This window comes from Emydura macquarii, unplaced genomic scaffold (genome assembly GCF_026122565.2).
Source record: "Emydura macquarii macquarii isolate MOO-44397 ecotype Brisbane River unplaced genomic scaffold, CSIRO-AGI_Emac_v2 contig_2897, whole genome shotgun sequence".
Taxonomy (NCBI): domain Eukaryota; kingdom Metazoa; phylum Chordata; order Testudines; family Chelidae; genus Emydura; species Emydura macquarii.
Window position 1 is genome coordinate 12,957,237 of NW_027133034.1, and position 72,089 is coordinate 13,029,325.

The window sequence follows — 72,089 nt, forward strand, 5'->3', positions numbered from 1 at the left end:
AAGCTGTTGACAAGGGCATTGCTAGGAAGTGGCATCCACTGTAATTAGGTGAGAATCTCGGTTTTCATTTTAAATCTTTTCTAACCTCCCGGCCGCAGGGACGAGCTGGAATTGATGGTCGTCCCTATAAGGGTGCAGGGCCCAGGGCGAAGCGGGATCCTGGTGGCAGCTGCCCACCTCCTGCCTGGTCCCTGGCAAAGTGCAGGCCCCCCCCAAAGCAGGGCCCTGGTGCAGTTGCCCCGATTCACCATACCCTAGGGCCAGCTGGGTTGCCCTGAAGGTTCAGCAACCAAAAGATAAAGACGAAGCCCCCACTTTCGTGCTTAAAAAGAAAACGCCCCTCGTTTCTAAGCCAATCCCAGGTGTTGGGGGGCAGGGGAGCCCCACGTTGGCAGTGCTGGAACTGGCACTTTTTCCTCCCGCCCCTGCTGCTCAGCGGGATGCGGGGATTTACCACCACGGGCAGCAAAAAGGTCCCTGCGGCCTTCGCTAAGCGCGTGCCCAGTTCCCAGGGTGAGAGCAGCGGGTCGCCTCCCCCCCTGGCTCGCAGCTCTGCCCGGCCAGGCACCGCCCGGCGCGCTCTGCCCAGAGGCGGGAAGCCGGCGCCAAAGCTCCGGGGAGCCGCTCGGCGGGTGGGAGGAGGCGGCGTGCAAAGCGGCAGGGAGCGGCTGCAGGGAGGCGCGCGCCGCCGCCGCAGGTGCAGGCAGGTAGCTCGGCTAATGCGCCCAGCGCAGGGGCTATGTAGGGGCGAGGGGATGCGCGGGCGGCCGGTAGCATGGCAGAGCAGCTCTTCTGCAAGGCGGTGTCCGCTGTGCTCAGCTGCGCGGGCTGCGAGGAGAGGTGAGTAGCGCCGTCTCCTCCCGGCCTGCCCTGTTCATGCGGGGGATCGCAGTGTCCAGGTAGCCCGGGCTGCCCCCTCCCTGCCGCCCCTCCCGTGTCGTTCTTCTCTTTTGTGGCCAGGCAGAGCAGGGGTGAGCGCTGGCAAAGGTGTGCTGTGCGCTGAGAGTCAAAGGGAAAGCTTTCCAAAGCGCCCAAAGGGTTTAGGAGCACAGGGTCCACGAACGTTCAGTGGAAACCTGCCCCCAAGTCACTTGCCTTTTGTCTTCAGAAACGTTGGGTTAGGCCAGGAGCGGCCAGACTTACTGACTCCCCATGGCCCCACGCTGGGCGGAATCCTCTAGCCCAGAGGTTCTCAAACTTTTTTGCTGGGACCCCCTTTAAGAAGTATTTCAGGCTGTGATGACCCCCCCCCCATGCCATCCTTACTGGCATGCATGGCTGATAGTTGTGCCCCCCCCCCAATAACCTCATGACTCCCAGTTTGAGAACCTCTGCTCTAGCCCCACTGCCCTGCTGTAGGGTTAAAGCTCCCAGTTCCCTCCTTCAGCACCCCAGTCTGGTAGGTGGAGAATTGGGGGGGGGGTATAGGGAGCTCTGCAAGCTGCACTTGAACTGTAAGAGCGCTGCATGTGGCTCATGAGACAGTTTGGCCACTCCTGGGTTAGGCAGTGCTGCTAATTGGAGCCAGATGTGTGGCAGCTGCAGCCTCCCGTCTCCTCCTCCCCCAAACTCCGAACACTTCACTTGTAGCATTAAAACACACACCTGCCTCCCTCTTCTAATAAAGCACTAGCATTGTAAATATATTTGCACAAGATGTTGGTGCCTTAAAGCCTTGTGACAAACTAATTCAATAGTTTCAGCTGTAAACATTCAGGACTTGTGAGTTTGGGTTAAAAACGATTTTTGTTTTTAAATGGTAAATTTTGCATTCTTTTTATCTGCTGTTTGTGTTTTTTGAGCCTGTAGGGGAGTCCCACTTCAAGTCTTCTCCATACCACGAGGGCTAGAAACTTAATTGTTTTTAAAAATTGAAAGCTGAGATTTTCATGTAACCCCATGAGCCTGGGTGTCGGGGCTATAAAGCCTTCGTGGTCAGTATTTTGCATATTACATGCAGAATGTGCTGGTATAGTCGTTCAAAGTGGCTTAGAGTGAAACAGTATTTGCAGGTCTTTGGAATTAACTGTCTATCTTTTTTTCTTTTCTACCTTCTTGTAACATGATGGACCTGATAAGTGGACTAGATGTGTCACTAAGTGAACTGCCTTTTCATGTTTAACTATCACACTCTCTATGAAACATCCCAAAGAGCAACTAACAATCTATATTCTGGGATTGTTTCACCAGCCACTAAAACACCGCTACAGTTGGGATGAAATTTAGCAGGCAGAAATTTAACAGTTGGAATGAATTTACTAGACAGTGGGATGTACTGCTAAGAACAGAAAGTGAAGAATAATGTATGTAGTTGAATCTACAAGAGGAATTTTAGACAAGCAGAATGACTGAAGTTGGAGTAGTCTGAGGCCACTCATCAGGCTTAACATCTTTACACTTGCAAAGGTGTCATGGGAACTTTATTTTGCACATATGGCCGGGTTTGGTAAGTTTTATCTAAAAGATGGTGTCTGCAGCTCTCAATACTCCCTATCACTATGTTGGGTCATTCATCACCATCATTAGTTCGCCTAGACAGCAAAGGTCTGTTGTGACAATCTCCTATGGCGCGTGCCATATTGGATCGTATATCCCTAAATACTTCACCACCTTGTTGGGGGGGAAGGAAGCAGAGTGACTGCAGCCATTTTCCTAACTATTAGTACTTCGCCTTCAGCTATATAGCCGCCATTGACCTGAAGGGTTCATCTGCCGCAGGTAATGAAGATTCCGCTGCTGCCCAGTTTTTACCAGACTGTTTCAGGGTTCATGACAGGCCCTCATGGCTATCGTAATGGCTAAGGGGAACAGGCCCCACCATACTTTGCCCTGCCAAGCAATCCCCTACTTTGATCGTTGTCCACTCCCCATGAGCTAGGATGTGAGGTTGGACTTTTGGGGAGTACTATGTTGGGTCCTGGTTAGTATTAAATCAGTGGGAGGAGTGTCACCTTCTGCAAGAACCATAGTTCATGACTCAGAATTTAATTATTCCATGTAAGTCTCCCATCTGAATGCTGATTTGGGAGAACTGAGCAGATATTCCTACATGGAGAGAGAGAACTGGACTGAAATCACATCTTAAGTCACAAGTGTTAATTATCTTAGATTATTCCTAGTTTCCATTTGTTTAGATTACAAATGCACCACATAAATAAGCATGGCTTACGCACTGCCAAAGAGCAGCCTAGAAGGAGGAAGTGAAAAATGTAAGAATCTTACTCGCATGACATTCATCTTGTGTCCTCTGTTTGTTGTTTTCCTGACTATGCTACTTTGTTTGGTATTTGCCAATCGCAGCATTGTCTTAATATTGTCTTATAAACTTTAAGATTTCTTTGATAAATATCATTCATTTAGACAGAATGACGTGGTAAGGAAATGCTGCAACCAGATTATTGATGTAACTGTCCTGATGCATCTTGTAGGAATGTTTCAGGCCTGGATTGCGGTGCACCATGGCATTGCTGTGTGAGAGAGTTTGTGTTGCTCTTGCTTGCCATGCAATCAAGGTTGTTGTTTGTTGGAAGCACTTGAGTGGCAAGTTTTAGCACAGTGTCTGCTCTCCTCCCATGAATTCAGGGAAAGTGCTCTGGTGGGAAGCCCTGAACCCCACAGAAGCATCATCTTTGTTATCATCTTGGACTTAGAAGGTATGTGGTAAATGTTTACAGCCATATATGTGAGAGAAAAAGACCCATGGGGAGAGCTAGCAGGGCAGTAAGAGCCTGGAAAGATTACTGGGGAAGGTGTATACTTGAGTGTATCTACACTGCAATAAAACCATGGCTGGCCTGTGTCAGCTGACTCAAGCTCATGGAGCTCAGGCTGTGAGACCATAAAATTGCAGTGTAGATGTTCCAGCTCCTTTGGGGTGCCAGAGCCTGGAGGTTTACACTGCAATTTTGTAGCCCTGTAGCTGGAGCCCTGTGAGCTTGAGTCAGCTGACATGGGCCAGTCAGGGGTGTTTTATTGCAGTGTAGACATACCCTTGGATGTTACAGCTTTGTGTCCTGGCACTGTAAGAAAATATCATACACAGTGTTAGTGTTGGCTTAATAAAACAGATCTTGGACATGACTAAAATCCAAGTTGAAATTACCTCAATACTGTCAGATTGATAGATAAAAATCACTCGAGGGAGGGAGAGTATAATGTAGAAAGAAATAGCTGAGGACACTAATTGGGTGTCTCAGAATATTAGAAGTAGGATATCGAGGCATTTTAGGCTGTCAGATAGCTATTTGGGCTATATGAAATGAGTTGAGTGAGCAATTGTCCACATCAAAGCCACCACCATAGTTACCATTGGTGGTTGCTTTGTTGGTAATCTCAGAATAGAAGCCAAGCATGGAAAGCCAGGATTGAGTCACATCAGTGGGGTAGTTCAAACACTCCACACTGTTTCTTCCTGAGCTATATGTGTTTTGTGTTTAAAGAGATGAGACTGGATTCCAGGCTGTTTTCTGGTACCGTATGAGTATTATGCTTCCCACTCCCCACAACACCATTTTTTTCCAAAATGCAATTTTTAGTTTAAAGATCTTTCTTAACCATACATTTCTCCCCCTCCTCCTCCCATTAGCAATAATTTGTAGGTAAGCTACAAAAAAAACAAACAACAAACAACAAACAACAAAAAACAAACAAACAAACAAAAAAAAACCCCACACCTCTGGCTAATAGTTGTCTTAGCAATCATGACTTGGAGTAGGATTCCTGTATGCCTCATTACGCTGGCTTGATTAGGAGTGGTTGATGTGTTTTTGTTTAATTTTGGGAGCAACTTCTCATCAAACTGAGAGAATAGTAAATTGGCAAATGTTTTTTTTTTTAAATTTCCCCTATTTTGACTGTCTCTAGATTTGAGCCTTGGTGCTCTGCTCAGACAAACTTTATGGGAAGGAACCATTGATGTGTACTCTCACATCAAATGTAAGCATAATCTTGAAGACCAAATCACACAGTAGGTTAATTTTTTTTAAATCTACCAGCTTTCTCAAAGTATATCTCATGAAGATAGTTTTATTCTCTAAACATATGAGAAACAAATTGACGTCATTTTAGTTTTCCAGGGAAAAATGTTGGCTAACATTTCAGGTTATTCTGCAAGGGTGGTGAGAGTACATGGATGTGCAGATGTACATTCTATAGTAGCTCTGTTCACCTTACTGAACTGAAGTGTTTGTGAGTGTGCTAAATGTATTAATAAACTATTTGTAGTTTAAGTGTTGTAGCTGTGCACATCAGCGTTCCCAACTATATAATAATTTGAATAATACTGGGTCTGATCTTGAGACAAGAACCTGTCAACCCTCAAAATGATAACTGAGGATTCTTAAGTAATCAATATAATCTATAGATCAGGCTACAATGGAAAGGGTTAATAGTTTACCCGAGCAGGAGAAGAGACACGCAGCTTATATCTTCACTCAGTTCCAAAACTGGTAGCTCTATTTTGCCCATGTTTATACTTCACTTGTTTACAACAGAGTGATTTTACTGTATTACCACATACCTTGCATCCCTTTTTTATCTAGTTTTCTACATATTTTGGAGGTCACACAGATATCTATATCAATTATCCCTAAAAGATAACCAACTGCTTCTAGCATACTATTTATATTTGACAATACTTCTGACAAGTTTTGCATATGCAAACAGAGGTTACATACAGTTTACTTGCTAATAAGTGTCCACTTAGCATGAGTACAAAACATTCTGGAAAATACATCATATTTATACAGCTTAGCATGCTTACAAAACTTTCTGGGAAATATATGATGTTCTCCAACAGCAGAACCACCTTGTCTAAAGAAATAGAGGAGTTCTTGAGGCTTTGCCTCCAACGGATAACTGAAACATTCTGACTTCTTCAGTCCAAAGCTGAGGCTGTTGGTTCTGAAATGTAACCATCTGTATATGCAGCTTTGAGGAATTTATGGTGCAATTGTAGAAAGGCAGGGGGACCACATTATTCTAATTGCAATAGTGTAATTGAATATAGGATGTAACTTAACTTACAGAATAAACAGTTTACTGTGGCAACAGTACCATTATTTTTTCTTGAAAGCTTTATTAAAAATAATTAAACTGTTCAGTCTTTCCTGCATCACTTTGTACTCACTGTATTTGCTCCTTTAGCTCTGTCTGACTTAGATTAAGATGATCTGTCCTTGTGGCCTCATTGATGTCACCGGTCTGGAGCCTTTCAAATCTTCCATGTAGAAGAGTTCCAGAGGGGTAGCTGTGTTAGTCTGTATATAGCAAAAACAACAGGAGTTCTGTGGCACTTTAAAGACTAATACATTTAATTTTAGCAGGCATAAGCTTTCGTGAGGCTCAGCTCACTTCGTCAGATGCAGAGGTAGAAATGAGAAACATAGGATCATCATATACATATACAAGTGCAAAGAGAACAATGGGGGAAGTGGATGAAAGCTGGGTACTTGAGGTCTAATGACAGTCATTGAGTAGGAGGTGAGAATGGGTGAGCAAAGCAATTTACCTCTTGTAATGAGAGAGCCATTCCAAATCTCTGTTTAAACCCAGTTTGAATGTGTCAAGTTTGCAGATCATTTCTAACTCAGCAGTTTCTCTTTGAAGTCTGTTTTTGGAGTTTTTTTGGAGAAGTACAGCAACTTTCAGGTCAGTGACAGTGTGCCCTGAGAGATTAAAGTGTTCTCCCACTGGTTTATGGATGTTGTTATTTTTTATGTCTGATTTGTGTCCATTTATCCTTTTGCGTAGTGATAGTCCAGTTTGGCCAATGTACATGGCAGAGGGGCATTGCTAGCACATGATGGCATATATTACATTAGTGGATGTACAGGTGAATGAGCCCCTTATGGTGTGATTGATGTGGTTAGGACCAGTGATGTTGTCACTAGAGTTGATGTGTGGGCAGAGCTGACAGCGGGGTTTGTTGCAGGGATAGGTTCCTGGGTTGGATTTTTTTGTAGGATGTATGGTTGCTGGTGAGTATTTGCTTCAGGTTGAGGGGCTGTTTGTAAGCCAGGATGGGTCTGTCGCCCATTGTCTGAGTGAGAGATGGATCATCTGCTAGGATAGGTTGTAGATCTTTAATGATGTGTTAGGGAGATTTTTAGCTGGGAACTGTCGTTGTTTTTCCAAATCTTGTACTCCTGGCTCCTAATTGTCTGTATGCCACTGACTCCTTGAGAACTTTTCATGGGAGTTTACTTTAGCTTTTAATTAACCTTAACTCAGAGCCGACTGATTGCTAAGATTGCAGTTTTCAGAAGAGTTCTGCTTCTATGTAGGCATCAAAATAACTGGCCAGAAGTTATCACCACATTGGATGCTGAGCTATGTTGAAATGCTATCATTTATTTAGGTGCCTAAATGGGAGCTGACCCCCCAGAAGGTGCTGAGCTCATCTGAAAACTTGGCGCTCAGTATTGAAAATAGAGGATATAGTTAGTTCTATAATTTTTATTCCTGGTTTAGAGTTCTCCATGTCTCTAAAGGTGAAGTGGCCACAGTTCAGAATCGCCCAGGGAATTTAAGGTCCTATCTATTAGAGCACTGCAGCTGCTGTTTCTGTTGATTGAATAATGGGCAGACCCTTTCCTGTAGACTGGGCTCCCCATTTCCATGTGAGTGTCAATACTCAGTGCTAAGGAAGATTTTATTTTTAAAATAAAATCTTCAACTTCTGAGACTTCATTCCAAGTAATTTTATTAGAAGAATGTACTGATAAAAAGTTGAAACTTTGTTCTGTTTATTTCTGAACTTAAGGAAAAAGTTGTAATGATTGAAGGGTCTTTTCAGTCCATGGACTCGTGACTACAGCACTCACCAGTGTGAAACACCCAAAATGAAAACAAGAAACAGTTAATATTGCGGTACACAGAAGAACAGAATCAGTTAAGAAGCAGAAATCTAGTAGTATTAGGTCAGTATTAGGTCAGAGAATCTGCAGAAACAATACAGAGAATTAAGTTGTGCTGATATCTATGGTTGAAAATAGGGCAATAATTCTGCAAAGACTCACATGCTTAACTCCATGCACTGAAAGATGTCCGTCTACATTAAATATTGAGTAAGTGTTTTGATTACTGAACCTATTGACTGGTTAGGCATTTGCAACTTCTCCAGTCTGAAAACTTCACCCAAACGTTAATAAACTTGTCAGGCCATACACTATTTTATTCTTAGCAGGAATGGAACTTTTTTTTTTTTTTTTAAATACTATGTTACAGTACACTTGTATAAAACATGAGTTCAAATGTTAATCTATACCTTTTTTATGAAATGGCTTTTGTTGAGCATGAGATTCTCTATTTATATCGCAGGAAAGCTGATGTAAGGCTAACTGTTGAAACTTGTACATCATCAAGTCCTATCCATAAGAAGGTATGCTCTGTATTAAAAAATCATATTTTGTATGTCTGCTGTCTTTTGTCTGCTAAAACAGAATGTAAACCTCCTCAGTGTCTTGATGCAGTGACATAAGCAGTATGATGAGCAAAAAAGCCTAAGATTCTATAAATTGCAATGAAAAGTTTTTTGTAAATCTCTGTATAACCATATAATCTTGTGTTGTGTTTATGGATCATACAGAATATTTTTCTGATAATTTAAAATGCACATTGTAGATAAACTTGACTACAACTGTCAATGTGAGACACCACTCAATGATTTATTATGTACCCCCCCCCCCCCAAAAAAAAAAAAAAAAATCTGAACCAAAGGTATGATAAAAGCACCACTTTAGTCACCTTGTACTTTGTATATTAATTGTAGTTCATTTGTCTTTTTTGCAAATGTAAACTCTTTACATGTGTAATATTGTCTTCTGTGTACTTTATGGTGCCAAGCAGCACACTGTTAATGTTCGACAAATAATGTTGATATAATCCTACTCTAACTTTGACAGGAACTTACTGTGCGTATTACAGATGATGCAGATCCGTTATTCTTGTATTCTCTAGCAATTGGAGAGGAAGATTTTCAGAGGTAATTGCTATCATGCTGCTTTTCTTCAAGAAACAATGGAATTTGCTATCATTAACTGTGAAAATTATCTTAAGAACAAATAGGTATTCTCTGTTTCTTACTTAATTTACTGTTACTATAAACCTTTTGCAGTTGATATACCAGCTGCATTGTGTTGTCATTTTAATATAATGTACTTACTGGTATAGGCATCAGCATTTAAGCATTTCTATTCTGAAAGATTTCTTTGTATCATAGGAGTATGAGTATAGGAAATCAAATATCAATCCTTCTTTAAAATCTTGTATTAATAACTAATGTAGAACTTCAGTTAACATAGTAAAAAGTTGTCCTTATTAAATATGCTACCTAATGGAATGAATGAAGTTCTTTAAATGTTCTATTTTATGCTATTGAAAATTAATTTTGTGAACTTTGAATTGTGTTCATGTAGTCTATGAAATTCTTGTGCATGTGGTATTGCTGTGTTGAGAGTGCTCAAGGTGAATATCTGGTGGCTTTTTACATAAGGGTCAGAGTTGGTATTAAAAAGAAATCAGATACTTTTCTCTTAGTTCCTACAAATAGTTTATCCTTGTGGTGTGTTGTCAAAGATATGGCTGTCTCATTTACTATCCAGATCCTACTTTAATAGTAGGGAAGAAACTGAAACCTCCCAATAAGAGTTTACAGAGGAAAAAGTGCCCAACTAAGGGAAATGGCTAATGACCAAAAAAAAAAAAAAAGTTATATTTGAATAATAGAGCACTACCACAAAGATACCATTTAGGAAAGCTAATATGTTTTATAGACTTACAGTGTTTCTGAATAAAGATTGTTTTCCCTTGACTGTTATCCTTTACCATTGACAGCCTTTTGTTTCCTTTGCAGTTTAAAGAGCCAACAAGGACTGCTTGTAGATTTTTCAGCTTTTCCTCAGAAATTCATTGATTTGTTAGAACAATGCCTTTTGGAACAAGGAAAACAAGTGCCTCGGTAAGGGCAGTTTAATTATTTTGGTAGAATCCTTATCAGAAAGGAGCATCCAATAAATGGAAATTCTTACCTGAGGGAGCATTTCAGTGTGGCCCCTGCAGTTGGTTGTACTGTATATGGGTGCTTGGATATGGTGGTGATGAGTAATGGCTTTACAAGTGCCATAGATAGGGGTAACCAGGGGAGCTGTTCATGTGGCTTTGTATATGCAAAGTTCCTTAACTCTGCTAAAAATATGGGAGAGGAAGACTACTTCACTGTCCTACTGGTAATTTAAAAACTAAAATTCTCTTTCCTTGTCAATACCAGCATTCTCCCCATCACGCAGGCCTGCAATGTGAGTGTTGACTTGATTCCTCGCCTCACACATTCAGGCCATATCCAAATCTTGCCACTTCTTCCTCTTGGTCAAATCTTTCATTCAGGCTCTCACTGTATCCCACTTTGCTTACTGCAAAAACTTCCTCTCTGGTCTTTGTGAAATCCACATTGCCTCTGTCTGCTCCCTACAAAATATTGCAGCTAAGGCCATTTTCACTGCTGCTTGTTTTGATCATGTTATTGTCCACTTTGAACCCCTCCACTTTCTCTCCAGTCACTATTACATCAAATTAATGCACTTTGTTACCACCTTCAAAGCTCTACATAACTCTGCCCTCCCTTACTTATTATCTGAGTTTGTGTTACCCACCGTCCTTGATTACCTTTTCTCAGCTTCGTGCGTAAGCATCTAGGGATATGTCTACACTGCAATCAGGCGGTATGATTGTAGCATCAAAGCTAGCTCGACTAACAGTAGCAATGACGGCATGGCAGCACAGGCAGCTGCATGAGTAGTCCTGCCTGCCCATGTCCCTGGGAGATTACTCGAGTAGCTACTGCCTGGGCTGCCACTGCTTCATTGCTTTTGTTACTTGATCTAGCTTTGATGCTGTAATCACATTTCTCAGTTGCACTGTAGACATGCCCTGTGTGCCATATTTCATGCTGCCCTTGAGCATTGTATCCTGGAACAGATGTTTGGTGAGTGTCTGTCCTGGCCTTTACAAATGCATTAGCTCTCTTGAGTTAACTGTGAAAAAGAACTGTGGTATAGATCAGGCCTAAAGGTTTTTAGTTTTCATACGTGCTAGCAACTCGAGGTAAACACAAAGGGAGAACTTATGGTTTGCCTTGAACCTGCTAGCACCTGTTAAAACTATAATTGTCTTCACTGGGATTTTACTTTGTGGTATCTTGTTTTAGCGAACACATAACACACCCTTTTTCTTAGTGAAGGCAAGTCCAGAGGGGCTTCAACGTGGCACCTAGTGCTATTATAATTGTGTTAACTGTGTACGCTAGATGTTAAGTGGTGGTTCAAATCATGTTAGCTAACTCAGTTTAGCAAAAACCCACTTTTTCCATCGATCATGCAGATAGTCCAACTTTGTACTTCTTGCTCTGTGACTAGTGCAGCATATTTAGGTCCTGTCTGTACTGGAGAAAACTGGGTCTGAAACTCATTTGAAAACACAGTTTAAAAATGGCTTTCTCAATACAGATTTAAACATAATTTGTCTGCCTGTGTAGACAGTCAGCATTCTCAGATGTCTGTGTATCTGTAAAATAATGGTGAGAGAAGCTCTTGGAGTCAATGAAGTTTAAATGGTTATAACCTTTTTGATTCAGGAGATTATTTTTAATACTTGCCTTTTGTTGGTGTGTTTGTAGGTTTTTAATTCAACTTGTAACATCTTCTACTGCATTGGACTGCATGCCTGCATGTTTAAATATAGTGGAAACCAATTCATTCAAACATCTTACTCACTTGTCTCTAAAGCTTTTGGCAGGAAGTGACAGTGACATCAAGAAATATCTTGCCATCTGCATTAAAAATTTAAAGGTTTGCTTTAAGTCTTTCTTTTATTAGGAAATAACACAAGTGCTATCAACTAATACCTTAATAGGTCAGATAGAACAAGCTAAGCCTTGAACCTTGGTATCTATGAAGGTCCATCCTCCCCGGTGGAACCCTATTGACTTGAATGAGTCTCCCTATGGGGGTAATGGTCCACACATGCAAATCCAATTCTAAGATCAAGTCCCAAATGAGAAGGATATTTAAAACGTGTGATTAGTACACTAGCTAGCTTGTGCTGTGTACATTTACCATATGTATAAGCCATAAACCTGATTCTCATCTTATTGGGTGTAACTCCAGTGACTTCAAGAGAGTTGCCCTTGGTTTATTTTTTTACCAGTTTAAATGAAATGAAAATTGGGCACAGTGTCTCAGATGTATGTAAATGCAAGTTTTTTATCTTCTTGTGTACTTGTTAATTTAAGCTTGAAAATAACATGCAGTAACATTTCAGGAAAGTTTCCATTTAATAGGCCTGGCTGGTACAACTAAACTGCAGTGGTTTAAAAAACTATACTGTGAGAGGGGGAAACTAGAGATGCTGAATGCAATGAAGCTGGTTAATTAGTGTTAAACCTCTACTTAGTTTCAAAGTCTTTCCTGGATCTTAAACTAATGAATCTCCCTCAACTCCCTCTGAGGATAATTTGTAGCTAAAGGAAAGTTTGTGCTATGGGAAAGAATTCCCTCCTCTCCAAATCTAGGCTGGCGGAAGTGGGTGCCTTTGCAGATGGTGTATATGCTGTTGGCTTCATAAGGATATTTTTTCCCACTCCTCTGCTATTTTTAAATTTCTAAGTGAAGTGTGAATCCAGTAACATCTGAGTCTAACTTTCAAACAATGATGAACAAGTGGTTTTGAAGTTAGGCAAATTCTTCTTTTCTTTTTAGAAGAAACAGCAGAAGTAAATACCTAAGATCAGCAAATTTGCATGGACGATGAATATTTAAGTGCTTTAGAGATCTTCATTTTTAAATCAAATCTATTATAATATTGTGAGAAAATTTTCTTTCCTACATTCCTGCCTCCCTAGTCATAATTTATTGATTTGTGTTACCTTCATCTTAAGTTATTTATTGGTACAATATTCACTGTGTAGCAAGTCTAATCAAATATATTTTCTTCTTATTTTGCTTGTGGTTTGGAAAAAGGCTTCCTAATTATTGTATACTGAGAGGTACTAATATGTGTGTGGTGGTCATTTCACATAAAGTAAAGTTTCTTTATTATACATAAAGGAAAGATCTTTAATTTCATTGTGGTCTGCTTAACTATTATAATATAGTTTTGTTGGGGTTTGTTGTTTTTGAATAGATGGAAAACAGTATCTTGGAGGATAAGCTACATAGAACAACAGAGGGACTTTCAAAAAGATTAACTGTAACACAGCAGGTAGGAAGAAGCCTTTATTTAAAAAAAAAAAAAAAAGGAAAAAAAAAAAAGCAAACCCTGAAAATGTGGTGCTAAATCTACACCATATTGACTTTAAAATATAACAGCTATACAAACAGAAATCAGCATGTGATATTTTCAGGCTTTGGCAGAAAAAAGTAAGGAACTGGATAAACTGCAAAACGAATGGACATCACAGACCACTTTGTTGACTAACAAATACTCCCAAGAAATCACAGCAGAAAAGGAGAAAGTGCTACAGGTAAGTAGAAATGTATCCATTTGTCTCGGGTAGAGCAGCACCAGAATGGCCTATATATTGAATACTTCATATTTATAGTATAGAGTACTTCCTGGCAATTTGTTGAAGTAAATAGTCCCTCTTGTAATAGCTTCTGTCTAAAAAAGAGATCCAGAGGGGTAGCCACGTTAGTCTATATACAGCAAAAACAACTTGAGCACTTTAAAGACTAACAATTTTAATTTCAGTAGGCATACCAATGGTATCATTTGTATCAACTGCATCTAAGGAAGTGAGCTGAGGCTCACAAAAGCTTATGCCTACTGAAATTAAAATTGTTAGTCTTTAAAGTGCTACAGAACTCAAGTTGTTTTTGCTAAAAAAGAGACTTTTTCCCTGAACTCTACAGTGAAGGGGAAAGGTGTAAATTTTTTAATATTATCTGAAACTCTTGTGAGCCTGGTGTGCATTTTTTTTCTTTCATGGTATTTAACTGAATTTTAAATTAACATATTTGTATGTAAAATCATATGTTTGTGTACTGCATATATGCATGACTTCACTAATATCCTTGTCTTTCTGCTTAAGGTTCAAGCACAGTACCAGCTTCAGCATGAACAGCAAAAGAAAGAGATGGAAGCAACTTGCAACAAAAATGTACATCACTTAGAAACCAGGGTATCTGAATTAGAAACTGTTAATAAGGATCTTACAGAGAGAAAATACAAGTTTGAATCTTCTATAAGGGAACTGAAATCCAAACTTTCAGGACTCGAAGAGGTATAGTAAAACTAGCATAAAAATGGTATACTTACTGGAGAATTAAAAGGTGTGTTAATGGTAATATTTTTACCTTTAAAAACTGATACACTTAATGAATTCTGGTAAATTGAAAAGACTTTTTGGGCCAAATATTTAGCTGATGTAAATCGGCATAGCTCTGCTTTAGTCAGTGGAGCTCTGCCGGTTTACACTAGCTAAGGATCTGGCCCCTTATTTTGATACATTTAGGATGGGATTTTAGGCCTTTGAAAATCCCAAACTTAAGCTATTGTTACAGTGGTTCAAGGAGCTCTACAAGACCTTTGTGTGTATGAGGAGGTGGGGAGAATAAATAATGTGAAATTGCTACAGAAGTAATTGACTGTAAGTACAGCCTGTACTAAAATATTTCCTGCAACCCAAACATTGATGCTGAGTAATTATTGACCCAGTAATGTGTTTGTTTCTGTTAAGCAAATTCCTGCACTCTGGCTCAGGAAAATCTATTTGTATAATCACTGATAATTGTTTCTGAAAACCATACAGCAAGTATCCAAACCCCTCCACTGTAACTGGCTATTGCCTCAGAATGCCTCACCCCTGTACCTGTATCAAATCCATTTGGCTACACACTTACTGCTCTTGCTTCATCTAACCCCAGATATTAAATACAACTTAATTTAAGGAAGAGATCACTCTTAATTAAGGAGGAATGGAGTTAATACATTTGTGAGAACCAAAGGCTAATTAGGGGGAGAGAGCTAGGCTTTTAGGTTGACAGGCTGGTATCTACTCAGGTCCTCAAAGGTTCAATGCTGTATCTTTATAAATTAAAACACTTAAATCAAAGCAAGAGAACATATCACCAAGGCTAATCTATTTTTACTAATATTAAACTAAAAATAAAGCAATACAATAATCAAAAGAAGGTCAAATAAAATAAGCTTCAAACATTTTTATTTCTTAAATGGGATTTAGCTTGATAAAATAATTTTTCTCTGCAATCTATCATGGTGAACATTACAGAAGCCAAGCTGTTTGATTTATAATCCATTTCCAAAAGAGAAAGATTACTGTAAATTGTCTGGTTTGCAAGAATGATACTGCTCATAAATTGTTCAAGCTTAATTTTCGTTTTGCTGATGGATGAATGTTGAGGGACTAATTGTTGGAAAAAAAAAAAAAAACCCTAGCAATCAGCTGTTTTTATAGGATTTGTGTGTCAAGTTTTCCATAAACTGATAACACAGTATCATCCCTAGACTTTCACCTGGATAAGACTATGCCAACTTCCTTAAAATGGTCTCATGTATCTGGATTTTTGATATTTTTCAGGGGTCACTGGTTTACAGTCTCTGTAGTATTTAAAACACTGAGCATTTTAAAAAAATTACTAATTTAAATGGGACTTTTCACAAAATTGATGCTAAACTGAGGATGACATTGTTGCAACCATGACAGTCCCAGGATATTAAAGAGACAAGGTGGGAGAGGTAATATTTTTTCTGGAACCAACTTCTGTTGGTGAGAGACAAGTTTTCCATTTTACACAGTCCTCTTCTTCAGGTCACCTGAAGAAGGTGGGAAGAAAGGGTTAGCCAGCATATAAGAACTGAATTTTAAGAAGAAAGCTTTATAACTGACACTAATATTGTGTTTCACACATTAGATAATTTTGTTTTCTGTATTAAGACATTTAACCAGCTCCAAATTGCAGAGTTGATTGACTTTGTTTAATAATCCCAACTAAAATAATTTTATCACAGACAGGCATGTTCCTAGAATCTCTTTAGAATTATAAGAGCTGATTATTTTGGTATTAAATTTGATGATCTAACCCCAATTCAATTTTGTATTGCCATGTGAGCTATTTCTCTAACACCTTCACTGAAGCATGGAAGAGATGTTGAGATGAAAGGTTGACAATAGGGTCTGAAGCTGTAGGAGTCATGCTTGCCATGTGTATATAAATGAGTAGTTCTAAGGCATTCACTAGCCAGTGAGAGAGTTAATGAGAAGGAAGTGCTCATTCAATAACAATTATAAATCTGAAGATGTTGCCTATTAACTTGGTAATTATCATGGGCCAAAGGATATACTTCAATGACAAAAACCCATGGGAAGGGTACCAAAGGGCAGAAAAAAATCTATTGTTGAGAGAAGGGTCAGGGTTTGCACCCTACAAAATAAGCTGCAATAGCTGCTTGTAGGCTCACCTAATAGAGCAATATCCAGACTCTCAGGGTCAGTGTGTTTCTGACTTTGCATGAAGTGAGGGTTGGTTTGAGGGGAGGTGCTTCTTCAAAGGCTTCATGTAGAGCAGGTTTGCAACACAGTTATGTGAGAAAGGAGATTGTCCCTGAAGTGTACATGAATCTACCCAAGTTGCTTTCTGTCACCAGCTGAGCTGGTCAATGGCCCTTCAACTAACCATTTTGCTGAGGTTTACAAAAAAAAGCTTGAGAAAATATTGTGTTTTTGTAACATAAACAAGAACATTGGGAAAGGCCCTGAAAGAAAGTACACTTCTGTTCAGTGACACATGATTACATTGTTGATAGATAAATTGAAATCGTGTCATTCACAGTGTGCAGTAAGCTGTGAGCATGGCGGACAAGAGTTGGTTAATGTTTTTTGGTGGAAGGGAATGAACAGAAATTAATGTTTTGTGGACCCTGAAAAAATGCTGTGGAAGACCCTGATAGTATCACTACTAACATTGCAAAAGGGAATCCCCTGAGCATGACCAGAATGTCTCTCTGATACCCTGATGCAAAGGGAGATTGTCTCCAGCTGACTTAAAGTTTAATTATAGTTCTTCTCAACAAAATTTTCAGACATGACCTGGCAAACTATTTGGGTGCCCCCTGCAAAGCTAAAGTCGTGAGGGAGGGGAAGACTATTAAACTTCTTTCATGCCTCACAGTACTTGGCAAAAACATTTTAAAAATCTAAACAAAATCTATCCTACTGCTATTTAAAATTAGATTATAAGCTCTTGAGCAGGGCTCAGTCACTGTATTTCTGTCAATTGCCTAGCAAAATTCTGAAATAATACTGAGTCCGGTGCCTGCATGCAGTGTTATCTCTCACGTAACAGTTAGACTGACACTGTTGTTGGGTTAAAGGGATGAGCAGGAAAATTAGATTTTATCTTTATTACTTTTATTGCCCCATTTCTCTGCCATTGTTTCTAGAAATTTCTATTTGAAATGGGCGAGGAAAAAATAGAGGGAAACCTGCCTGTGTGAACACCTTCTCAACAGCTAGCAATGGAATTCTCTTTAAAGGCATGGCCAATATTTTTTACTCTATTCAGCAATTATTTTCTGCATAGTTATAATCTATTCAAATCTAAATTACAAGTCTTTTTGTTACAACATACTTGATCACTAAACCATACACAATAATACAACCTTGATTGTCTACACCTGCTATTCTTTATTACAGTAACAGAGTTTTGTATCATACCATTGTCTTCTAATTACAATGAAAAGTCATTTAAGTTCTGATAATGTGTCCCCAAGATATCTGGTTAATCAAGGGTACTGTAAGATGATGATGATAATTTCAATAGCATAGTTGTGGCCACTTCCACTATCCACTAAGCAGTGATAGTGAAACTTGGAGAACAGCTGCTTCATTGCTGAACAGCAGCACCTATGTTAAATAATATGTCCTTGGAGAGGCTGTGGCCCTCCAGTCTCTAGAGCTCATGAGTAGAGTTGGGCGGGAAATGGTGTTTTCCTGTTCTGTGAAAGTTTCCAAGACTTCAACATTTTTTCTGTTGCACATCAGGACAAAGTTGGGACTTTCCAAATTTTTTGCAAAAATGAGGATGAGTTAGTGAGATTGAGAGAGAGAGAGAGAGAGAGAGAGAGAGAGAGAGACCTACTTCAGAATAGCCTGTAGCCTGAGTGTTAGGGCACTTATGTGGGAGACTGTTCAAGTCCCTTCTCTGTCTGATTTGAAGTGACATGGGATGAAAAACTCTTCTCTGAGTTAGCAAGAGCAGAGACTTCAACCTGGGTCTCCCACATCCCAAATGAATGCCCTAACTACAAGGCCATTGGCTGTTCTGAGGAAGGTTGGTTTGTCTGTCTCCTTTTCCTGCCCCCTTACCTCTCAGCCACTGGGCTATTGGCTGAGGTGGGTTTCTCTGGTTTTTCACTCCCTCTGACCCTTTCCTGCCAAAAATTAGCATTTTCTGATGGGGGGAGGGAAGGGTGTTTAAAAAAAAATTCCTGACTAGCTCAGCTCATAAGACCTGGTTTAGTCTTGCATGATCCAAGATTTGGAGTGCTCCATGCTGTATTGTAGACAAGAATGTGCACAATCAGAAATTAATCACTGTTGTCGTTAAGCCCTGGGACTCTTGAAGATAGGAGGGGGGTCACTAAGGGGAAGAAGATGGCAAGGCCCATTAATTCAAAGAACATAATAATTCTCCTTCCTCTTTGCTGAAATCATTCTTCATCCATTGACAAAGACATTCACTCTCGCCCTCCTACCTATCAACTTCAGCAATCCATGACAGTGTTTGAGGCACCACGTTTTTACCTGCTATTTAATCTAATTCTCTTAATGTGGTTCTATCATTATATACCATTAGTAGTAGACTTTCATTACAGTGAATTGAACAAGATGTTATCTCTTTAGTTATTATGCATGCCATATGTACAATTATTCCACTTCAATTAAATTTTAATTGACCAGAGAGCGAGCGAGAGAGGGAGACTTGTTTGATGTTAGAGGATTTTATTATTTTTTTTCACAAGCATTTGCTTGTACAAGCATGTTGCCCAACCAAAGGCATGTGGCAAGATAGGTGAGAATTATTCTGAAATCAGTATTGAAGAACTTTTTTTATAAGTATATTTTCTATTATGGTAAAAGGAGAATAATAGAAAAGTCACCGTTTTTTTGTGGATAAATCATAGTCAAAGCGCAGTTTTGTTTTGTTTGCTTTTTCTTGCTCTTAACTGTTATGTGCAATTTTGTCTGCCCTCTAGTCTACTTCGATGGTCTCCATTGGCATAATAGCAATATTGGCATATTGCCGGTGTGGCATTTTATTTGACTTTCCTTGTTTAATAGATTTCTACATTTATGTGTTGCTTTTTCACATGGAGATGTTGCAAGTGTTACTTAGTATTGCTCTTGAGGCCAGGCGAAATGGTGCTTTGTAAAGGTTCGCTTAAGGATCTACTAGAGACATTTTGAGTTCTATTATTGTGTAAAATATGATGGAAACAAATTTCACTGTTGACAAATGAAATTGAAATGATAGTAACCATTATTTGCTTCAAACACTGACACCCAGGTGTTCAGTTTCAAAGACAACATCATATAGTTAGGTGAGGATCATGAAATTATTCTTCCATCTTTATTATTAGTGCATCTGTATAATTGTTTTTATTTAATTACTGGTTTTAATTGGCTAGCACCCAAAGCATGCTAGGTGCCATACAAACAAAAAAGAAGACACCGTTCTTGCCTCAGGAAGCTTATAGTCAAAGTGTAAATGTATCACAAAAGTGTAAGGAGGTTTTTGTGAGGCTCCTCACTGAATCACAGTGATTTTCAGAGAAGCTAATGGCCTCATAGGAAAATTTTGGGTAGAGGAGCATAGAAATATGATGATGATGATGCGTCTGTCTAAAGGGCTAATCCCTTAGATACAGCTGACCAAACTCACTATAATTTTTCATCAGTTTTTCATCTACAGATCTCCAGTCCTCACAAAGAACTGCTTAGCTTCTCATCCTAAACTACTTCCATAATGCTTTAATATAAACACTTTTATTGTTTTTCTTCTATTTGTCCCCTGAATCTTCATTTAATAGGAATACCAGAGAGCAAAACAAGAAGTTCTGTCCCTTCGAAGAGAAAATTCAACTCTTGACACAGAATGCCATGAAAAGGAGAAACTACTAAACCAACTAAGAACACGCGTTGCTGTCCTGGAACAAGAAGTGAAGGATAAAGAGCAAGTAGTGATAAGGAGCACAGATGTCTGTGAAAGTTCACAAGAGCACAAGGTTGGCAATAGCAACTCATTTCTTGAAAGATATTCCCTAGAGCTGTAAAACATGTACATCTTGAAGACTTCTTTAAATATTCCTTTTGAAAGTAAACCAATTTTGAAATGTTGTGCTAAAGTGAGGATTATGGTTTTTTTTGTTTTTGTTTTAAAGTCTTATTTTGTCTGGATGTGTATGTGTGTATTCATAAATATAATTCTCTTTTCCAATCTTGACTCTCACCAATTTACAACACAATTTCCTTTAAACTTGGAAAAATTCAACATTGCTATAGTCAAATTGGTTTATTTAATTTTATTTTTTTAAATAAAAATACATTAATGAATTCAGTGCTCATGAAAGAATTGATAGTCTTAGAAACTGAAGACCTATTTACAGCCCAGGCAGCATACATGATTTCCCCATGCTGCCCTGCTCATGTACCTTAATCTTGAGATGGAAGATCTACTCTAAAGTGACCCTTCCTCACCTGGTCTTTCTTGCATGTGCAGTCCTTGGTCTCTCTCGAATTCTGCCAGCAAGGATGACAATTGAGATGGTGGTTTCTGAGAGTGACGCTTCTCCACTAGACCTGGGCTGTCTCAGACTACCAGGACAGCCTTTAGATGATTTTTTTTTAAAACTTTTACCTGTTCTTCTGCACAGCCTGTCAAGGGTTGTCCCTGAACAGGACTAATTTCAGTTGGTGACCTACAAACAAAATGCGCTCTTTCCCCCATGACCAATCCCTGGAGTCTTGCAATCACCAATACCACTACATTTCAGCATTAGATAATGCTGATATTGTCCTGTCATACATTCAAAACGATCTGTTTCAGAAAAAGTTGGAAGAATCTCTGGAGATGAAACAACATCAAATTGGAAAACTTGAAACCACTGTGAAATCTATTTCTGTGGAGCTTCTGAAAGTAAGACACTTACGAGCATTTGTTAAATTTAATCTATGGGTCAGGTTTGTTGTTCACCATGTTGTTTATTTTTTTTGGGTGTGGGGTAGGCTAATGAAATTATCAAAAAGCTCCAGGGAGAGATGAAGAAACTAATGGAAAAGATGAAGTTAAAAAATGCAGTGACAATGCAACAAGAAAAAATATTAGGAGAAAAAGAGCAAGCCCTTCAAAAAGAGAGAATGGAGCTTAATAATGTGAAAAAGGCTCTTCAACAAAAAGAGGAAGAGGTAAAGAGCATAGAATGTCTGTGTATATATGTTGCATGGAAAAGAACAGAGCAGTGCAAATGTTTACCTACAATTTGCAAGCTTTTATCAGAATTTCCTAGAAGGCAGGTTGCAAATTTTTTTTTTTTTTTTTTTTTTTTGTGTGATAACTTAACCTCTCTTGTAAATGTCAGTATCTGTTATTAATATCATAATTATTGTTGTTGGGAAAATGTAGGAATAGAAACATCGTTGGTATTAGTGTTGGTGCAGTTCTTCCTCATCTGGTGACAGTTTTTACTCTTATGTTTCACGTGAAGACTAAATTGCTGTGATTAATTCATTATTTACTATAAATTCATTACTGTTCTTAGGTTTTGAAGTTGCAAGAGCAGCTGGACACCACAGTTCAGAAACTGGAAGAAAGCAAAAAGTTGCTGAAAACTAATGAGAATGGTAAGGAGAGTCAAGGCACCCTTCAGAATGGTAATGTAAACTGTCCAGTAAGGCACAGGTTTTAGTTCAAAACATTTAGTATTCCATGGCATTTTAGTTTTGCTACTTCTCCACTCTTATGAGTTGAAACCAATGTCAAGGCCAAAGTTTGATCTTTAAACTGGAAAAAGTGTGTATTGAATATCTCTGTGTATATCTAGACATGAGTCAAATTCTGATTTGTTAAAATACTGTAAATCTGGTTTAACTCGACTGAAGATCTCCGTCAGTATCTGAGATCAGAATCTGGTACAAAATCTTTACAGTAAGACTAGTACAGTATAGAGCTGTGTGAGAAGGAAACCAAGAGTATTACAATTAATACGACTTACAGATCTGTGCAAAGGCATATTTAAGATACTTGAATAACAACTCTGCCACCCCAACCTCATCTACGACCTAGCTATCAGGAAACAAAGAACATTGATTTCAATGGGAGTAGAAGGTGCTCATCTCCTCACACTATGTGCGCAGCACTGTGGGATCGAGTTCAGTTACATCCCCATTATATGTGGTGGTGATAATCCCTAAAACTTCATTTAATTGACTTCTTTCAACCAACCTGAACTCAGCAGTTGATATTGTAAATCACTTGTGTGCCTGTTTAATATACAATATGATAGATATTGTTGTGACCAAATGCATTTGATTACTATTGGCTTTCTGCTGTATAATTAGTGTAATTCCATTTATTTTGAAATTACCTCGTTTGGCCTTGCTTGCATGTATCCTCAAAGTAATGCAATAATTCATTGTCCTGTCCTTATTGCTCAGTTACTCTAGTATACTTGCCTATATTTCTGTATGAGACAAATCGGAAATCTGTTACATTTTATGTAGAGTTGAATGTTCATTTCATGCATTTTTTTCTTTGTAGTAATATCCTGGCTAAATAAACAACTGAATGAGAATAAAATTGCATCTATGCATGGGGCATCAGATCACGGTGATATGCAATGTGCTGGAAGTGTCACCAATTCAGCAGCCTTGCAGAATGGTTTGGTAAGTATGTGTGCTCTGCTACACTGAACTATGGTTGGGAGAACTTTTTGATTATTGATATTCACAAAACTACAGTAAGTCTCCGATCTGGTCGAAAACTGAACAAAGCCACCCAGTTCTAAACATGCCCATGTCTCGCTCTGGGGTTAGATTCTTGGCCTTGCATGTAGCTGTTTTGCATTGTCTCAGCAGCACAAAGCCACTGTAAAGCTGCTCTGCTGGGGGTAGCTAAGGATGCCTTCTGAGTCACAAAGGGGGTTTGTTGCGGGTTGAGTGGAGCGTACAGTGCTCCTCTTGATTTTTAGTCTCAGCAAATGTAAAGCAATTCTTAAACTGCTCTAACCTATGCTAGGGGCTGTTTTTTGCGCCCCCTTCCTCTCCCCCCCCCCCCCGGCCTCTCCCCCCGCACTTCGGATTGAGGAGCAGAGTGGGCATAAAGCTATTTTCCCACACACCTCTCCTTGTCAGCTGTGCTGAGTATCTATTCCTTGGTGTTCAGGTGAGCATGAGTGATGGTTGAGATCTGACTGGGAACTGAAAACAAAATGTGCAGTGATTGCATCTGAAACTTCCATTTTGAAGGATTCTAGTAGATTGAGAGAGAGAGTTCATACACTTAACCTGAGGGATTTGGCAGAACTGGTTACCCCCTGTCAAAGTAGTCAAAACTACATTGCAGATACACTTTTATGTCCTTTCAATGGACACAGAAGGAAATAATAAATTGGCTGGCCTCCTCTTCATTCAGGAGATCTACTGCCACATAGGTAACATACATTATCCTGTCTGTAGGACTATTGAAGCCAGGACAGAGTTTTCCAGAAAGATGTCAATTGCTAGTCTACATCTGGACAATGGAAACTGTCAGCAGTGCAGAAAATTTAGCGTGCTCTCTTTACACAGTTTCTTCCGAATGTGTTATCACTTCAGAATCAGCAGGAAAAGATATGTAGCCTCTATCCAGTACATACTGGCTCATAATGCAAACAAGAAAGAATTAAGAATTGTAAGTAAAATAGTCAATGGAGAAACATTAAATGAAATCTGAGGTTGCAAAGTGCTTTCTAAATTATACTGAGTAGGGGATTTATGTATATCCAAATGATTCTTGCCTGAAGAAAAGAGTTGTTGTTCAGCAGTTCTGAGGTGTATGACAGATGGCACTAAACTAAAGTTGTGGATGATATTCAAAGCAGAAGAAAAAAAATCTTATGATGATATTGACAGGTGGTACAGAGGTGAAAATGCATCCCAGTGGCTCAGAGAAAAATGCAGCAGTGAAGTAATAGGCTGCTGTACTATGGAAAATTAGACCAGGAGGACGTGTTAAAAGGCAACTATAATTAGCATTTCACTTCTTTCAAGACCATCTGGAAGATGGCTTCGAACAAATGTAAAAAAAGAAAATCAATATGCTTGTTAATTCTAAGGGCTGGCTACCCTTGCTCAGTCTCTGCATCCAACTGACAGATCATTAATGAGTGAGCAGTCCACAACTGAAATAGTAGAGGCACTGTGCTTTGTTAGTTGGATGACATAAGTTTGGCTCGAACTTTAAATTGCCTCAGAAATAACGTGTACATTTAAAAACCATTGTCTTCAGAGTTCAGCTTGAACATAATTTTGAAGTGTATATTTTCTTTAAATTTCTTTAAAATTGTGGCTATTATAAATGCAATACACTAGAGCCAGATTGTATAAAGAATTTGTGTCCAGAAGTAGTCTAGCTGTGTGTAACCACTTCTTGCTAAGAGCTAGCTACTTTAATTTTCAACCCTGACTGTTTCTCGAAGACCCTCAAACCAGTCTCAAATTTCTCCTGTGTATCATTCGTCCACCACTATGTCTCATTGTTCAGAAAAGATATTCCAGCTTACAATTCTAATTAAGGGACATTTTGTTTTGGTTGGCTTGGGTTTTTTAGGTCACAGATTTAAAAAAAAAAATATCTGTGAATGGGAAGACTTCCTCAAATATCATCACCTTAATAAATGTATAACAAAACTTTTTGGGAACTGACCCAGTGATCATCTGTTCTGAAGGTGTTTATTTCCCCATTTTCCTCAGTCCTATTTGGATTTTTTTTTTGTTGATTTGTTCTGAGGAAGTGGGAATTTAAAGTCTACATGACCCCTCCATTTCCAGAGTAAAGAGAGAGACATACTTTTGCTCTGCTTTCATTTTAAAATTCTTCTCCTTCCCCAGCTTGCTGGCAGTCATGTGGGAGGTGAAGGATCCAACTCTAGGGATTCTCTGAATTACTGACTGAGTCCTGAGATTGCCATATACAGCCATCCATTCTTAATTTGGTATTCTACAGCTGCCACAGTGGGTTTATGTAATCCCTTTAGGAATAGTGAACCGACTCCACTGCTCTGGAACCCAAGAAAATGGTTGTGGTTTTCATGAGCCAGGAACCAAGTGAGCTAATTTTTTTGTCAAAGTACAACCCTATGACTTGTCATAATGAGTTCTTTTTACTAAGCATTTCCATATCACAATCACTCGGGGTCTGAATTGAAGAAATTAAAAGTGCAATTTATGAATCTGTGTACCTCTCTAGCTAGATCACTACAGTCAAAATATTTGCAGGAAAAGGATTTGGGTTAAACTCTTCAAGCTGTTCTCTTGATGACAGACACAGCTCAGCTATTCTTTGTCCACTTAACAAATTTTGGTTGTCAAGAATTTACTTTCCTGAAAATTAGGCTACATGGTGCTAGATGGGTTAGGACGCTTTTCAAGATGCTTCTGAAAATAAGTAACGATATAAATGTTTTCTTAATAGGCCATTTTTAAGTATTAATATTTATAAAGGAACATGATTATTATCCTTAGTAAATGTGGACAATGTTGTCATAACATGTAGCTCTTCAAAAATTGATTCCAGTTTTGAATGTTTTTACCCTTCACACCTTTCATCCAGAAATTGTTCTGTATTTGAGATAAGCCAGTAGATGTTTAGTATGTGCAGTGTAATGTATAAGTACAGAGAAAATACAAATGTCTAAAATATGCACCCAGATTTAACATCCGTCCTTGGTCTCAGAACATGCTGAGATGGTCAGATTAGTTATTTAAAAATAAAAAAGACAAATAAAACACTTTCCCAGTTCCAGTGGCATTTACCACCTGCTAAACTATGTGATGTAATGACAGAATACAAAGATATATATTTAATTGAAATTTCCTGGGAGGGTACTAATCTTGAAGTGCATCCTGCTATAAATTTCATATTAGACACTACTCAAAAATCCCAGTTGCACTGCGAGACTGATTAGATAAAGAGCTTTGGTGATTGACAAATTGCCTCTAGGTTTTTCCAGGGTGGATGATCGTATGTAGTGGGTAAACACCACCGAGGTATTGGAAACCCATTTGCAGTAGAGCTGAAGCTGTGCTGTGTTGAGGCCTTGTTGATCTAGGCAATAGGGTTAAGAGATTACATAATGCCTGTGCATTTGAGTATATGATATGATATGAGAAAATGGTCGTGTGTGTGTCTGTGAAATGTATTGGATGGGTAATATGAGTACTTAACAAACAAAACTGGACAGAGGAGGTTCATTGATAACAATGTTGATCTCTGGTAACATTATATCAGAAGAGTCCTATGGCTGGCAGTGCTATTGATAGCCCATGCTTTCATTTTACTATGAAGAGGACCCTCTTCTAAAACTTCTGGTTCTCTCCATTGGGGAAAAGATGCAGAGTGGAAGGGCTTTTCCACCTTGAAAACATTAATAAAGGGTGGGTACCTTTTTTGAGATGAGAGAAAAGAGGGGCATTTGTCACTTATCTGTTTTCTTGGTGTTCCTTTTTCCATTTGGCTCTAGCTTAGCAATAAAGCTTGTACTATGGATCTATAATGTTAACGTTTCTTGCTTAACACATACTTAGTCATTTTTTTTTAAAGTGTGTAGATGAAGGGTTTGTGGTTTTTGAGTAAAATTGACCTTTGTGCCCTGGTTACTTAGAAAGCCTACATAAGTCTATCACAAAAATATTAAGACAATTTAAGCATATTTGAGAGGCTTGTTTGCTTTTGTCGCATTTTACTTTAATCAGTCTTTTCCTACACTTATTTTTGTTTTTCCCTTACAGCCTCGGCTTCCACTTTATAACAATCCTTTCTCTGTCTCTGTGATGCCTCCACCGATTAGCTCTGCTTCCCTTTCTAATAACTATAAAGGCTCTGTTCCCCTGCGAATGAATATCCCATGTGTGGTCACCAGTGCTGCAAGATATAACCCACAGGCAGGCATATATGCTTTTTCTTTATTATTTTTCACTTTGCACTGTAACGTATTCTGCTGAAGTGTCCTAGCTTTTAACAGCTTCATTCTCCATTGTGCATTATCCAGAGGCAAATCACCAGAACATTAATGTTAACATGGTATGTTTTGACGCTAATAGCTTCAGTTCTCTAATGCAGTTGTGCTTAATGTAAATATTGGGGAAAAAAGAGAACACTTAGAAATGGCCCCTACTCATATCTAAGTATTCTCTCCACACACCAGTTTTGACTTATGTCATAAATACAACATGACAAATGTGTTCTGAAAACATTACTAACCGTTTTGACAGATTATGCATATAGACTACATGGGTCTGAGTACATGAGTAACTGGTTTAGGAGGGAAAAGGGAGAAGTATTTTTTCTTAAATAATTTTTGCTTATTTGTTCCTCCCAGAAAAATTAACTGACCAAAATGTCTATCTGAAAAAGCATTATTTTCACTTTAATATATACTTTTCTAAAACCATCCAGTAAATGGCCTTTTATTTTGCACCTTTCACTGCCTTCCTGCAGTGTGCTCACTAAATCCATTGCTGCTAGGACTACATCTTTATATTCCAAATCTCTGGGCAGCTTTTAAACTGTCTGGCCTTTTTGTTAATTAAAAAAAAAAAAAAAAACAAACTTATACAAGAAACGTTCTCCTAACCCCCATCCACTCCCCAAGAAGAACCATAACTAGTCTGAGGCCTGTGCCTGACAAAACTCACTCTTGTGCCTGCTATCTCACAATTCATCAGAGCTAGAAATGTTTATAGCCCACAGAAGAGCTGGGATCTCAGGTCTTCTAATATAAAGAATCTGTTCCTGGCCTCAGCCAGCTGCGGTATATTGGGCCTTACAATTGCAACATTTGACATGTAACAATCTATTTTAGAAGTTGTAAAATGTATTCGTGCTCATTTGATCTACCTCTGATTTGTAGAGTTAGATTGAAGCCAAAATTATTTTATTACATAGTTGGAGGGTATGAAAAACCAATTTTTTTAAAAAAAAATTGGTTTTATAATAGGTAGAGAGTATGAAAATAATAAATTTAGATTTATTAACTATTATAAAATGTGGCATTATATATTTTGCTTAATGTTAATTTGAAGCCTCTTTTGACATTTTTGTGCAGCATTACCTTTGCCACATTCAAAAACTGCAATAAACTGAAACTTACCCCAATAAAGCTTTATCCCCCAACTCTTAAACTAGGTTATCATTAGATTAACTATTCACATTATTTTTAGTTATATTAAAAATTAGTCCATTGCCTAAGCCTCTGGTTGTATCTACAGCAGTAAGTTCGGTAATACAGATATGATACTGTTTCAAATTGGATATATCAGGCATTCCCTCACACATGCAGTTTACTTTGAAGAACGCAAACTGGAGCCTTCTCTTACTCCCATTGAATTCAATGAGAGTTTTGTCATTGGTTTTAGTGGCAGCAGAATCTGGTTCCAGAAAGCCAATGGGCATGACTATTCACTGCACTACACCAGTTTGAGCCATGTGCTTTCACTGAAGACAACGGAGTCGAGCTAGCATAAAACTGATGTTGTACAGACATCAGAGATCTAGACCTGATGTCTCTGAGCAGTTACCCAAGTGATCTTTTAAAAAAAAAAAAAAGGGATTTTAAAAATCACAAAATATGGTTTAATGGTACAATGACAATTGTGTTGTATTTGGGAGAGGAAATATTTGTACTGTTTATGGTGATGGGAGCCATATAAGCACATAAGTCTTGTCCAGTGTGTTTGTTTCTTGCTCTCTAAATTGTATAGGTACGCATCAACTTATCAGCAGGTTCCTCCAGCACTCCATTACCTGAGACAAGACCTTGTCCACCAACTTCCACTCCTTTAGTGCCCCCTAACTCAGGCCACGTGTAAGTTTTTCTTATTTTGTTTTTTTTGCTGAGTGCTGCGTGCGTGCATGCCACACCACACATTTGGCCGATGTCAAATTGTTCCTGTATTGTAAGTAACACAAGTCTGAGGTTTCAGACAGCATTATACTGGCAGCTGTTTGACTCTTTCCTTCAAGCAATCCATTGGACATCCCATTTGTTTGCCTGGAGAATGTTAAAAAGTGCCAGGAAAATCATCTGGAAGAGAATTAAACTCTGCAGAGAAGTCTATTTTCACTTTTTTTCCAACCCCCTCATCACATTCAACAGTCTTGGCTGTGGATTTCCTCCTTCTCATATTTGCATTTAGGAACTCCCCCCTGACAAAGCCCTCCTAGGACTGTGTGCCTTTTTAATTCAAAATGTAACCAGCTATTTAGATTTTACTTGGGCACTTCTCCAAATAACTTCTAATTCTCTTCAATATGATCTCATATGTGGGCAGTTATAAACTGCCTTGAGCTTGCTTGTAATCCTTGGAGTCAGGCTCCCCGTTCACACCACCACCACAGCCTCATGATTAGAAATATAACTGTTAAGAGCAAGGAAAGTAAAGACAAGGCTAGAAAGTGTTTTTTGCCTCTAGAAACGCTTTTCAGTAAAGTGAATTGTCTGTCTTGGATGCAGATAGCACGCTATTTCCAAAGTAAAGTGAATCCTCAAGGTAGAGTCCAGCACACGTTGTTGTTGCCCAGGCAACCTCCCGCTAAGCAGCAGGAGGAGGATATAGGGGAATGTGCTGCTTGCCTGAGCACTTCAGGTTCCACAGCCCACATCGCTAACTGTTCAGACATCTCTGCAGCCATCTTCAGTCCCTCCTGTAATGGTGGCAAGAGATTGGAGCCAAATGGAAGACTCTATCAAGAAAGACCAAACAAAAAGCCTTTCTGGAAAGAGAGGCGAAAATGGAAGCAACAGCCTAATGGCTACAACATTAGGCAGAATATTTTAGCTGTGTATATTAGCTATTGAACTCCAGTACTGCATGTTTTGCAAGGCAAGAATGGAGCTGATGTTCATTCCAACAGTAAATTATTTTTTTCATTGGTTTCAAAAGATAACCATTTTTCTGACCTAAACCCCAGCTTCAAAGAGAGAAAGAGACACTTTGAGGATATGAGAAGAGCTGTTAAAAAAACCTAATTGGAAAGCAGCAGAAGTTCACTGTATCTCTTTGTTCCTCTTATCCTGCAATATAAAGGGGGGAAATATTTAAATCATCAATTGCTTGCTCCATCAGAACTTGCATAATAGAAGCCTTTATAGCAACAGGTTTGACTCCAGCACCATATTACAGCTCATTAAAATAGAGGAACAGTGGTATCTCTTGCAGAAAGAGTACATGCCACATAAGACAGCCAACTTGATCCTCTATATGTAGCACATTTTCAAGGCTCTACCAAAAAAAAAAAAAAAAAATCAGGGTGGGATTTCTCAAAAGCGGTTGGCTAATTCTGTTCCCATTGAAATCAATGGGAGTTTTAACACTGAGTTCAATGGCAGTAGAGTTATCTTCGTGTAGGCTGGCTGGTTTTGAAAGCTTCAAGTGATTCATATTGTGGTGAGGTGCTGGATGGTGTGGTGCCTTAGCTTTTTCCCTTCTCGATTACAAATGTATTCATGTAATTCTACGTGAATCAGTTATATGTATTGTCAGCTCATTAGGTTGGTTCATTGCCTACAATATTCCACTATGAGGATTGTTGGACAGAAAGAGTCGGAGACAGGGAATTTTTCTCCTTTCTGTTGCAAAAAGTACTTCTGACTGTAGTGTACATTCTGAATATTTCCCCTTTTCGTGAATGTCAAGAGGGTGTTTTACCAGCAATGTGCATTTTACCACCACACGCTAATGTAAATCTTCCTAAGCAGGAAAAATGTGGTGTTATGTGATGAATGGTTAGATAGTATTTTACAGGGCGGGGAAAAAGTTCTGAATGATCCAGTCTTGTGACAATGGAAATAAATTTAAATAGGTGTTAAGTATTTGGTAAAACTCTATTCTCTGTTTAGAGTTTTAATCTGCTTTTTTTCCCCCAAACAATTAAACTTTTTTCTAAATTGTATTTAATGTTGTTACTATTTATCTAAAATTGATAGATAATTGATTAATGCCAGTAACATCTTTGTACATAGGAACACTATTTTGTGTCCTTTTTAAATGTAGCCTGCCTGTAAGCCTTTACTAGCCGTAGTCTGTAAAAGGCGATGGGTGCTGTTAGTGCTCTGTTCATTTAAGACTAATAAATAATTTTTTTTAGGATTCCTGATCAGAGTCCAAATAGACGCAATGTTTCAGTAGCTGCAGAATGAAAGCAATGAACTGTATAACACTTATTGTTTACAGTCCACTGTTCTGCAGCTGAGGTTGCTTGAACTATGCTTGAGCTGTGCATTTATTTTATATTACTTTGTGCCTCTTCTCCTGACCTAAAAAAAGAAAATACAGCGATCAGGAATGCTGTGTACTATATTACTTCTGCACATTTTAAGAATGGCTAATAACTAGAAAACTGGAGAGGAGGAGGAGGGGTGGTATAACAGACCATATAGTTTAACAAGGATATTTATTACAGGCAACTTTCTCGATTTTGAATAACTTTTTCCCCCAAACACATTTTGATATTACAGTGAGCCACCTGCTTTAGACATGAAATATTTGATGAAAGATGGCAACTTGCCTTTGAGAGGACTAAAACCTTTGTCTGTAGCAAGCACAGGTAAATGATCTCATGGAGTGCAACTGTTTGGAAGATGACTTGTTTGTTTGTCCCAATTAACCAGCAGTTCAGGGCTCTTGGGTGCTACCATAATATAAATGTATAGTAGTAATAACCTGTGTGTTCAACAGAGTGTGATTTGAAACCGCATGTTATAGTGGCCACCATTTATAAAGTCACTGTTTGTTGTAACATGATATCTTCAGATACCTGAGTCATTTCCTGTTTGATGTGGGGGAATACTGAGAGAGTTCAGGTTTCACTGTTTGACACAGTCGGATTTTAATGGAGACAATATGAATGTACAGTGGAGTTACTTCTAGAGATGGAACTGAGCTGCTAAGTTCTGACCTGAACTTCCTCAACCTAGAATAATAGAAACGGCATTTTGAGGTTTGGGTTCAGGCCCATTTCTACTTTTTTTGGCAAATGTATATTAGAATAGAACAATTTAAAGTATACTATTGGCCACAATCTATTAACCTACACAGGAATGTTATAATGCGAGGTCCTGATTCAGCAAAATACTTAAGCAGGTACCTAAGTTTTTAAGCACATGAATAGCCCCATTGACTTCAGTGGGATTACTCACATACTTAAAGTTGGGCACCTGCTTGCGTATGTGGATGAATCAGAGAGTGATTTTTTTGGAGGGGTGGGGGAGACCCGGGGAGAAAGCTTACTATATGCTGAACTTAAGCTGTTTTTTCAAAACCATTTAATATGAATAATTGTGTGTATATACATATAACCATCTTACAAAGAGTCAGTGCATCAACTGGTAGCATAACTTTTTTTAAATTTTTTTTTCAGTATTGTCAAGAACTATGTTATCCAAGCAAGGAAAACCGCCTGTGATATCTGCTTACTTCCCAGGGCAACAGACTAGACTTCCTGCATCATAAGCTCCAATTTTATTAAGAGGATTGAAGAATAGAAAAGCTTGCACATGTTAATGGAAGCAGCGTCAAATAGGTACATCTGATTTAACATGTCTGATGTAAAAGAAAAAAGATGTGCTTGGGCAACACGGTCATAAATGTGACTTTATAGTCTGTCTGAACGTGGTTACTTTTTTCTGTAAAGTCTGTGCTCATTAAAACTGCCAAAATGTGGTCTGGAGGTAAAGCCAGCTATTAAAAATCTAATGATTTCATTTCTAGATCAGTCTTTTAAAATGAGGTAATGTTGATTTATTTTGCTTAATGTAAAGCAGTAGCTGATTGACTCTTCAAAGACACAAAGCTGCTTATACACTGCGCATGATGAAGGAAAGCACTTATTTCATGTGATTTTTGGTGCTTGCAGCTGTGTCTGTGCATGCATTCTGTGTCCTGTATTACTACAGGGTGTAACAGGTTTTTATCATTGTGCTTAGAAGTGGTTTTTGTAATCCTTAAATTGTGAATTTTTATGAACAGCTTTTTTTAAACATGGCAAATTACAGCAGAATACTCCAATGTGTATGCAGTATTTATTCTGTGACATACTAAAGATGATCTCTGTTGAGAGCTATTGTCTCTGGGGAAAAAATGACTTCTGCAAGTGGTGGGGTTTTTTTATTTTGCTTTGTTGGTTTTTTTACTGCATTCTATTTGGGAATTTATGAGAGAACAACTTTTTGAGAGTTTGAAACACCCATTTTATATTAACTATGCTCAGACTACAAAATTAAATTGCATATTTTGCTACATATTTTATAACTGGGGTCAGATGGGTTATTTAATATTGCTATTTTTAATAGATACGTGTCTAATATTTTCTGTCAAAAGTTGGAGAATTCTAGTAAAAGACAACAGATTCAATGACTTCTAGATGCTGAAAATGTGTCTTCTATCATCCTAAAAATATTTACAGTTTCGATAGGTTAGGGTCTGTCAGTGGGTGCAACTTCATTTATTTACATTAGTTCTTTACTTGGCCCTTTGTTATTCAGACCATTTTAAATCCAGAGTATTGGATCCATCTTTTTCAAATATTGAAAAACTGGGGCATAGTGCAACATTTTGCCAAGATCCATATTTTAGGTGAAACTCAGTAGAATCAACCCATTTTGTGAGAGATTTAAGATGGCAGCAGAAGATTCTGCCCTTCACTGTGAAAAGGTTTTGCCTATCTGTACTCCTATGTATCTATTGGTCATTCCCTCCCCTCCCACCACCCACACGCACTTAATAATTTTTCTTATATAAAGTGTAGAGTCCTCTTCCTAATTTCCAAGAAGTACTGCAGTGATATCTGTATCATCTCCTCCCATTTTCAGACAGTTCTACCTTGATCTGTTTTCAGTGAATATTTGCAATCTCAACAGAAAGCATAATTGGCAGTTGATAGTCAAATAACATTGATCTATGATCATTTTTCCTTTTGATTCAATAGCCTACTTTTTGGGAGACATGAATCGGTCATAGGGTTATTATAGTGAGACAAATCTGCTCTAAAATGGTACCTACTAAACTGATGCTCTACTACTGTAATCTTCAAAACAATGTTAACATGTAATGCCTGGAACTCTGCAGTTAATTTTCTTGTCAGTATTATAAATGTTAACCTTTTTCTAAACTTATTTTTGTAGAGCATATGTTTGTTGTGGGGAGCGACAGCAGGTTTCTGTTAACCATAATTACTACCCACACTATACCATATTTTAATTTCTGGAACATGGAAATGCATCTCCTATTTGAGTCCAGTCAAAATTGGGTATTCATAATTGTGGTACTTTTTGCTTGACCGCTTCCTCGGTGGGTTATTTTATGAGACGATTTTGCATGCCTCAAAGAACTGTCCAGGGGTTTGGAATGTCCATCACCTGTCACTTGATACCTAACCTATGGCCTAATGTTTCAGTGTGTTGTCTGTCTTGCATCATGTCGAAAGCGTATATAAAAATGTTACATTTTATATTTAAGTTTTACATTGTTGTGAATAAAATGTTTGAACTGTTTGTAATTGCCTAACTTTGTTTTATTAAAAGAAAACAGAGAGGCTATTTTGCAGTTGTTACTATCAGAGGCAAATGTTGTCTCTGTACACTGCCATCCCAGTTGATAATGAGGAGACACAGACATAGCTAAGAGCAAAATTTGAAGACCATCGTATGGGCATAGTAAATGAGGGTAGAAGTTGGCCTGGTGACAGTTCAGAAAAATTCCTGTTTGCATCCAGAAAACCATTCTGCCCTCCTTCTTTCCCCCCTCTGCAAACTGGCCATATTTGTGGAATATCACTTAGACACCTTAACCATGGAAAGTTGAGTTTGCTTGTAGGTTATAGTTCTGTAATGCATTGTACATGGAGCTATGCCTTTAAAGCCCTTGGAATCAACCTAGGAAACAGGAATTTTCATACTGGAACAGACCAGATTCTTTTCCCCTTCTGTGTGCATTTATCAACATTTAATTTCATTTGCTATCATGTTGCCTGTCCCCGTTGCTTGCTTTAAATCTCTCTCTGAAGATCCTCAGTCATGTCTAATCCTGACTAACCTAAATAACTTTGTTCTCTGTAATTTTTTTTACCTTACTGTTCACCCCCTTTTCCAGATCATATTAATATATTTTTTTAAACAACATAGGGCCTAGTATGGGACCTTGAGTCATCCCCACTGTTTACCTTTTGCCATGATGAAAATTAACTGTTTCATCCTACTGGTTGCTTTTTGTCTTGTAGCCAGTTTTTCATCCAAGACAATGCTTGCCTTTCACCCCAAGACTACTTAACTTCTTTAATAGCCTCTTGTGTGGGACCTTGCCAAAGGCCTTCTTGAAATCTAAATAGTCAACCAGTTTATTCATTATTTTGACTTGTTCAAATAATTCTAAGATTAGTGAGCAAATAAAATATGTTTAGTGACAATGAAGGTTGCATCAAGACTTGTTCAAATCCTTGAAAATATGGAAATAAGTCTCCACTGTTCCTTGCCACCATCACATCTCTTGCAACACTATTGATAACACATGGAGATATTCATTTCCATCTTCAACTGATACCAGAAAACACTATGTACCTCATCTTCAACTTGCTTTGTCATGTGAAACCTTGATGGTGAGCTCTATACTCTCTTGTGTCAAGAGACTGACATATGACTGTCACATAGTCCATTCATTTGGAAAGTTACTTAATATCGGTGAAGTAATAATGATTGTCTATTGTGTTGTAATTTGATGATTTTTAGTATTACTTTTAAAAGGATGTGTATGTGTGCAAGTGTGTGAGAACTGAAAAAAATACATATTTTTTTAAAGCACCAAGAACTCTTTGGGACTTAAAAATGAAAATAAATCCCACAACAGCACTTAGTCATTTCTCCAAAAAATACATTTCAAGTAACAAGAAGCGTGTGTGTGTGTGTGTGTGTGTGTGTGTGTGTGTGTGTGTAAATTCACAGAAAAACAATTCAAGACAGTTGATAATGTGGTGTGAATTACAGATAAGTGGGATAAAATACTGTTCAAAGAATTAAAGAGAACATTGAGTCACGAAGTCAAAAGCAAAGTGATACAATAAAGGCAAAGGGGAAAAATAAGATGCTTTAAGATGAAATTTGAAAACCTGGAAAGACAATGAGACTGAGATGGTTGCCCTTTGTAGGAGTTGTAAGTGAGAGAGAGTGCTCTCCCTACCAATGGTGAGGTTGTAGAGAGATATTTAGAAAGCAAGAAGAGAAGAAAAATGAGGGAAAAGGATTGGAAGACTGGTTGCCAGAGGTGGGGGAGAATCCAGTTTTAACTAAAAAGGTGGTAATTAGGCAGTGATTACATTCACCTGTGTGAGAAAGTGAAGTAGCCAAATTCTGGAGAGCTGGAATTTGGGGAAACTGGAGCTGCTATAGTCAAGGAAAGAGGTAATGAAATTTGACTGAGGATTTCAGCAGAGACACAGTCAAGATGGTAGCTTGGGATCACAGGAAATGCTGTGGAGATGATGATCAGATTTATTATAATATTTTAGTAGACTAGGGAAGAGAAGAAAAGTTCAGGGTCAAAGTTGATGTGAAGCCTTTGAACAGTGCAGATAAATGGGAAGTTGGGGAGGTACTGGAGATTTTCTTGCCTGAGAAAAGCTTCCTTCAAAACATGTAGCTGGAAAAGATTGGGACAAAGCCACAATCTTACTTCTGTATAGTATAGACTTTAGAGTGACATTATTTTCTTTATAAACTTGTTGTTAAGAAACTCTTACGTTACTACTATGAAAAATGTTCTGGGTATTTTAATTCACAGTAATACAAAGTAGGATATCAGGTTTAAACCATATGGAAGTGAATTTGGGATCATAATATGGGACTATTATGAGGAATGTTAGAGAGAGAGAGAGAGAGTCTGTCTCTTTGCTGCTGCTTTCTTACAGGTTCACTTACAGATAATGCAGTCAATTTGTGGTGGTACAGCCTGCCTTACTGCTCTAGCTCCTCCTGATGGGTGAACCACACTTGTATCCCTTTCTAGTTTGACATATTTGCTTGATCAAAACTAGAGGTGAAATACAAACTGTGTTAGTGCAGACTGCTACTGCTAATTAGGCTCCAAAATAATACAGCATATGTTAATTTTTTTTTAGGATGATTTCAGTACAGGTGGTGAAGTGTGTGTGTGTGTGGTGTGAGAGAGAGAGTGAGAGCACATAGGGTAACAATAGTTATAGATTAGGAAATCTGTAATTGTGAATGAAGAATGTAGTATCTTTGTCTGTTTGGTTTGAAAAAAGAGCTGTTATAGATTTATGATGATTGTTCTGACAGCTAACAATGTTTAAACATACAAATATGCATAGCTTTAATTTACTATGGATGAAAAGTAGTAGTTTTTCCTCCGCTGTTTCACTGAAATAGAAAAACCTAAGAAAGGTATCTTTTTTTTTAAACTGAAAACAAGTGTAAGGAAATATGCATGTTTAAACTTTTCAGTACAGCAGAACCTCAGTTACAAACACTAGAGTTATGAACTGACCAGTCAACCACATACCTCATTTGGAATCAGAAGTACACAATCAGGGAGCAGCAGAGACACAAAATAAACCAGCAATCCAATACAGCACAGTGCTGTGTTTAAATGTAAACTACTTGAAAAAAAATAAAAGGAAAGCTTAAAAAAAAATTGACATGGTAAGGAAACTGTTTTTGCGCTTGTTTCGTTTAATATAAGACGGTTAAAAGCAGCATTTTTCTTCTGAATAGTAAAGTTTCAAAGCTGTATTAAGTCAATGTTCGGTTGTAAACTTTTGAAAGAACAACCACAACATTTTGTTCAGAGTTGCAAACATTTCAGAGTTACAACCAACCTCCATTCTTGAGGTGTTTGTAACTCTGAGGTTCTACTGTATCTTGAATTTTTTTAATATATAGACCCTATAAGGTCACTGTAACTGAGCTGTTTATCATATGGCATTTAAGGCAATTATTCCACTTATCCTATTTTGGGTTTTTCATCGTTCACAAATACATAGCTTTTTGGTCTTTTAAAAATTAAAGCTGGCATCAATATACACTAAAATTTCTAACTCGGGTGACTAAATTTAGTTACCTCGGTTACTGGCCTGATCTTTGCTCAAAGGTGATGAGCATCTGCAGCTCCTCTTGATCTCTGTTGTGGGTGTTCAGCACTTAAGAAAATCAGGCCATTTGTTTAGGTGCTTCAGAATTGGTTTAGCTACCTAAATTTAGGTCATAAGCTTATGTCTGTGCTGCTTCCTCTTTCTGTATTACTATGCTTTGATAGTGAATTAATCGGGTGTGTGTTCAAAAACATGCTTGTACTGGATACAGAAGTTAAAAATTAAACTCAGGACTTAAACTCATTGGTATTAAACTCATTGGTGGCTTTTGAGCTAGTAATTGATACAGTGCTTGGGAATTCCTGGTAATCCATGAATGTTCTGTTTGATATCTCCATGGTAACCAACGGTAAAAATGTTGGGCTTAGTGAGCTTCCTTCTTAACCCAGGTTCAGTTACTTAAGATAGTTACACTTATAAATCATTTACTTTAACAAATATCATAGTACTAGATGTAGCAGCATATCTTATCCAGCGTTATTAGAACTGGCACACGGGAAAGCAATATTTAAGGATTTATATTTAATTGGATTTTTTTCTTTTAAATGACACTTCTGCTATCTGAATTGAGCTGGCTGTTCAAGCATATAATGAAATACATCCTTACAATTTTTATTCTCTCCTTGACCTAGTGTACATTGCAATGTGTACAAAGTTCTGTATATAATAGTACATTTTGTGCATACAAAGGCAAGGCCACAGATATGAAAACTAACCTGTACAAGTATGTAAAAGGGTTTATCATTATGTCTTACTATGTCCACCTGTATTGAACATCTGGTTTGTTTAGCTAAACAATTTTTCCTCTTGGCCTAACATGGCTTATGAACAAGTAGAATATGTCTTAATGTCATGGTGAGAGATCTTGAGAGTCTTAGAGCCTTTTCCTTTTAATGAAAGGGATTAGCTTGTTTTTCTTCACCTTTTTTTTTAAAAAAAAGAAAAACTTTTGGTTCAGAAAAAACTGACATATCAGAATGCTGGTCTGACTTTACCTCTAAGTGTAAGGTACTTGAAATTGAAGCACTTTGTGCTTTTCAGCTTTAAAGCACTTTACAAACATTAAATCTCACAGTGGTTAGTAAGCATTATTTATGTTTTACAGATGGGGAAACTGAGGCAGCCAGTTTAAGTGACTAGCCCTGCTATCTGAATGGAGATTAAAATTTAGGAGTGCCAGACCTGAAGCTCTGTGTTTAGTCCACATGTTTCAGGGCTTTCAAAGATAGGAAATGAGAGAAAATGAACTGAGAACAATATTGATATGCTAATACAGATCCTGTCTCTTTAGATGATACACAAAACATTCAAAAAGTATTCAGAGGTTAGGATGGTACATACAATGACCCAGTGTTTTACATACACACACAAGGCTATATTCTAGACAATTAGAACAGGTGGAGGTGAAGAATAGTGCATTTTCTAGTTAGTATAAAAATAGCTTTTTTAACAAATACCATTTTATTATCGTTACTAAAACCCCTAATTTCCCATCAATATCACTTCTGTTACTGCCCTCAAAAAATAATTTACAGGTCTGCCGGCAGCTGCATACTGAGAGACTGTATCATGAGACAAAGCTAGGCCAGAAGAGACTGAACTCTTGCAGTCAACGTAGCTAGTTTAAGAACAACCTCTCTCCCCTGTGTGCCCAAAAGCAAGACTGTGGTCAGGTGGTAGGCCCAGCTAAACAGACACCACTGTCCAGTTAGAGCTGGGTGGATCAGAAAGGTAAAGAGTCTTATTGATGGAACAAGTTACATTAGGGCATTAACCTGCACATTAAAGGTGATTAAAATAAATGTTGTATAATAAAAGTCAAGGCTTTGGCTTATAAGCCCCAATGATACTCAATACAAAGCAAAAAAGTGTTTGGGGAGGGGGCACTCAGGCTGTATCACCTTTTTATTTTGAAATGTGTGTGTTGAAGGAGAAGGGAAGGAAATGGGGCACATTCTCATAATGAAAACACTACTGGTTTTGATATGATGTAGGATCTCTTTCCATGCACACTGAATCATATGCAAAAATACTAATATAGGGCTGTTTTTTCTTCAACAAAGTACCACTAGGTGGAGCAAGTGTTGTTTAGTATTCTTCATTTGGTATTGTTTTTAAAGTCCAAGCCTGAGAAAGCTAAGTACAAATCACTTGGAGTTGCAGCATCTTTGTTATTAAAAATTAGCGTTCAACTATGGATACTTAATGTAGTTGAAAGCTGCCTAATCAAGAAAATTGTTTGCACTTTCCAATAGATATCTTAATAATAAAAATTATGCTGAAAGCAACTCTAATATAAGGGGCTGGGGAAGAGAAAGGACAATCGAAAAAGCCATTATTTAAATTCCTTGCAGACTCCATTTCATATCTAAGATAATTGGAATGCCATCATTAAATATTTTTGGATAATGAGTTGCAAAATAGGCTTATTAGACTATTTCTCACTGTATAAAGTAAATGGTTTATCAATTATATTATGGTTAGGCAAAGAAATTAAGTTTGGCCTTGTAACTGGAGATGCACCAGAGGATATAGAAATGTTGGAGTGTGGCTTCAGTGGGAGGGGAATTTGTACTGTCTCACTAACCTACTATAAGGTAAAAAAAATCTCATCAGCTGGTTAGTCCTTTGGCTACTCAGCAGAGACTCAGAATGGGACCTGTTAAAAATCAGAGAGAGATGAATATGGTAGTGTCATGTTATACATGGGAAGCTTGAACAGCACCTTCTTGCACTATGGTTTAATAAAGCTCATACTCTTAATTCTTTAAGATAAGAAAAATGTTTTGTTTTAAATTGACTATATTTAATTAAGGATTTGCAGCATAGGGTGCTTATTGCTCCTAGCCCAACTACTAAGACTATTCCCCCTACATGACACTGGAGGAATTTAGGAAGAAGCCTGCAAAGATTCTCCAAATTATGTTTCAAAGCAGCTTTTTGCCATTTACTGTGTGACCAGTGAAAAACTTCTGACTCTTTCCTCACATAGTGAAATGGCAATGTAATGTAGAGTGCAGTTTGCACAAACGTGGGTAAATTGGCCCCACTATGTACAGCTTGCAGCTCCAGTCACCTTATGAAAATCATGGTTTATTATTTTAACTTTTATATCTTTTTAATTCGTTCAAATCACAAACTTAACTGACTCTGAGAACATACAGAGGGATGGTGGGCAAACTTCTTCACAGGATCTGCCAAATCTGTCTCACTGACTTCTAACACCTTAATGCTCCAATCCGTGGCTCTGCTTGTGCAGAGACAGAAAATCCTTCTGATTTGTGGCAAAGTTGTTGGTGACTTTGTGATGTGTATAAAAAGGGACTAGATGTTTGAGCTTTCTGAAAGTTTCCCCCCCACCCCCTTAGCGACACAGCTTAGGTGAACAGGGTCATGACTTTATTTTCAGGAAGCAATATAGACAGGCTCTAAGGATAATAAAGGAGAGAGAAACATACACAGAGTACAACGGTGGTAGTGCAAACTGCCCCATGCTGCTCAATAACTATGCATCAATCCTGACCTGGAGAGAGTTTCCCTGGGGATAAGAATTAGCCTTTGTACTCATTTAAACCTTGGTCTCTCTACCCATGCTGCTGCCAAGGGTATTCTGTATACAGTACACGTGTATTGTGGCTGTGGAGATGTAGTAAAATGAGAAAAATACCCACATCACCCACACTCATTTGAAGTTTGTCATTTTAATGTTTTACATTCCCTTTCCCCCTGTCCCGCACCTCTGGGATTTCAAGTCATGTACCAAACCACACTCTTCCAAAGATTGTTTTTTCTAGGACAAACTTTAGCTCCCTAAAGGGATAGGACTATGAAGCCCTAATGACTACGTGCCTGCTTACCAATTTCATCTCACCGGCCACTGACTTACTTCTTACTGCAATTCAGATGAATGTTTACTAATATTCCACCATCTCTTTTTTTTCATCCCTGTCTTACATGAGATCCGCTGCTTCCTTTGCCAAGTTCTGGGGAATGTTCTAGTCTTCTCTGTTTTAAGTCACTCAGCTGGTTTCTAATCAGTCTGAGCAGTTATTGCTACATGAGTCAGATATGCTCTCTCCACCCAACTCTCTGCTGTGTTGAGTGCCTCAGTACCAAGGGCTTGTTACGCAGGCTGGCAGAGGTACTAGGAAACCAGCCCCTGGCAGCATTATAAGTGGGCCAGCACTGTGACCCCCCAAATGTCTCTGCCTCCAGTTTCTCTCTTTTTCCGCTCTTTTATTGCAATGAAATGGGTATTTAGTGGTTTCTCAACAGAATTTTCAAGACACCGAGGCTCTGATTAAAGTGTCATTGAAATCAGTGGGATTCTTTCTATTTACTGCAATGGGCTTTGGATCAGCTCCCAAATGAACTTTTGCCTGCAATATGGTGAGGGCTCAATTATGCCTCTCCTACACTGAGCCATCCTGAAGCGGGGAAAGACTTGCACGGCTGGAGCTCTAGTCCCTAGCAGCAATATCTGTCTTTCAAAGGCATAAAGCCTCCACAGGGCTGGTGAAGTGAAGGGGAGATTCCCCCTCTAACACCTCTTTAATTACAATAGCAAATATTTCTGCTAGCAGCCAGGAATCATGACCTCCAGAAATGCGCCCTCTGAGGCTCCTAGTGTTGTCAGTAGTGTGAATACCACCTCCTACTTCACAGCTGTGACTGAATATTGCAATTTAGTCCTTAATTGGGACACTCAGTGTGATGAGTGTTGCCATGTGGCTATCAATCATGTTTTTCAGCAAAGCCCCTCTTTTCTTTTTTACAGAAACATCTTTGGTTCAGAATTGGTGGGTGTTAGTTGCTCACACTGTTTCCTTTCCAAAGGGGGCATGGGCTGACATGGTATAAATGACAAATTCTTGTCACTGTCTTCTGAAGTTGATAGCAATAAAGAAGTTCAAAACGAGCAATTTACTTTTGTACCTGACAAAGGCACTCTGCATTTCACATGGTTTAGTCATCATGAAGCACTGACACCTCTAATCCTGTTTAGACAACTGTCAAAACCATTTAATAAAAGCAGCCTATTGCCCTTAGCAAGTTAGATATTGAAAGCTTAAACTGGGAACTAGACCATAGCACACATTCCACTCCACATGTCTCCCCCCAATCCTCCACTCCTGGGGCCTGTCTTGCACTTGCTCTACTGTATGAACCCCCGCTCCGGGTCAGCCCACGCAGAGCCATCTGCAAGTAAGTGGTCCCTAGGAGTGAGGGGATTAGGGTGACAGCGATATACCAGTCCAGACTGCAGAGGGGAACGTCACAATTTGTCCCATTCTCTGCTTGCCCTACCAGCTGAATATTATTTGTACTTTTATACTGGTGTGCAATATACTTCCACTTATCAGATACCCTACTGTCCTTCACATTATCCGAATCCCTTCCATGTCTCCCAGCATGTGATACAAGATGCAGAGGGCATGTAAAGGATTCGGGTAATGTGGCGGTTCCTACCCTGCAGAGATGCCATCCAGGACTGGAGGACAAGGACCCAGCAGTGGAAAAGGCCACTCTGCTGCTCGGTGGCTCCTGTAGACACATAGGGAGCCCTCTGCAGCCCCCCTCTTCCCTTCCCCCCATCACAGGAATGAGTGAGTGGGGCAGAGCAGAGACTCCTAGCCAGGACTGCGAGAAGGAGGAGGCAAACACATTTCAATGGAATTACTCCAGATTTGGGGTTGTGTAACTGCCATCAGCCTCTAGGTCAAAAAATTAAAAAACAAGTAATTTTAATCACCTTTAACTTAAAATATACAGGAAAAATAAGACAAATCACTGGACAGTTTTAGTTGATCTAGGGTTAAATTGTGACAGTCTGAAAGGAGCATCAGTAGGAAGAAGGGCTGAGTGGTGCTGAGGTCTGAGAACTGCCCCAGTGGAGATGCAAGAGGCAATATACGTCCATGAATTACAGAGCCTCTGGGGGCAGCGGAGCCAGTGTGCTACCTTGAACTAGGTGCAGCATGTATGCCTCACTGCTTGCCCATACAGGGTGGTGGTAAAGATATAGCATTTCAGCACTAAGCAGGAGCAGTTGTGTTACTCACAGAAGCACAGAGAATGCCTTTTGTGACTAATTGCCATGCACAGACTCCTCCTTTCACACTTGTGCAAAGGCTGGGCACAGTCTTGCCCATACTTAGTTCATAGGTCACATTAGATAACTCATCTTCTTTGGCACAACCTCACAGGTGCTTTTGGGAATGAATAAATGTGAGAGACAGGTAATTTCAGACATTCACCGGACCTGAAACGAAACAACAGCTGAGGTTACAAGTAGGGAGGAGTGAATTGACGGAGGGGGGTTGGGAGGAAGGGAAGCATAGGTCCCCACATTAGCCTGTAGCCTGACCAAAACCTGAAACTACTTAGTGGTTTGGATTAGTTCAGAACTTCAAAAAATTTCTATTCAATCCAAGGGAATTCAGGAATTTAGGGGCGGAGGTAAGGAGCTGATCTCTTCTGGGGGCAAGTTCCAGATTGATGGACCAGTCACTACAAAAGCTTTGTCTCTTACACTTAAAAGTCTTATCCTTCAGGGTCACAGTTCTATGCTTTCAGTCATGGGAGCTCATGATCAAGAGGAGGAAAATGATCCCTCAAGTAACTTGGCCTTGTCTCTTGTAGAGTTTGGAAAATGAGGGTCAAGTCCTGAAGTTTGACCTGGTATTTTATGGGGAAACACTGAAAAGAGCCCCCACAAGTTGCATTAGCTTTTTGGTGGATTCACTGTTGATTGACAGCAGAATAACACACATCCCCTCTACACAAAGTAGAGGAAGAAAGGTAAATAACTCTCTCTCATACATACACTTCCTTGTTCAATAGTACTTCAGTCTAGCCACAGATTCAACAGAACTGTGCTTGGCACGAAACCTGGTGTGGAGGTAGAAAAAAGTGCCTCTAAACCAACTTTCCATTCTCCTCAACCTTGGCGAAACCAGGGGCTGATGAAGCCCCTGACATAACTCAGAAGTGATTGTAGCTGCTGCTCTAAGTTATGGCAGGTAGAGCAGTCCGCCAGGGATCACAAGAGCTAACCCAGGTAGGCCAAGGAATGCAACCTGAGCTGGGGAGTGTGAAGCATAGAGCCAACACTGGTATTATTCCAGCTGGGATTCCCCCTACATTAGGTCAGATGGCCATTGTTACCAGAGTGGTACAAAAGGGATGGAGCCCGGGGCCATGACCCAGCATTTCACTGAATGCAGAGTGTAAGTATGGAATCTGAGAAAGTACAGGCAGGAGATAAATCCAAAAACATTTGCCACGTTTAATCATTCAGAATAATAAATTCACAATAAAAGTGCCGTGAAGGTTTTCCCTGGCACATGGTGATTTATTACTCAACAATATTCAAAAATTATAATTGATGGACTGGTTAGAGAACTGCAGAGTAATAAAAGTTATCTCTCTCCATGCCTTTTGTGATAAAATGTATTGGGCACTTTACACATTTCATAAACTTAATTGCCATTTTACTCACACTAGCGATCATCTCTTTTACAGTTATTATTGGTTACCCTAAAATACAACTCCTAATGTGCCATTCCACCAAGCAAGTTATCTGACATTAAGTAACAGCGCTTTGGCAGTGCAGTTAACATTCAGAGAATAGGGCACGTATGAAATCCCCACCAATTGTGAAGTATTGTATGGATCTTAACAATAATTGTCACTGTTCACCTGATTTGCAGATTAATAATTTTGGGCTGGATTGTGATCAGTCCTTATGTGGCAACACATGGGTGGCAGTAATGAACTTTTCCCCCTTTTATGGCCATGTTAAGGCTGGCTGCAATCATAGCCCCTGTACTAGGAGGGCCAAAGGGGTTTCTTTAATGCTGCTCCCTCTATGCAAAACTCACTGGAAGTGGAGAGGAGAAGGGTAGAGAAAAAGCAAGACCTTAGCTTCATCCCTCCACCCTACATACCAGCTGGTACAATTGGTCAGCTGTATGTGGTGGGGGGGCAGGAGAGGAGGTATGTGGTGCCCTTTAAAGAACTGCAGCAAGTAAGCTATACCCCTCACTGGGGAATTTCTGGAAGCATTGGGGATCTCTCACGCACAGTGCTTCCCACTATTGCTCCTGGGGCAGCATGGCTATGCACTGCTCTTTTCCATGGGCTTCACCTAAGAGGCACATTTTATCCCTTGATTAGTGATTATGTAAATCTTGATGATCAAGCACCTATCTGCCACTGCACATCAGTATGGGGAGCAAAACCACTGGCCATTAAGGGATGTTTATAGCAGAGGAATATATGAAGCAATAAACTGTTCTTGTGGGTGACTGAACACTATTCATTGCAAATATACACGAGCCCTCTGAACGATATTCCTATCATACGGCAAGACTAGAAGAGATTTACACAAGGCACAATATTAAAAAACAAGGTAGTTGAAGCTGGGGGAGGGCCTGGGGATAGGGGTTTGCTTCAGGGGAGTCTGTAAGTTCTGTGCTGTTTACATCTTTCACATTCCAGTGGCATTGCTTTACTGAAGGAGCTTGAATGACCCAAAGTGGTTCCAAAAGATGAGTGACTTCAATGAAACAGTCTGGATAGACATGGAATAATATGCATGGGATCGGGATGTCCACATGACTATGTTTTCAGCCACTCTCAAACTAGCCTCTGATTTTTTGCATGCTGTGCACAAATGGGAGAAGGTACAGAGGCCACTCTTTGAAAATGTAGCCCATCCTGTCATTAAGAATTCCTTTCACTGTGTCATTTTAAGAAACTATTTTATTTTTCCAGATGGTGATATGTGCAATCCTTCTCCAGTGATGGCTCTAGGATAAAAGCTTAGTTACGCCTGTGTTGTTTAATTTTGCATAGAGCTGGTCACACCGAAAAAAAGGATTCAGAAATGTTTTTGTAAATAAAGCATTCACTTTGCTGTAAGCCACAGAGTTATAGTATCTGTTAATTGTGAGGGTTTGGACAACTGCTGGAAATTGGTGAAAGAGTTCACAAATCCCCAAAGTTTCATGAATAACAACAAAATGAATACTCTTCCAAAACTACTGTACTGGAGCTGAGTGGTTGCTTGTCAAGATTAGATAGTCTCCTGTTTAAAAAACATTTAATCAGAAAACAGAAACAATACCATATGAATAAAGAGGTCACAAAATACGGACATGAAATAATTAAAGCAAGCAGGCAGTGAACAGCCCAGACTCTAAAAATTATTCATCTAAATGCTTAAAAAAAACCCCAACTTACAAATGCTTACAAAAAACAACTATGTTGGAGTCTGAGCAGAGGGAGGGAATATAGAGACACAGAATCACTTGCTTGAGAAAATGACCAGAACGTTACAGCAAAGAGAGTGAACTGGTCAGTTACATTATCTTCTCCTAATGCTTCCTTATCTTCACTCTTTAGAGCAATTCTTCTTTCTGAAACTTGCTTTGCCTTGAACCTTCTTTGGACAGCACTTCTCTGACTGCCAGTGTCCCCAAGAAAGGAGAGAAGTCTCCCAATGATTTTTGAGGGGCACAGTCCTCGCACTTGCATCTCATTATCTTTTTTCCCCTTCCATCTTTTCCTGTCAAAGCTCCCATGTTTGCTTTCTAGTGGTGCAACTGCTCTGCCATACAGAAGTCACAATGACTGCTCCCAGCCCCCCTGCTCTAGTTGGACCCATGACTCACATTTTAATTTCCCCTTTGAACAAAAAGCTCTGTTTAACATTGATTTAAACATGTTTTTACAATATGTGTGATTGGCACAACACCAAACAGCCTTTTTGATAATTTCCTAGTCCTCACTTACGTTCTTTAAGAGAAGCTTTTTTTCCCAGCATGCCTCTCTGGGATTGGCCTTTTAGATTTCAGAGAGCCAAGTAGCTACCGCACTAAAGTGGCCATTTTAGAATTGGCAGTTGCTACTGCACCTTCTCTTTTATCTGGTAAGTACCTGTTCTGTGTTCCCTCTCTCATTACTAAAGAGATGGTACATTCTCACTTTACAAAATAATCATCACTATACAGAAATAAACACCATTACCAAAACTACAGCCTCATTCTTCCATGGCTGTATGAACATATACTCAGAAAATCATGATTGGCTTGTGAACAATGTGCTAACTGTAATGACAGTGAAATGTGTAATGAATACTGTCTGTGATGAATAAGATGTGTTCCCTGTGTTCCAATACAGAGGCATTTTGGGGGTTTGAGGAGTGGGGCCTGTGGATCCACAACTACAAGGATTCACCAGGCCCTTTATTCCTCTGTATGAGATACAAACTATGTAATACTATATTCCTGAGGCGCCATTGCTTGGCCACTGCCTAGAAGGGATTCCCCCCCCCCCCCCATTCCCCTGCAAGATTTGGGACCATACAGCACCACCATTGCTTTCCATTAGATTTATTTTTCATTTAAAAGGAAAGTATCTAGGCTTTGGGAACCCAAATGTGACCTACTTTGAATCGGTAGACTTTAAAGTGGAAAACTCTCCAGATTCTAAATAATGTATCCACTGCATATATTTTTAAATCTACTAGTTCATCACTGACAGATATAAGCCAATAGTTGCTCTTTTTGACAAAAGGTTTTGTGTTCCCTTCACTAGCTTTGCAGGATAAATTAATAAAAGAAAAATATTTCCAGAACTCTGCTGTCCTGGTCTTATGAACATTGAAATGCATACTAATATATTGTATAATAATTCTCCTGTTATTCTAAGTGGGTACCTCTGGGGATAAACAAACTGTCCTACTTAATATGTTTCTGTAATTGGTAGCAATGTCAGATTGTCCAGATGACCAAGTACATTATTTTTGCACTGTTTTCAGGCTGAATAAATGAAGTAAAATGTACTTTTAAGGCATCTTACATGTAATCTAAAAAATAAAAGCTGCCACTACTTGACTTTGTTAAAGAATATAAGTAAGATGCTAGAAACAGTTGTTTTGCAGTGTTTATATAACCTGAAAATGCCAGCTTTGTTGTGCCTGGCAATCTGAATGGTTTCAAGCACTGTTGTGATGGCCATTGATGCTGTTGTACAAATAAAGGTGTTTTGTTAGGCTAAGGTGCTAGGTAAATTGAAATTGTTATAGGAAAACAGGCATGTTCATTTCAGATATATTCAAAACACAGGGAAGGGAAACCCCTTCCTCCAATGTTTGCCAAATAGAAAGGGACAAAACATTGGGATTTTAAAAATATATATTTTCAAGTTCCTAAAACAACAGGGCAAAAATGGAGAGTGAAACACAGTAACATCTAAAAAAAATCCTCAGTTGTATCCCTTTTAGTGAAGGCTGGTATATTAGTAAAGCTGCGTGAAATATATGCTATTAAACTGTGACAATTAGTCTTAAATATTTCTTTCTTTTCCCTTTATGGTACTCTTGGGTTATATACATTCCCACTTGTCCTTGACAGCTGATAAGAGGATAAACGTATTGAGGACAAATGTATTTTGGACAATTTTAAGATTAGTTTTACTTGTAAAAAAGGGAACTTGCACTGCTGGACTATGTGTGTTATTTTAGTAAGGGAGGTTGGAGGCCATCCACAGGCCACCATAAATAAAGGGGTCAAAACAAAGAGAAGAAAACCAAATGCTGCACTTTGATCCAATTCCAACACTTGCTACTACAAAATAGAACAACATTTTTAACTTTTGGACCTGATCCTGCAATCAGAGCAGTGTGGGTGTACCCTTCCTTGGACCCACGTAACTCACCACTGATCCCCTGAAACGTGTGTGGGTGCTAGGTCTGCTTATAGAGATCCAGTTACAGGACTGTAGCTAGTCAAAACCACAGGAAAGGAGATTTGGGAAATCACTTTTAGAAAAGGTAACTACCAAGTTGTGTACCATTTGAGATTTTGCTTGTAAATTGTTTGTCTGTTATTATTTCCCTGTCTTGTGCTGTTCTGGGCAGGGCATGTGACCTGGCCCCATTGAAGTCAATAGAAAAATTCCTATTCACTTAAAAGAAGCCAAGATTTCTCTTCTTACATGTTTGGAAATCTCCTAGCACATTATAGGCTCTCCTACAGTGCAAATAATGAGAACAGTTCCTCTTTTAATACAATCATTATGTCAGTTGATCAGAATATACCTCCTCAGAAGGGATTAATTCTCCAGTGCCTGTCACGCTGTCTAGAAGTAAACTGTGGGTGGAACAGTGGCACTGTGTCTTGCTCTTCACTCGTTTTTAGTACTATGACTCTTCCAGCGTGTTTCCTGATTAACATTAATTCACTGATGTTTTGTATGGCACCACTGCTTTCTTCTAGTTACCAATATTTTTCGTGACCAGTCCTCATGCCTGCAGTAGTTCTTCTCCAAGTTTTTTCATTCCTCTTTCTCAGGAAAAAATGATCATGTTAATAATTGCTGGGTGTCACTATTGAAAGACAAATATATTCCTGTGTGTGTGTGTTAGTTTTAGTTAGAGAGACTTTCATCTTGACATAGTATAAATGGGCCTCCTATATGGGCAAAATACATGGACTGTATAATCTCTTGATGATGATGAGTTTTACCAGGAATTAATTTGGCCCTATAGACTGCATTAGCAAACTTGAGGTTTGTATATGCTGATCACCCGCTGAAAAATACTTTTTAAAAGGAGCAAAGAAAGGGAGGGAGTACCAAACTTCAAGGTTTGAGGCTTCTGCCTATATTTTAGTGTTAAGTACAGTTGTTTCTATATTTGAAGATAGCTGCTGCCACATTGGGATCAAATGCTGTTCATGCTGCACTACCATGGACTATAATATGTTCAAAGTCAGCAAATAGACCAATAATGACTGATTTTATTGTACATGGCAATATCTTTTTTAACACTATTGCATAGCAATAATGTTATGGGACCATAGTTAAACAGCAATATGATATTAAAGGACATTCTGCCATTGGTGTAGCAAATTAGCTTGCATCTTCTTGAGATTAGCTTGGGACACAATCACTCTAATGAGGAGCTGAGCAGGTGAGAAGAGATCCAAGAACACCTAGTTGAAACATGACAGACACTATCCTAGCTTGGAGTTGTAGGGATTCTTTCAATGCAGCAGCAATTTTTTCAGTGGCTAGAAACCTATTTCTAAGTCATGGTTAATTAATTATGGGAATTCTTGCCATGACTTCCTGAGGCCCAATAACATGTTGTGTGATGTAGATTAATTATATACCACAGGACCCCGTAAAGTGAACTGCCTGGATTTGTAGTGAGGGGAAAAAACTAATGAATTCAACTATCAAGTGGTAATTGTCCCTTGAGCTTTGGGTTTTAAAATCTTTCCTTTTTGGTGAAGTTTCAGGAAGTAGATCTTAATGATTTTTCTGTGTTGCTCCATATTTTTTTTTTTAAAAGATGAACTGAGAAGAATAAACTACCAAGAGACAGGGACTGCAAGGACTTCTGATTTCTTTCTCACAACAGCTGAGCAAAATGTTTGTCAGAGAACTTCGAAACATGCAGAGCAAAGGAATGTAAAAAACAGATGAGTTTATGCTTTGATGAATTATTTAGCCTATTTTTTTTCTCCAGTGAATGCAGCAATTTCTTTTAGAGATCACTTATCTAGCAGTTTATAATGCATATACTGTCACCATGCCTTTATTATACTGTATGAATAATTATGTTCCATATATTTTCTATGCTATTTTACTTCATATCCATTGTGAAGATGTTAAAATGTTTGATTGAGATTCTTCATTAGAATCTGCTGGCGGCTCTTCTCTTTCTTGACACCCATTATTAGCTTGGCATCATCTGATTTGGCACAATAGAGTTGCTTTCATCAATAAGACAAATTCAAAATTGTTCCATGCTGTGGCCCAGCTGCTGGAATTTCCCTTGTGACTCTTCCTCACCAGGCACGGCATTGTTATCGGCATATTATTGACTAAATTTATTCATTTGATTGTTAGCAATGAATCTGATTTCCACACTTTATAAATGTTTCACTACACTTCTTGAGTGTCTAAATGAATGATTTAGCATTGCCAGTTCTTATAATGTCGAAATAAACAATTCAAAATGCAATTGCTAGGATTATTTTTTACAGGTAATATACTTTACTTTAGGAAAACAACATGAAAAATACTTCATGCAGAATCTGAATGGTAGTTTTTGTATTTAAAAGTAACTGCTTTGATAAAGCATGATTTTTGTTCTCTCTGCTTTCTATTTCATTTGCTGTTTCAGTTGCTAAATCTACCTAGTCATGGAGCCACAAATTTAATTCTTACAAAATTTAAACTATGCTTCACGTCTGTTGGATAATAGAAATGTCTAAACTGAAACGTTATATCCCTTCAGATTTTGAGGCATTTGGGATCTGGATTCAGAAGTGAACATCTCAGCTTGTTCTCCACCACCTCAAATTTGAAATCTATATACAGGAACAAATTTTTCAGCCCATATTTCATGAATAATAAAGGAAATGTAGAAATTGCTATACTGGATTGGACCAAGACAATTCTGAAATGACCTGCCCATAGGGAAAGTTCATTCTTAACTTTGGACAGCTGGTTTTGGCTTATGCTCTGCCACACTAGGATTTATATCCATTACAAATTTTTGTCCTGTCTAAAGTAATTGTGGATGTTCTCACTAAATTGTAAACTCTGTGTGCCAGGATCATAACCTAGTACAGTGGGGTCCTGGTATTTGACAGGGGCTCCTATGTGCTATGGCAATACAAATATTAAAATATAAATATATAATCTTTTTTCCAAATCCTATCATAATAGCAAGAAAATAGCAATTCCTTGGATGGCCATTGTTAACAATAGTTAAAAATACTAAGTTTATCTAATGATGAAGTTCTGGGACTCTTAACTAAAGCCTCTGGGTCTTAAAGATGAGGGGGAATTGTGTTAAACATGAAGTCATTCAAACAAGGACACGTTTGTGAATAACAAAATATAGTACAAATATGTAAGATTTCCTTTTCTGTGACCATCAGGCAATTTATTATATTGTCATATATTTTATTATATTGTCACATTGCGTTAGGTTTAATCTATGTCTTTCTTATAGTTGTAATTCTCAGTTTCTTGAATAAATAGTCCTGAAATTTCAAAGAATTCAAACAACATGGTGGTACACGTCCTAGTTGCCAATTTTTTATTTATCTTAACATCAAACAAAAAAGGACATTGCTTTCCTAGTAGATATTCTATTGAAGGTAGGTTCCTCTTATTATTATGTGACTGCCTGATAAAACTCTTCATAATAATCTAGATGTCTATGTTAAAGTACATTCCAGGATAGATAATTTATTTGTTTCATTTGACAAGTGCTGGCTATTTTGCTTCTTGTGTTGTCACTGACCGTTTGTTTGTAGAACAGATTTACCTACTACCATTCTGCTCTGCTTTTCCTGTAATCATTTAAATCTTCCATAAAATCTCATTATTTTAGTTGTTCACTTACCATATATTGGTTGTGATATGTCTCCTTTTTACCAAATAGATTTCCATGCAACAATAACTTTGAGACCGTGGATGCACATGTGTGCACATGCGCATGTTAAAATATTTGAATGTAGACTTAGATGCATTTAGGATCCAAAATTTGGGTGTCTTTGGATCAATGCTTGCTTATAAGAATAAAATCTTATACATTCCTATTGTTTTCTTGTAGGTGTTCGGCTAAATTATGCCTAAATTCAGGTATTTTTATCTATGTTCTAAGATTTGTATCCACACTAATAAAGGGTGCCTTTCCATACTGTCTAGGCAGTTTTGACATAGCTTGAAAATAAAACAAATGAATACCTAAACACAACTAAGGCGCCTCAGTAGAATCCACTAACTTGCAGCAAACCCGGCAATTCAAAAGCTCAAATTCCCTTCCTCCTCTAGTAATACCATTAAAATACATCCTCTACCCCCAATTTTCAAATGCTTGGGAAAAGAGAGAAGCTTTGCAGCATGCCCTGAAAGTAATCAGATGTGAGTTATCTTGGAACAATGGCTGGGGCCATCACAGAGAACACTCTAGCAGTATTCCTTTTTTGTGTACACCAGTGGGCCTCAACTTGGGTGCCATGCAATCTCAACTGTGTTGGTAGGGCACCAGGGGAGAGGTGGTCTCTGCAGTAGATAGATCTTAAGCCATTTTCGACTTCCTAGATCAAACTCGACACACATGTACACAGAACTTCCACTGAAGCTAATGTGTGTATGTATCTGAGAACAGATTTTGTCCCTGTCTACTCTGATAACACTGTTAGCTGTGGGTCAGATTCTGCCATCCTTACTCGCTTTGAGTAGTATTTTACTGTGGCAATAGCGTATGTGTCATGCAAGGTGAATTAAGTTGTGATAAAATCTGTCTATAAATGAAGATCTTCCTTGGTTTTTCTACAATCCAAATAAACGATAAGCATAATAATATATCTATACAATGTGTTAAGTTGCATTGTAGGTTCAACAATAAGTTTTGCCAAAGGGCATTTTAAAGTTATACTGCTATGGTAGAAATCATATCCCATTAGTCTGTAACTGCATTTCTCACACATTCTATTATACTAAAATTTACTGAGACTTCCCAAACTCTATGAAAAGTAAGTACATCTAAGTAAGATAATGTGTGTTTTCAGACAAAATATTGCTTGGTTCAAGCTAAATTTTGTTTTCATTGTAACTCAAATTATATTGAGAAATGTAAAAAATTTAAAGGGAACATCTGAAAAAGAAAGACAATGAAATAATTCCCCATCAAACAGTAAAATAAAAGTAGGTCATCAAAAGCCAATTCTGGTTCCATTGAAGTCTATGGTCAATGGCAAAATTGATGTTAACTTTGTTGGTACCAGGATTTAGCCCCACTGAAGAAACTAATAGCACCAATTATAATCAGGTGTAACAGGTAAGCTGCTCCATACAACTCTGCCAATGCAGATTCAGATCAACAACATATTTTTTTAATAACTCATTGGGATCTTATTTTTCACTATAAAAGCAGTGCCAAATTATATGATGGCCTTGGGACATGCACAAATAAAGACTAGCCAAAAGATGATAAAATTAGGGCCCTAATTCTGTGCTGGTTGTTCTCCACTTAGTGCAGAAAAGTAGAGAAGGAGGGTGGTGTTACGTCCAGTGATGTGCTTCTGATATGCTGGTGCCTCTTTAGTCCCTAGTCCAGTTGTAGCAGTCTCAGTATCCACCTACCCACTGTTTCAAGAGACCTTTCCAGCAGCCAATCTAGACCATCTAGGGAATTCTCTGTGCTAGGCAAATTCCCATGTGCCTAGATCTACTGACTTTATGCCCCTTTACACCAACAGAATTTGCGTGAAAGAAAAATACAGCTTTAGCATTTCAACCCATATCTGCATAGGTGAAAGGGTACTGCTCAAACCCACAGTGCCACTCTAGTTTCTTGGGGAGGAAAAATATTTGTAGAGGTTTGGCTATTGGAATAGTTTGTTATAAGCAGTGAGATGTTTTGTTTTTTTTAAATTACATTTGATTTGTAACTCTTCATTTACATAAACACACAGTAAGTACTTAAAAAAAAAAAATCTTACCGCTGACACAAGTAGTTAGCCAATATTCAGGGTCTTGGGGGTTGTTTCCATTAGGAGACACTGATGATGGAATCACATGACTTTGATGCAATCCTATTAATTTGTGTGCATTCTTTGTAAAGTCCTGTTTCCTTGAACAAAGTAGGAATCAAATGGCAGGAAACAGTTTCTTTACACACAGTTCCAAGACTCTTTCCAACCTGTACTCTATCACAAAACTGTCTGTCTAGGCTTTCTGGTTTAGATATTTTTTTAAATGTAGGTTTTACAACACTCAGCAATGGAGTGCCTAACTTTTAGGTACCCTGCCACCTCGCGGAACTCACAACTTTGAGGTAAGCACCCAGGCTTCCTATATAATCCATGGTAGAATGAAGTGCCTAAACAGGGGATTAACAAAAGCCAGCAAGCTGGCTGGGAAGTGGGAAGTTGCCTAAACTAGCTAGTAGGAAATGCAAACTTTGCTTCTCAAAGGGAGCTAGGTGCTTATCATCACTGGGGATTCACAGCCATGAACTCTCCTCTGGAGTTAGGCGTGGAAGGCAGTATCAACGTGTCCTGCAGTGGCCCAAGAGTGTGAGTAGCAGCCTCAAGGCAGACTGATAAGTAGCAGGACACAAATCCCAAACTGGCTGTGAATTCTATATTTAGATTTCACCAACCAAGTATCAAGTGTAAATATATAACAGTCTAACCATGGAGTGACAGACAGTCCCTTGGTACTCTGGGCTATCTTGCCACCTAGGCAAACTTGCCTTTCTGACAGATGATCCCTTACACCAAAAATCACAACAATATTCAGGTTACTCCCAATCCCAAAGACCAGTCACTTACCCCACTTGCATTTTAAATCTTACACCAAAGACAACGCCTGTAGCCTATAATTAACTATCTAAAGATTTATTAATTAAGAAAAAATGTTATTTACAAGGTTGAAGCAGGTAAACATACAAGCACAAATGAGCTGTAGTCTTAAATTTCAAAAGATGATAGAAGATGCTGCAATATTCAAGCTCTGTATATCTTTAAGGGTTAAGTTAATCTAAGAAGTTGGAGATCCCTTGCTTATGCTTAGAAATCTTGCCCTCTCAAAATCCAAGCAGCACAGAGATACAGTGTCTTCTTGTTAGGTCTGGTCTACACTACAGACTATATCAGTATAACTATGTCACTCAGGGTGTAAAAAATCCATGCCCCCAAGCAACATAGTTATATCAACCTAACCCCCTGTGTAGACAGAGCTATGTTGATGGGAGAGCTTCGCCTGCTGACATAGTTGCTGCCTCTCGGGGAGGTGGCTTAACTACACCAAGGGAAAGCTCTCTCCTGTTGGCATAGAGTGTCTCCATTAAAGTGCTACAGCAGTGCAGCTGTGTTGATGCAGAGTTTTAAGTGTAGACTTGCCTTTTGGGATTTTTATTCCTTTCCCCACAGAATTCACCTGCACACCTCCTCTTCATGGGGAGGAATGCAGTTAACAAAATCTTTTTTCTTTAATGATTTACAATGGTTCATTTGGTTTTAATGGGCCTTCTTTATGGGGAGGACATAACACTTTTTACATTCATTAATGCTTCTTCATATACAGCCCTTCGGTGGAGCTTTAGTGAAGACACTACTACACTGATGGGAGAGTGTCTCCTGTTGGCATTACTCTGTCTACACAGGGGGCTAAGTCAGTGTAACTATATTGCTCAGAGGTGTGGATTCACACATTCATAAAATGGAACAGCTCCAACAGGAGAGTTTGAGAGAGACCCATCTTAAAATGCTCCATAGCGAAAAGAATGTTATCTTATTCCATAAATATTTCTGGTATCTGTGCTGAATGAAGGGTGGCTTTACACGCACCAGCTTCAATGAATTTTCACTCAAACGCCGGCATAACAATACAGAGAATGGTACTGCTTTCTCAAACATGTATATTGCAAAGAAAGTTAGTGATCTATATTTTTTCCACATGCTCCTTCCTATCAACTATCTAATAGGCTATCCAGTTATATTTTTTGGTAGATGTCCTAAAGAACATGTTGTTTGTAAATAGCCCGCCTGTGGCTCATGCATTCCACTAAAGCTGTGCTCAACATAACTGCATATGGTCCACTGAGAAACTAAGGGGACCTGTCATGTTAGACAGGAGTCATTTATTATCCCAGTCACTATAGCCTCTTATTGGCATTAAATGCAAAAGAAACAGGGGGAAAAAAGCAATTTGTTTGTGCAACCGTTTTAATATATTGGCTGCTGTGTGCTGTTTAAGCAACTGCTGAGAGCATATTTCTTCTTATCAAAGGGTCCTAGGCTCAGTTGAAGTGACCTGAACAAGAATGATGGCCCTATTATTTCATTCTCTTTGGAAGAAACTGAGAAAGTCAATACAAGTAGTGAAGCTTCTAGCAAGTAAGGATTGACCCAAGTAACCATACGCTGCTTGATCTTTTATTCCTTCCTTGTGTGTAGCCCCATTTTTAAGGGGACTACTATTTTGAATAAAAGCTGAGCGGAAGTAGTGGTTATAGGGGATTATACGCATAGACTGTGTCTCTTTATCCAATGCATGTCCTAGTGGCTTATATCACAGCATTACAAAATTCCCATGCCAGCAAGTACACTATAATATTGACAAACAATTTATTTTATGGGGCTTCATCTTTAGCATTTAGCAGCTCTTGTGAAATGTTGAATGGCTTCAGCTCCCATTGATTGCAATAGGAGTGGAGGATATCATCTTAGAGAATCAAGCCAGTTGCTTTTATTGAAACCATTCCTGATTTCTACCCCTCGTACTGTGCCACTTTCAACACTGCTAATTAATCAACATTTATGAAAGAGGATGCTTTTACTATTAGTTTCAAATCTTCAGTGTATTTCTTCTTTCAAACAAAGCCTAAAAATCACTGACCAAGGATTTTACAAGTGTCAGTCCCAGTAACGTCAAAAGAAAGGTTTGATGGCAAACGGGTCCCAGGGCACCTTCACTTGTTTCAGAGCTAAAACTTCAAAAATCTTAGCAGACTTGGCAAGTCCTATACACACTTTTCCAGGTTGCCCAGGAGAAAAATATATAATGGCAGTAGGTTTGGGAAATGTATACAAACTCTCTTCTCTACCAAGCCAGCCAATGAAAATTATAAGTAGTTTACAGAGATTTTATATTTTTAATTCTTTGTAATCCAAACATATATATAATTTTAACTGTAGTACACAGTTGCCACAACAGCTAAAGATCCCCAGCTAAATGACCCCAGCCCAGAGAGTATGCCACTGAATCCTGCCCATCTCCTGTCTGTACTGAGGAGTTTGGGACTGGCTGTGCCTTTCTGGCAGTGTTGTTTCATGCTGGTCCCTCCTAGTTTCTGAATTTCAATGGGATTTGTGTGCCTAACTCCCTAAGCCTCCTTTGAAAATGGCAGCCCAAAATTCACACACACGAGTTTAAAATATTAACAGAGGGTACCTGAACTGTCGTACATAAATAACTGGATTCCCACATTTTCCTTCAAAGGGAGTAATTACAATGGCATAAATATGGAAGAACTGACAGCACCTGCCTTCATGCCAAATGAATTTGCTGTGATTACAGGATTTACAAAGCACATCCCATGAGTTCAGAATGCCGGAAAGCTATCTGCCATGTTACCCTGAACTACAGTGTAATGTGTAGGACAGAGGTTTCCAACGTGACTTTTGAAGTGAAGATGAGATTTTTTTTTTTTTTTTTTTTTTTTTTTTTTTGGAGCTATGTATATTTTGCCATTTCTCAGGAGATTTCTTTGAAGCTACTGAACTGACAAAAGGTAAGCAGCTTTTAATTAATTTGTGAACATTCAATTAATCATAGCAGAATGCTAATTAAATAATTAATCTGGGTTCCTTAAAACTGGAAGACATAAATTATTTAAGCAAAATCATTCAGTGAATAATACCTGTTAGCAGCTGTGATTCTTCTTCAGTCCAGTGATGCAGAAAACAAACAAACAAATGCAAAAACATATCTCTGTAAATCTGCATGGGCATTCTGCAGGGAAAAATATCAACAGATTAATATGGATGTTTTTAAAAGCTAATTAAATGACACACTTCTATTTCTCATGATGAGTGGCTAATTACGGAACAACTGAGGTGGATAGATAAGAAGTACTCAGTGCTGTAAGGGCAATCAATACAGTTGAAACAATTGCAGCTGTGTCTCTGGATCCCAAGATATATTAAATAAATAAGAAGATTCTTGGTAGGAAAACATAAATCACTGCCACTAAATTCAAATTTATATTCGCTTACGGCCAAACACCATTCAGAATGCCAAACCCAATTCAGTGTCGGTATCTCTGGGTGTGTATGTATGCTGGCCAGCTTTTAGATCTGATAAATATTTCAGCGATGACAGTTCTCTTCAGAAGGCCACGAAGTTACTTTTCATTAGAAAAGAAGCCATTGTCTTGGGTGCGAAGAGATGGCTGGTTATCAGATATTCGTTTCCCAATACAGACGCACAACTCTAGCACTTTTCCAGTATGTAATCAGAACAGACTGTATAAAAGAGCACAGGCTGATAAGCCAAACCTGTTGGCGGTGCAATCATTTTAGAGGGGGGGATAATTGAATCTGCAGTCTCAAACCAAGTCCTGCAGTCCTCTCAAACTTGTCTCTCTCAGTGAAGTCTCATGGTAGATTTGAACGTAGAAAGGTTCAGGCCCAACAATAAAGGCTTACTTTGCAGACTAAGTCCTCACTTACTGTTTGCTGTGCATAAATCAGAATGTAATTTATGTGAAACAATTGTTTGTTACATGACTGCCTCAGTACTTCCAACACTGATAATCTGTAACTATTTGTACTGCAGTACTTGCAGATTTGCCCATCAGAATTCCAATTGCTCAAGGAAAAAAACCTATGATACCAATGCTGTAGCAAAAGTAGCAATATATGTTACTGAAATATTTATAGATGGGTTGGCACATATGAGATGGGAATCTGCAGAAAGGGCTAATAGCAGCTGCAGACATCTATAAATCAAAGACGGGTTACCATCTGATTACTTAAAGTTATTTAAGTATGAAAGACAAGTGACAACTGTTACAGCCTTGACTGCCTCTCCCTGTAGATGGTCATCAGACTGCAATATTGGACCTAATGTTGGGAACCCCTGTGCTTCTAAACCCACTGAGCAGAGTCCAGATGTTCTCTCTAAATCCAGCGGCTCAGGGTGCAGACTCCCCATCTGGTACTCCTTTTTGGGATGTGGAACCCTATTGTCCAGCTGCCTTGCCCCAAGATCATTGGCTGAACTTCCGAAGTCTCCCCCATAGTTTATGCATGCATTCTCCAGAGCTCCGTACTCCAGTGTATAGTTTAACTCTCTCAGGGGACACATGGCAGAGAAAGTAAGGAACACAGAGGCTTTACAAAGGATCTTCTTAAACATATATGCTTTACCCTTAGTACAGAAGATATACAGATTTACGCAAAAACAACAAATGCCTATATGCTATTCTCAGGGTCTACACTCACCTCTTCTATAAGTCCTTAGGCCCAGTCTGTGTATGAGGTGAATAGACATCTCCTCTTGCAGTCCTGCTTCCTGGCATATTTAGTTGGTGAGAGAGCAAAAGGCTCTAGGGCAGATGCTACCCTTAAATAAGGTTTCACTCCCCCTGCCAGGTGACTCACTGACTGTCTTCAAAGCCCTAGTCAATCGGCTAACATCTTATCTCCTTGGAGACAAATTAGGAGAACCAGCTTTCTTTAGCCTCCTCTCCCGTTTTTTAGTAAATAATGTGTCCTCATAAGGGAAAATCATTCAAAGTTGATGTCCTCTTGAAGTCTCTCTCATTCAGGGTCAGACACTTAGGCACCAGGCTCAGTAACAAAAAAGTGATGATGTAATTCAACACGATGATTACAGCATACACTGAAGGATATAATCAAGGCTGCACTCAAAATGAAGGCTGAAATATAATATGGTTTTCAGAAAATTGGACTGGGGATGCAGGTATAACCCCCCCGAACTGTCACATTAACTATTAGATCCCATCCCACCTCTGTATATCTTATTAATATTGGTTTCATGCCCATCAGTGCTTGCTACGTGTGCATTTATGTTTATGGAGGTTCATTGAATTCTAGTGGCCTTCCTGTACCTGGCACAATAGATGGGTAGGTATGTTGTTGTCTTTTGTCAAATGTCAGCAAATACAGTGGAAGGCAGGAGAATCATAGAAGATTAGGGTTGGAAGGAAACTCTGGAGGTCATCTAGTCCAACGCCCTGCTCAAAGCAGGACCAACCCCAATTATATCAGCCCACCCAAGGTTTTGTCAAGCTGCATCTTAAAAACCTCTAAGGAAGAAGAGTCCACCACCTCCCTAGGTAACCCAATACAGTGCTTCACCACCCTCTTAGTGCAAAAGTTTTTTCTAATATCCAACCTAGACCTCCCCCACTGCAACTTGACACCATTGCTCCTAGTTTGTATCATCTACTACCACTGAGAACAGCTTAGCTCCATCCTCCCTGGAACCCCCTTTCAGGTAGTTAAAAGCTGCTATCAACCACCCCCCTCATTCTTCTCTTCTGCAGACTAAACCAGCCTAGTTACCTCAGCCTCTCCTCATAAGTCATGTGCTCCAGTCCCTTAATCATTTTTGTTGCCCTCCTCTGGACTCTCCAATTTTTTCACATCCTTTGTGTAGTGGCGGGCTGAGGGGGCCCAAAACTGGACCCAATACTCCAAATGTGGCCTCACCAGTGCTGAATAGAGGGGAATAATCACTTCCCTTGGTCTGTTGGCAATGCTCTTACTAATGCAGCCCAATATGCCATTGGCCTTCTTGGCAATAAGGGTACACTATACACAGCTTCTTGTCCACTGTAACCCTCAAATCCTTTTCTGCAGAAATGCTGCTCAGCCCGTCGGTCCCCAGTCTGTAGCAGTTCACGGGATTCTTCCGCCCTAAGTGCAGGACTCTGCACTTGTCCTTGTTGAATCTCATCAGATTTTGAGATTTCGAGAGATTGAGGCCAGGTCTACATTAAAAAGTTAGGTTGATCCAGCTACGTCATGAAGGGGTGTGAAAAATTCACTCCTCTGAGCAATGTAGTTAAGCCGACCTAGCCCCTAAGCTAGACGGTGTTAGGTCGATGGAAGAATTCTTCCCTCAACTTAGCTATTGCCTCTCGGGGAGGTGGATTAATTACATTGACAGAAGACCCCTGTTGTTGCTGTAGTGAGTGTCTACACTGAAGTGCTACAACGGCGCAGCTGCAGTGGTTTAAATGTGGACATAGCCTAAGTGATACATACTACCTAGCTAATGAGGTGGTGACTTGAATTGATGTGTTCTTTTAAAAGTATTACTAGATTTGGGAGGAGTTAAGACACAAAAACATGGGACTTTGGCTGAGAACTTGAATTCAGAGTATTTTGGCAGGAGTTCTGAATGTGGTGTGATACCTGTATACATTTTGATGGTGTTTACACCCATCCCTGTTCACAAGTGTATATAATTTGAAGCTGTTGATTAACATTCAGCAACAGAATTTAGCTCTTAGAAACCTTTAATCCAAAATTCTTAAGAAGTTTTACAAGCATTAATTAATCCTCAACTTCTTTGTGAAGCAGCTAATGAATGTATCCATTTTACAGGTGAATGAGATGTGGTGCAGAGGTTAAGTGATTTGCTCATGTCACACAGGAAGGTGGCATCAGAGTCCCAACTCTTAATGCTCATTAATTTTGGAAAGAAAAGGTGGCCCAGAGATTAGGACATTTGACTGGCACTTGGGGGATGATTCAGATCGCTGTTGTGTCAGAGGCTTCCTGTGTAACTTGGGGCAAGTCACTTAAATCGTCTGTACCACAACTCCCCTTCTATAAAATGGGGATTATTGGAGGTTCACACCACCCCTGAGAGGTAGAGAAATAAATATTTTAAAGATTGTGATGTGCTCAGTACTACATTAATGGGGGCTAGATACCTAAGATAGACTCCTTCCAAAGGACCAAAATTTGTTAAAATAATTGGCACTTACTAGATGTTAAAATATGTATCGTATATTTATTTTAAAAATCACCCTATAAAATGTATAATAAAACCATCATGGACATCTGCTAAAGGCACAGTTTTAGGTGCATTTATTGCCTAGTGCCTTCAGATTTGTGCCTATCTATACACTTAGGTGTGATTTCTCCCCTGATAGTATGTGTCCTGTCAGGTCTTATAAGTCTTTTCCTTTGTCTTACTTATTGCATGGTTGTCACATTTGACTTGCAATGGTGTAAAAAGGCCTTGAGAGTTTCTCATAGTTCCTGCACAATTGGGTAGTGTTATAGTAAATTAAGCTTTGTAATGCTGATGTTGCATTGCAGAATATCTAACATTTAATGGAGAAAGGAGAGCAAATCTAATGAAGGCATTTGTTCTATGTGAATCAGATTATATTGTGATTTGCTGACTACATAAGCAATTTGATCCATTTGCCATTTCACTTGTTTATTTTCAAGTCTCTCTCTTTCCTTATTTGCTAAATTGCAGCATCTTGACCTCTCTCTTTTTTTTTAAATATTTGGTTTGATCTATCCAGTAGAATAAAAAATAAAGGTGGACCAAATAAATGTGGAAAAACAGATTGTGACCCTGGGAGCCCCTTGGTCCAACCGGCAGGGGGCACACCATAAATAACTCACATCAGGTCTGATAGCCCCAACACACTGTTGTGATAATCTGTATCTAAAAGGTATCATATACAAACTGGTTACCCACTGGTCATTAATATTGTTGGGTGATGTATGAATGGGTGGTGTATAAAAATGTTTAGTTGTGTGATGTAGATTTATTCTTAAAGGGTGTTTTGCAAGCAATGTAAGAGTCCAGCCTGTCTTAGACAAAGAATGTTCTTTCACCTGTCTTCCTGTGTCTCCAAAATGTGCTAGGAGGACAATTAAAAGTAAATCTACATATAATGTAAACAAAGTCCTCAATCTAAACGAATGAGGGGGAAGACTGCTTAAAAATCATGACGGGGGATGGAGCCTGCACTCCAAGGAAGCCTTCCTGGTTCTTGAAACAGAGACCATAGACTTTGGGAAATATAAGCAAAGGCAGAAAGCCATTTTGGCTCCATCACATGGGTAACAAAGGGGAAACAGCGCCCCTTGAACTAATGAAAAGTGGATCCTCTTGAGCCTGAAAACCAAGAGTAGCTAGAACTGACTATAGGCAAGAAACCTGCTACACAAAGATTGTAACTTGCTGATGTTGTTTTGTTTTACTTGTAACCAGCAGAAGAGTGAGGGAAGCCTCACCTGCTTATCCAAGCTGATACACCCCAACTGCTGGCATAAGTAATGCTCCCTTCCCTGCTGCTACTCTTGCCTCTTTGGGTGTGAGAGAGGAACCCTACTGCTCCCGAGGGAGAAGGATCCCTCTTGCCACTCTTTAGAAAGAGAGAGAAACTCATGCTGCTACCTGTGGCTCTCTGGGAGGGGAAGTGAGCCCCTGCCACTAACATTCCAAGTGTGTGTGTGTGTGTGTTTGGGAGGGGTGGAAGGGCCATGTCTCAGGGACTGAACCATGTTGGGCTCTGTGTCAGGTGTGCCCAGGCACCTAGGTTGTTTTAGAAGCTGGGAGCACTTAGCATCTCAGTCAGCCCTTTGGAAAGATTATAAGCCTGATTTGCAAAGGACTCTGGCATGAACATATGCCATTTATTAAACTCTTTCTTTCTCCTGGTAAGAAGAATAAACTGCAGCCCGCTTTAGCTCTTTGCGTGGCCATCCAAGGAAACATAATAGAGATGTGACTTGTACTTTAGAATTGAAAACAGCTTGCTTATTGATTGGCTGTGTCTAATAGGAAGCAACATAACCATCCCTTACCGTACAGTCCCATTATAATCAGATTTAAGTTCAAAAGCCTACTTTTATCGTAGTTCATTGTGTCAGTCTTCATTACATCCTACCATTTGTAAGGCTTTCATTTCCAATGCATTTTCTGTTATTGAAACACAGGAAGGATTTAGTTATTAAATTTACTTTTGTATATCTTCCAGACCTAGCATTAATTTTTGCCAGACACACCAACATTGAAAGCTGTAATAGCACACTGCCATTTGACGTCTCAGAAGTGTCTTAAATTGTTAATGACCTTTTGTTACACACAAAATCCCCAAAGTATATTCTGCTCCTTTTCTAGATTGTTCGCCTCAAAGACTAATGAAACCTTTTTGGTTTGCTTAACAATTTCCTTCTGAAAATATTACTTATATCGAATGCAATGTAATGGATAGCACATGAAAATAAGGACATTGAAAGTTATAGATCCCAGAACAACCATAACTCATCATTTTACTTGTGCATATGCAGTACTGTTTTTATATTGCGGTATTTGCCTTCAAGAATGATCCCATAATATATATGTGTATTGTAGCCAAGTTATTGTTGTTCTGGGAAGCAGGAGTCTGAATTGCCTGAAGTTGGTGCATTTAAGTTCTCATCTGTGATGGTTGCATTAATAGTTTTTACAGCAAACTCGTTATTTTAAGACAGAGTAAAAAGAACAAATGAATAAATAAAAATGAGTGATCACATCCAAACTGTCCAACTGAGGCTGTTCATTCAACAGGCTCATTTCACATTTATAGAATGGGAGGAGGTAATAGCACAAAAACTTGAAGGCCAAAAAAGAAAAGGGCAGAGTATAGACAGAAAAGCAAGCAAGAAATGGTAGGCTAGGGGTTTGAGTGGTCTTTGAGTAGGGCCTAGAGTGGCCCATAGCATTGAGGGACTGAGTTATTATAGTCTATGGGCAGCAGCAGCACCACCCAAATCCACAGCATCAAATGCTGCTGCCTCATCCCCTTCTCTAGCAGGCTCCCTATGCCAGACTGTTGAGGGGTCCTCAGTAGACAGCCTGTGGCTATCTGCCTCTGTTTGTGCACCAGAGGAATTTGTCCAGTTGGATCCAGAACTTTTAGATAAAGCTTCTTTGGTTTGTCCCTTTTTTCAAGTATGAAGGGGCTGGAGTAGGGCTGAGAACCTGACCCTCAGATTCCGAGCTGTCTGGGAACTGTCTTCTCTGTTTACTTGTCTAGATAGTGGGGATTCTTGATTGGGACTCCTAGGTGCTATCCTACTACAAATCAAAAATAGCAATAAAGGGGTACAGGCTGGGAGGACACAACAAGAATCACAGGAGGTAAATTTTGCTGTCCTGTCCTTTAATGTAACACGTCTGAGTTTTATTCTGAGTGGCTAACTTGGGAGATGAAGGGAGAGAAGGGAATGCCCTGTGGAGCCTACCATAGCAAGAGGCCTGAGTTACATGGTTGTGTATTCAAAATCTCTGTGCACAATTTCAAAAGCTACGAAAGTTGACTATAATAACTCTGCAAAAATAGTTCATATTTCTAAATTGATGCTTTCTCCTCCCCCCCTCCCCCCCCCGTCACTTGAATTGCAAGTCACTGATGTAAAGTCGTACAGCCTTGATGTTCAAGTCAGAGTATCAGCAAATATTAGAATATGCACAAGTGAGGTGGCCTTTTCAAGCTTTAAGAAAGAATATCTGGACTGGAAAAGTAGCACTGCAGATAGAGCACCCAATGTCTTTGACAGTTTGCTATTCGATTACTATGTAGGACTGCCCCTGGAAACCAATCTGGAAGCTGAAGTTAGTGAAGTTGACTTCAATGGAGTACAGGGTCTGCCTGCATGGAAGCAGTTCCGGGATCAGGGTCTAAATTAAGCCTACGTAGAACAAACAAAGTGACACACTGAAGTCCTAAACTCCATGTGGTGGAATTTGTTTGCTTTTCCTTTTTGTTTTTGTTTAAAATATTCTGGACTGAATTCTGGGGTCCCTAATTAAGCAAAACTCCCATAAAAATCCAAGCTCCCACATTAATGGTCTTGATGTCATAGATTGTGATTCTGTAGTCCTTCTTTACACTGGAGAAATAACATTAGGAAAGTATTTAGGGATTCTTAGCTTCTCCTAGTGCAATATAGCTGTTGGAAACAAATAGGAGGGCTAGTGCCATGTGATGAAACAGCTGTCTAGGACAGCAACAAATGCTCTGCAGACTACAGTTACCACCATTTGGGAATTGCTGATCGAGTGCTTCTAGGACTTCCTTGTGACTGTTGAAAAGTAAAACATAGAGCTGCTTGCTGACTGAGATCCCTGTACCAGCTGTTTAATTAGAAAGCATTTCTGGATGTATTTCTAGTGATGATGATCTTCCAGGAGACTTCTTAGCAGCATTATCCTCTTCCATTTGTCTTTATACCTGCCCTTCACAGTAGTTCCTGGAGCATAAAACTGCAGTGCACTAGTTATGCCAATGCATATACAGCCATCTTGTGATGACACCTTTTTATTATCACTGAGAACAGAAGTAAAAAAAAGATAGCCTTTCTAAAGTCACTATCATTTTCCCAAAACTCTGAATCAAACATTTCTGTATGTAGCTTGCTATAGAATTATTTACGCTGTTGATGCTGCACTTTTGTTTAACCAGCTGAATATATAAATTTTATGAACCACTGAACAAAGCAGAAATTCTGATTGAACGCATTCCATAGCAAAAAATATTTACGGCTATATTAAAAAAAATATCTGCCAAAGTTCAGGCCTAAAGTTGGTAACTGGCTGCTTATGTGGGGGTCAGGTTTCCCCAGATCTGTGCACAGAGAAGACTCTCCACATGTGAAGGGGCTCAGCATCATTCCTATTTCCCATTCCACCAGTCCCCAGACCACAGAGAGGCCACTTTGTGTAGTCTAGGTTTATGCTTGGGAAGAAGGTGGAGGGCAGTAGGGATGAAAATTTCATCTACTTCCATCCTTTGGCTGTGTTATCTTCCCTGTGTGGCCCTTCTCTCCATCCTCAGATGCCTTGCAGTGCAAGGGGGAGTGCCTGGTAGTGCAGCACCAATGGACTTGCATTGCAAGGCATCTGGGGCTGGAGCTTAGTAAGGGCATCAGGCACCATGGAGGCAAAGGGATTTCTTCTGGATGGCTCTAGCCACTCATGTCTCCCCCACTGATCCCAACTCTGTGGGCTCTGATCACCGTATCCCAATGGGGCAATGTGTGGTGGATCTCTGTGAGGTCTTCTCCCCACAGCCCCCTCTCACAGGTTTTCCCTCCATCTGGATATTCAGTTGCTCATGCTTTCATGTTCAGAGTTTATGAGCGTATACATCATTTTTCAACTGCATAGGAGCCAAATTTTCAAACAGGACTGCCTAAAGTTAAGAATTCAAATCTGGATATATAAGTGTCTTGATTTTCAGAAGTTGAAGTCAACTGTAGCCATCCTCAACACCTGGCTTTTGGTCATCCTTTTTTGAAACTTCTGGCATAGGCACTAAGGACGTGAACTTGTGAGGTGCTGCTGAGCATCTAGACTTCCATATTAAAATCAGTGGGAGATGAGGGCATCTCAGGATCTCACCTGACTGATTCTTATAACCCACTTTAAAAATATTTGTACTGATTTAGACAACTATGAATTGTGCCTTACTGAATTCTGGGGAAAATCTCTGATTACATTTTGCTCAATTCAAACGCCTTTCATTTGAGTATCTGAGTTTGGATCTAGGCCTTTCTTGAATTTGGTTTGAAAAATAGCTTTGTACGAAGAGGCCCTCCAGATTATACTCCATTTTAAAAGAAAAGGGGGGAAAAAAGAATTGATTCAGTGCAGGCAGCCATATCAATAAGAGCATTGGCTAGAACTCGGCAAGGATCTAATTAGACATGGGCTCAGTTTGCAAAAATGAGATCAGGGTTCAGACTTTGAACACCTCTCTCAATCCCCAAAGGACCGAGTGTTTGGCTTATCTTAATATTAGATCTGGACCCAATGGGAAATTCAGATCTTAGAGAGTATCCCACCATTAAAATCAGACCTGGGCTTTGAGCCCCAAAAAGTTCAGTGATGTTTTGATAGGACCAATATCATCTTTATTTAACAGGAATCCCAAAAACTCTGGCTAGTGATAGATTTGGAGAAACAGTTTTACACAATATTACTCCTATATTTGATAAGAAAACACGTGGCATGTTTTCAGAAGAGCAGAGGCCTCACCTCCCTCTTTATTCCCACAAGGTTTAAACCTTCAGTTTTGCTACCACAAACTTAATTGTGGGTTCATGTGGAAGTACTTGTATGTTTTGCTGCTTGATTTATGCCCATAAGCAGGTGTCAGTATTCAGCTCTGAGCTCAGAAGTGAATTTTGGGTGCCAAAATATGAGCACAGAATTTGTGGGTGCAATTTCATTCCCAAGTGAAAGGGTCCATCTTTTGAAAACATGCTCCTAGATGCAATCTAAGTATGTTTACAAAGTGTACACAAATAAAAGGGAAGGGTGTCAGGAAACCTGTGAGAAATGCAGTGAAATGAAGTATGGAAAAGAAATGAATTAGCTTCAATTAAGCAGAATAAATTCCACAATATCACTCTTTTTTATTATGATGGTTATATTTGTTTTCTAATTCCACCTGTTGAGATAGTTTTAGTGAATCAAATATCCCATCACGTGTGATTGACCCAGGGTCTTTCTGCCAAAGAGTTGAATTGTAAGCAGACATGAAAGAAAACATTGTGAAAGTTGTGCAAGCTTCACTATATTCTCTTCACTGTCTTCACTATATTCACTCCTGTCAAAAAATTAGGCCAGCTGTTAGCAATGTCACATTTGCATGGCTTAGTTTTGGAAGTAATATAAGGGAAAGTTAACATATCAAATATGTGTGCCTTTCCTCTTTGTTACCACAGGATGAAGAGAAGATGAGCTGTTGAGGGTGAGAGAAAACTGGAATAAACTTTAGCCAGGTCTGGTCAGTTCTATATTTGTAGACATTTTAGTTTTCTTAGTGATGGTTTGAAAACCCTTTTACCCTGTGGTAAGTTAGTTAGGGTGGGAATTAATTAGAATTGATGTGAGGTGTTGAGGTGAAGACTAAGGACTAGTAATGATCCTGTAGCTCAAGTGGTAGCAGTCTGTGCTGTGGGGTGCAGGTTCAAATCCTGCTGATGGGGGGAGAGGGGTTATTACAGTGCAAATAAGAGAATGTATTTTAGAGAGAGGAGACCTAGTCTAGTGATTAGGGAGCTACCTTATGAGTTCCCTGTTTTGACACAGACCTTTTTTAATGTTTATTATGGATATGCCCAAAGGCCAACTAACAGTGGAGGCCCCAGAGGAGTAGATGGCCCTGGCCACAAAGAGCTTGTAATCTAAATAGACAGATGCAGCATGGAGGAAGGGATAGAATGCCCAAGCAGAATGAGCAATGTGATGGCAGCAAATGGCATGTTAGGGTTTTGTTTTTTTTCTTTTCTTTTGTGGGTTTACTTAAGAGGGAGTCAACTAAATGGAAAGACAAAGGAAGGGACGTGAGGGTGGGCAGGGTAGAGAAGAGGAGAGTAAGGAGGGGCAGATGTGGACTGAAGCTGAGGAGGAGGGTTGGAACACACAGCCAATCAGCGCAGGGTAGAGAAAGTCAGGGAAACATTCTGCAGTTTTGACTGGAATGTCCACCGGTCCCAGCTTTGGTTGCATCTCCCGGCCTGAGTATCTGCCTGGCTCTACTCTACAGTATTCATGGTGGGCGAGGGGAGAGGATGGGAGAGGAGATGCACTACCTGGATCCTATGACACTAGAATGGGGGGTGGTGGTCTCCCCTGCACAGTTTTGGGTCCAGGATAGTGCTGAGTGGAGGGGTGGCCCTGGCTGTATGACTTTGGACAAGTCACTTTGGGACAGACTTTTAAAGGTATTTAGGGCCTGAAAGATGCAGATAGGTGTTTCTGAAAATCCTACTTGATGCCTATCTGCATCTTAATGTGCCTAAATACCTCTAAAAACCTGGCCCTTAGCGTCTCTGTGCCACAGTTTTCCATACGTAAAATGGAGATAACTCTTCCCTACCTCAGAGCAGCATTAAAGATTGTGAGGCACTTGGGTGCTATGGAGATGGGGCTATAGGGCTCTCACAGGTGCAGGCCCTAAAAAAAAAAATAGCCCCGAGGAAGCTTCTTTATTTAGATGTGTGAAGCAGAGGGAATACATTCTGATTCAATGTAATGCAGCCAGCATTTCAGACAGGAATACTG

The 72,089-nt window shown here is 39.1% G+C and overlaps 1 protein-coding gene across 2 annotated transcripts; it reads left to right on the forward strand.

The window, feature by feature from the left end:
* The first annotated feature begins 775 nt into the window (after positions 1–775).
* Positions 776–34,818, forward strand: LOC137166957 (spindle assembly abnormal protein 6 homolog). Of its 2 annotated transcripts, none has more exons than XM_067568882.1 (17): positions 776–840; positions 8,320–8,380; positions 8,904–8,983; positions 9,854–9,958; positions 11,672–11,843; positions 13,177–13,254; positions 13,397–13,516; positions 14,084–14,275; positions 20,104–20,298; positions 21,120–21,209; positions 21,299–21,478; positions 21,832–21,913; positions 22,830–22,954; positions 27,059–27,211; positions 29,030–29,133; positions 31,786–31,874; positions 32,688–34,818. In XM_067568882.1, the coding sequence occupies exons 1-17, from the start codon at positions 776–778 to the stop codon at positions 32,777–32,779; spliced, it is 1,983 nt and encodes a 660-aa protein (XP_067424983.1). In that variant the 3' UTR covers positions 32,780–34,818. The 2 variants fall into 2 exon arrangements, with proteins under 2 accessions (XP_067424983.1, XP_067424984.1); XM_067568883.1 differs by lacking the exon at positions 776–840 and adding an exon at positions 1,665–1,722 and having other exon boundaries at positions 8,904–9,066.
* Positions 34,819–72,089: the final 37,271 nt, after the last annotated feature.

Bases quoted from the DNA above. Each gene is read 5' to 3' on its own strand.
- LOC137166957 (XM_067568882.1), top strand. From the start codon at position 776: ATGGCAGAGCAGCTCTTCTGCAAGGCGGTGTCCGCTGTGCTCAGCTGC. The intron at 13,255-13,396 runs GTAGGAAGAAGC...TGATATTTTCAG, and splicing joins GATTAACTGTAACACAGCAG to GCTTTGGCAGAAAAAAGTAA. The intron at 21,479-21,831 runs GTAAAGAGCATA...TACTGTTCTTAG, and splicing joins TTCAACAAAAAGAGGAAGAG to GTTTTGAAGTTGCAAGAGCA.